The 72089-nt window shown below is 47.2% G+C and overlaps 1 protein-coding gene across 1 annotated transcript; it reads left to right on the top strand.

Moving 5' to 3' along the window:
* Window positions 1-13687: 13687 nt before the first annotated feature.
* LOC144132288 (uncharacterized) lies at window positions 13688-45039 on the top strand. Its single transcript, XM_077664599.1, has 3 exons — window positions 13688-15953; window positions 29669-29797; window positions 32430-45039. Exon 3 carries the CDS (start codon window positions 39509-39511, stop codon window positions 42290-42292), a length of 2784 nt encoding a protein of 927 aa, XP_077520725.1. The 5' UTR covers window positions 13688-15953; window positions 29669-29797; window positions 32430-39508; the 3' UTR covers window positions 42293-45039.
* Window positions 45040-72089: the final 27050 nt, after the last annotated feature.

Genomic DNA, 72089 nt, shown 5'->3' with positions numbered 1-72089 from the left:
TGAAGACATTCCCTCAACTGAATAACATCGATGCTGCAGTGCGGGTCAGTTGTTTTACCCGGGGCAGCTTGTTCCAGAGGAAAAAATATCGCAACAGGATAATGATCTGTAAGGGATGCTTTATATATGGTGCTCAAACTAGATGATGTGTCGAAATTGCTGAGTAAATGATCCAATGGCGTCGAAGAAATGGGAGTCACACGTGTAGGTCCTATAACTACATTACTGAAGCCATATGACTGTAATAAGTTAGTATATACCACACTGTTATCACTTAAACAATCGATATTTAAATCACCACAGATTAATACTTTGACTCTTAGATTAGATAAGTTCATGAGACGCGATTCAAAATGGTCAAAGAAGAGTGATAGAGAGCTACTTGGAGCACGATATACGACAGCAATTGTAAGGTTCATACACTGAACAACCAAAAAATCAAAGCCAGCAGAATATGAATTTGTCAACCCAGGAAGAAGCGAGGAATGCAACGATGTTTTCACGTATAGGCCAACTCCACCGCCTCTCGTAGAAGTTTTTCTACTACAGGAAAAAAAATTGAAACCTTGGATATTGTGGAATTCCCCTTCATGTAGCCAAGTTTCAGAAACGGCTACGTAGTCAAACGTAAATGAGTGCTCAGCCATTAGACAGCAGACATTATCTATATTCTTATTCAAGCTTCGAACATTGCAATGAAGCAGAGAAGCACATGCATTTTTTTTCATAAATTGGTTTGCTAGATGCACACTATCCATGATTTACGGTCGATTTTGGTTTAACAGATCAGAGCTAAGTCTGCCTCGGAACGGATCTGAATCACGTTCGAGTTATCGGCCTTCCTAGCAAGGATCTTTCCATTAGTGACCCAGGTGAACTTCCAGCCCTTTTCTCGCTTTCGTGCAATTGCTATTCCAAGCAATACCTTATACTCAGGACAGAGGTGCTCATTAATATAGACAGTGTCTGTGCCTTCGTAGCCAAAGTCCACCGGAGACAAACTGATCTTTTTCACTGCGTGAAGAATTCTACTACGCACGGAACGAGATGTGAGCCTCACGATCACGTTTGGATTTTTCTTGTCCTTTCCGGGTACACGATGAATCACATCAATATCAGAGCTGGATATTGAAACAGCGCGCGTTTCACCAAACTGCATTAAGGCGTCAGCAAGTTTTTCGTCAGTTCTGAGGGGTAGTCCTTTGATTTCGATGTTCTGTTGTCTTGAATACTGCTTTAACTCTACGATCTCAGTTTTTGCACTCTCTAGGGCTGCTCTAAGATCGTTGTTTTCTGTTTTCAGTGTCTGTTGTTCCCGCTTCATGTCTTCTACGGTGGACTTGAATTCTTCAAATTTTTATTTATGAACGACAGCGACTGTTTGATGTCTTGCAGTTCTGACACAACGTTAGCTTTGTGGTCGTCAAACTTTGTGGAAAGTTCTGAGAGCATCTTAACTACTTCTTTAATAGTTGATGGCTGTTTATCACCCATCTCAAGGCAAAAAAAACAAACACACACACACCGCAGGGCAGCTCAGGAACGCGCTCGGGAAAAACTCGGGAAAAGAACGTACCTGCGCAAAGAAATCAATTCGGTCAACGACGTAAGGTGCCGAGGCGCGTGTTCCTGAGCTGCCCGCAGTTGTGATAAGGTCCGGGAAAGCAGCTTCCTTATGAAGGCTTGCCCCGGAAGTTCACGCCCGCTTGTTGTGACGTGGTTCCGTCCTGTTCCGGTCTTGTGATTGCAGCTTCCACCCCGCTAAGTTTATAATGGATCCAGCTCAAGGTGACGAAGTTATCGCACAGCCATGAAGATGGAATTTTCACTGAGCGATGAGCAGTGATCTGCGCAAAGAAATCAATTCGGTCAACGACGTAAGGTGCCGAGGCGCGTGTGCCTGAGCTGCCCGCAGTTGTGATGAGGTCCGGGAACGCAGCTTGCTTATGAAGGCTTGCCCCGGAAGTTCACGCCCGCTTGTTGTGACGTGGTTCCGTCCTGTTCCGGTCTTGTGATTGCAGCTTCCACCCCGCTAAGTTGATAATGGATCCAGCTCAAGGTGACGAAGTTATCGCACAGCCATGAAGATGGAATTTTCACCGAGCGATGAGCAGCGATCTGCGCAAAGAAATCAATTCGGTCAACGACGTAAGGTGCCGAGGCGCATGTGCCTGAGCTGCCCGCAGTTGTCCGAGACGATTGCCCGGAAAGGAACGTTAGGCTTGTGCGTCTTAGCACTAACGAAAATTTCTAGCACCGAGTGTTCAGCTTCCTTCACTTTCTTTGCTATACCTTTTAACTTAAACTTCCGAAGTAAAGTCACCGCCTTCTGCTTGCTCTGCGCCTTGATACCTAGTGACACTTTTGAAGATCTTCATCACTGAAACCCTCCTTATCCGACTGGACTGTGCGAAAGCGGTTATCGTACAGATAGTTGACTAATGAGCGGTACTGCTTAGACTTCGCTTTCGAACTAACGCATCTAGAAATAGCATCAATACACTCTGAATCGCATTTAGGCCGATCTGCAGCTGGGGATTTAGAAGACATCTCGTGCAAGCGCCAACCTTTCGGCTGTCGTCATGCCTGATTCTAGGCAAAACTGCGGTCCAAGACGGAAAGTTTTCGCATGCCTTGCATTCACGGCGATGTCTACAAGTATCAAAAGCTTCCCTCCCGTAGAAGAACGCCTCTTGGCTTTGTGAAGAGAAGAACAGACGTGGTTCCACAGGAATTCCGTAAGCTGGTCTGTGGTCCTACACCAATCACGAAAAACACGCTGGTTATGTCGACAAACTAATATTGAAAATATGGGTAAGACAAGGTGCTAATAAATCAATTACGTGTTTTACAGGCTTCATTTGAATATTGCCCGAGTCCGCGGCTCTGCTATTGCTCAAGGCTAAAAAAGTGGCTACAGCCTTACTATTTGAAACTGGCTCTAGAAATATGGTTGGATTACTTCGGTCATTCATATATTTTAGGTCAGAAGTGCTGGCACTAGGGTCACCAACTGACAGAAAGAAGTCATTGAATGCGTTGGCTAACTCAGCGCCTTGAGTTTCTGTCCCATGAAGCAGAACTGACATCTGAGCTAGTTGGTTCTTCTTTTTCAAAAATTATATAAAGCGCACTTAGGACAACAGACAAGGGAGACCAAACAACACAAGCGCTTTCTCGCAACTGCGCGTTTATTCGAGAAACACACAAAAGGAAGAACAATCACAAACAAAACAAAAGCCATCGCGCAGGCGTGACAGGAAAAGTGCTCATACAGGTGCGTCAAGATAACAAAACTCTCTTTCATGCAAAACCACCATAGGGTCGGCAACACACGTGTGCTGATTCTTACGGATGTGATAGGCCTCTGAAATCTCTCTGGTTAGCTGATTAGGGTGTCGGAACAAGATTTTAGTTTGGTCAAGCAATGGCTTGCAGCCGCTGCATTTTGAACAGTGCTTAGCGAGATTAGATGAAGGCGACTTATTCAATGACAAAAAATGCTCTTGCAAGCGCACATTAAGGCAGCGGCCCGTTTGACCGATATAGGTCCGGCCACAAGAAAAGGGAATGTGATACACCACTCCTTTTGAACATCTGACAGCGGTTCTTGTGATTCACAGTGCAGCACCGCTTTCGTTTATCACATACACCGCTGCTAGAGCGCGCAGCAACCTTCGCACAAACACTACTAACTTTCTGAGGGGCAGAGAAGAGAACATTAACACCATATCTGTTACCCACGTTTTTTTGTTGATGAGAAAACCGATGAACATAAGGTATGACTGCAATATTTTTTTTCTTTTTCTGCTCAGAACCCTTAAAAAGTGACCTATTGAACTCTTTTACTTTTTTGAGCACCTTGCTAGAAGCTAGAAACAGCACGTCCTCTGGAAATCCAGCCAATTTTAGTCTGTTCACTTGCTCGCAGAAACTTTCCTTCATTTCGTGAGGGCACGACTTGAGCAAAGACGATCCTAGGCAGGAGACAGCAATGCCGCACTTCACAATTTTTGAGTGATTTGATTGATAATTTAAGAGTTCTTTATCAGACCTCGGAGAATACCTCCAGCACACATGATCCTGCACGAAATGAAGTTTTGTGTCAAGGAACTGCAGGCAATCGTTTGTAGGAGTTTCAAAGGTGAACTGTCATCCACGCCCATATTCTTTAAAAATCTTAATAATGTCGACCACCCTCCTTGTAAATTCATGTCGGTCAACAAACACCAGATAATCATCGACATACCTGAAAATCTTTTTTGCAAGGCCACTCTGATTCTTTTCAATATAAGAGTCAACTCGAGACAGGAAGATATCACTGAGGACGGGCGCTACTTTGGATCCTATACAAACACTTGTCTTTTGAATAAACAAATGCCCATTCCAGTCAACAAAAGTAGAAGCCAGATAAAACGACAGCACTTCTAAAAACGAAGGAACGGAAATACCACAGGCATTGACAAAGCATTGTTCATCATTATCCTCGGTAATGCAATCACTAACAAATTTCATCAGTGTGTTGTTAAGGACCTCTTCTACTCGCTGCCACATGGCACACTGATGAAATTTGTTAGTGATTGCATTACCGAGGATAATGATGAACAATGCTTTGTCAATGCCTGTGGTATTTCCGTTCCTTCGTTTTTAGAAGTGCTGTCGTTTTATCTGGCTTCTACTTTTGTTGACTGGAATGGGCATTTGTTTATTCAAAAGACAGGTGTTTGTATCGGATCCAAAGTAGCGCCCGTCCTCAGTGATATCTTCCTGTCTCGAGTTGACTCTTATATTGAAAAGAATCAGAGTGGCCTTGCAAAAAAGATTTTCAGGTATGTCGATGATTATCTGGTGTTTGTTGACCGACATGAATTTACAAGGAGGGTGGTCGACATTATTAAGATTTTTAAAGAATATGGGCGTGGATGACAGTTCACCTTCGAAACTCCTACAAACGACTGCCTGCAGTTCCTTGACACAAAACTTCATTTCGTGCAGGATCATGTGTGATGGAGGTATTCTCCGAGGTCTGATAAACCACTCTTAAATTATCAATCAAATCACTCAAAAATTGTGAAGTGCGGCATTGCTGCCTCCTGCCTAGGATCGTCTTTGCTCAAGTCGTGCCCTCACGAAATGAAGGAAAGTTTCTGCGAGCAAGTGAACAGACTAAAATTGGCTGGATTTCCAGAGGACGTGCTGTTTCTAGCTTCTAGCAAGGTGCTCAAAAAAGTAAAAGAGTTCAATAGGTCACTTCGTAAGAGTTTTGAGGAGAAAAAGAAAAAAAAAATATTGCAGTCATACCTTATGTTCATCGGTTTTCTCATCAACTAAAAAACGTGGGTAACAGATATGGTGTTAATGTTCTCTTCTCTGCCCCTCAGAAAGTTAGTAGTGTTTGTGCGAAGGTTGCTGCGCGCTCTAGCAGCGGTGTATGTGATAAACGAAAGCGGTGCTGCACTGTGAATCACAAGAACCGCTATGTCAGATGTTCAAAAGGAGTGGTGTATCACATTCCCTTTTCTTGTGGCCGGACCTATATCGGTCAAACGGGCCGCTGCCTTAATGTGCGCTTGCAAGAGCATTTTTTGTCATTGAATAAGTCGCCTTCATCTAATCTCGCTAAGCACTGTTCAAAATGCAGCGGCTGCAAGCCTTTGCTTGACCAAACTAAAATCTTGTTCCGACACCCTAATCAGCTAACCAGAGAGATTTCAGAGGCCTATCACATCCGTAAGAATCAGCACACGTGTGTTGCCGACCCTATGGTGGTTTTGCATGAAAGAGAGTTTTGTTATCTTGACGCACCTGTATGAGCACTTTTCCTGTCACGCCTGCGCGATGGCTTTTGTTTTGTTTGTGATTGTTCTTCCTTTTGTGTGTTTCTCGAATAAACGCGCAGTTGCGAGAAAGCGCTTGTGTTGTTTGGTCTCCCTTGTCTGTTGTCCTAAGTGCGCTTTATATAATTTCTGTCCCATCCTTAACTATATTAGTTACCGCTTCTGATGCACTATTAATTAGTGTTAACTGCCTTCTATACATCGTCTGCGCGTCGCTGTGTTGAGTTGAACAGGTTAGAATAATATTGCTTTTTTGCATCACGAAGCTGTTTAGTGACAAAATTTCTGTATTTCTTGAATTCCTTCAGCGCTTTGGGGGATTTACTGATAATAAATCTCTTGAACAGTTTATCCCGATGTTTCATGAGCTTAAGGCTTTCTTTATTTACCCATGGTTTCCTACTTTTTAGCATGTTTTAAACGCCTTGATGGGAAAACATGCAAAGAATATTTCAGAGAACTTTTCCATAAATAAATCGTTTGCTAAGTTGGGGTTGCTCTCTTTAAACACATCGGTCCAGGTTACTCTGCTTAAACAGTCTCTAAAAGCAGATAGTGTTTCTGGAGTTATGAGTCTGTAGGAATATTCCGAACGCAGTTGTTTAGGTGTATTACGAACTTGAGTGACGAATAAACATATAGGCAAGTAGTCGCTAATATTGTTAATGAAAGTGCCAGCTTTAACAAGGGAAGGATCTGAATTGCTGACAAACAGATTTAGAAGTGTTGCTGATTGTGGGGTGATTCGCGTGTTCGACGTTATGTAGTTTTGGCAGGAATGATTCTAGTTCTGTCTTTGCACTGGTATCAGCTAACAATGTTGATGTTGAAGTCACCACCTATAATAAGTGCGCATTTTCTTTTACTCACAAATTCAAAAGAGTGTCTAAAAAAGAAAAGAACAGACGAACATTATTTGAAGGAGGGCGGTAACAAACACAAAAAACAGAAGTACCACATCTAATAGCAAGCATCTCGTAAAAAGGAGTGATGAAGCAAAATTCGGACAATAAGTTCAGAATCTATTGAGTTTGATATTAAAGTTGCTACTCCACCACCCCTCTTTCCTGTGTTGAAACTGCGAACACATGCTCTTCAGAGGCAAGTCATGTTTCTGAAAACATCAGAACATCAAAGCGTATTTGCGCCTCACTAAATAATCAAGTTCATCCTGCTTATTTCTACCCGATCTAAGATTAAAAGGAACACAGCTATAGAATTTTTGGCCATTGGTATTATATAACCTTTTAAAGTTTATAACATCTTCTTGCTCACTTGAGTAGGGAAGCATGATGAGAGGAAACTCAAAAGAAACATCAGGAGGCAGTGCCAAGTGAATTCATATCAGAGCTTATCGAGGTCAACAGCACAACGGATGACAACTGCGCTATCGCCCTCTCTTTTCCTTACAGAAATCTAAGCCTAAGCGAAAAACCTAAAGCCTAAGTAGGTGCCATTAAAGTATTTTAGGTAGTATGCTGTTCGGATGCTGTTCGGTGTAACCGTTTCTCTTATTCATTTGTATTACTCAGGTGCTAGCTGTATACTCCATTTTGTCTACATCTTCAATCTTAGAAATATGCAGGATAGACGCAGTTTCATCCCGCCTAGCCAGCACTTTCTCTCCCACTGTCCAGACATGTTTGCAGTCAACCTCCTTTTTCTCAGCTCCCCCTCACATTCGTTTTGCCTTCTTCGTCAAATGCTCATTGACAGACACTGGATCTCATACTTAAAACCCAAGCTTTTTGTTGTCAATATTCGTTTTGCTTCCTTTCGCAAGGAAGACATTCCTTTTGGTGCGTTGCACAAACCGTACAATAATGTTAGTCTCATTGTGTTTTGAGGTGGGAACCGTGTGACATATGTCAATAGCTGCTTCATCAATGCCTTCTTTTGCAAGGCTGCCAATTTTATTTACCATGGATATTGGCTCAGAGACAAAAGGAATGCCTTTAATTCATATGTTATTATACCGCTGGTATCGTTCAAGCACCTCAAGTTTTTCTGCCAGTTTGTATTTTGTAAATTAAGAGCACTGTTCTCTCGTTGCACTTCCTGAATTTCCTCCCTTAGGTTCTTAATTTCACTCATGTACTCTTTCAGCTTCTTGAGCTGCTCTAGAGCTTCCTTAATTTCCCCAAATTCGTCATGAAGCTCACTACGAAGTTATTCAATTGCCTTCTTGGTCATCGTTCACACAAACTGCACACTGAACACGAGCATATTAAGCACAGAAATGACACTTTCGTTTGGCAGCAGTGCCTAAAAGCACAAAGGAAGCAAGATATGACTATTTCCACCTGCAAAAGCAGATATATGCTTAGAGGTATGCGCAAGCTGCATGCACTGCTGCCGAAATGCGGGTTCCGCTCGGCGTGCCGTCCTTTATGTAGCCGGCAGGATTGGCTGAACCGCCCCAGCGTGGAAGTGGAAATCGTAGCAGGCTGACAGCTGTCCTGGCAAGTCGTCGTATCGCGGATCTGATCCGACATGGCTTGGCGCTGATCCGTTGGCTGCTGCTTCCTCCTTTCCGAGCGGCTGGCGTTCCCGTCAGTGATGGCTGGCACAGGAATCGGCGGTGGCTGCTCAAGCAGATATGCTTAGATGTGTGTGCAAGCTGCACTGCTTTTTGATGTAGCAGTTCGAGCTTTCAGCGTGGCGGGGCTGTGGATGCGCCGCCACGATGTCCCGTGGTTGGTCACGTGGTGCGAAGCAGCTGCCGGCGGCGCGGCCCCATGGCTGATCACGTGGTTGTTCACGTGACCCAAGTTCTACTCGGCTAGCTGTAGCTATCGCGTCACTCCAGGTTTATCCAAAGCTAAACCACCGCCAATTTTTTCCTTCTTCCTTTATTTCTTTGTGTCTTCATTCCTTTTTGCTTTCTTGTTTCTCCTTCCTTTTTCCTTCTTCCCTTCTTTTTCTTTTGCCCTTCCATTCTTTCTTGCCTTCTTTCTTTTTCTTTTCTTCCTTTCTTTCTCTGTTCCTTTTTGTAGCGATAACTACATTACGGTAGCATTTCGAGCCTTCAACGTGGCGGCGCCACCATGCTGTCACGGGGTTCGTCACGTGGTTGGTTACGTGACGAAGGTTAGGTGACGTGGTTGGTTACAAGTTCCACTCGGCCAGCTGTAGCTATCGCATCACTCCAGGTTTAACCAAAGCTACACCACCGCCCATTTTTTCCTTGTTTCTCTTTTTCTTGTTTCTTCCGTTCCTTCCTTTCCTTCTCTTTTCCTTCCTTCTTTCTATCTTTCATTTTCTTTTTCCTTCCTTTCTTTCCTTTTCTCTTCCATTTTCTCTTTCCTTCTTTCAACTTACAGGCAGCGCTCGGCTCGAAAATCGACGAAGAAACTTTTAGTCTATGTTCTCGGTCGGCGCGTATCGATGACCGAGTGAGGTGTGGTTCTGTTTATTTTCTTTAGATAATACCACCAGAAAACCATGAAGCATCACACAGAAGCAACTGCCGACAGACGGGAGCAGACAGATGCAGCTGCTGGTAGCTTGCAATCTCGGTGCGGGAAATGAGAGCCGACACGGCCTGCCTCTGTGGCGCAATCATTCTTCGGCCTCGTAACCAAGTGATGCCGCCCACATCGGGCTAAGCACTTGATGTTCCGTTGGTATTTTTTGTAGCTCCGTTCGGTTGATGTTCGGTTGTTGCAGTAATTTCCTTTTTTTCCTGTGCAAGATGCAGAAATTGTGATGTTTATGCTCCACTTAGTTTGTTTAGCGAGAAAGGAAGCACTTGATTTGATAACTTTGCTATTGTCACCAAGGAGAGAGCAATCTTGTTCCATTAACGTTATTTGCTGATCTTGTAGTAGATCCAGGGCCAACCAGGAAAGAGGTAGTTTGCCTGTATGGCTTGTGTAGAGGCTAATTGCTACTGGGCAGAAAGTTGAGCAAGTTTGTTCATGTTCGCTGGTACACAGCGCTTGAATTGCATATGATCAAGGGCAGTGAGGTAGGTAGGACAGGGCAGTGATGTGTAATATGTTATTGTATTTTGCCCAGCAGGCGGAGTGATGTTGGTATGGCTGGATTTGGTAAGGGCAGTGTTTAAAGGGCTTTAAATACTTTGCACAGCTTCTAACATCCACTTCCTTTCAGGTCAGAAGAACACGTAGGTTGTTTTTTAAATTATGGTCCATCTTATCTGAGGCACCCTGTATAGAGGCCGCTCCAGTTAGGAAGGAAACAAAATTGAAAATGATTAGGATATTAAATACCTAGGCGAAAAGTAAAGCAGTTGCACTTGTCACACATATTATGCGATAGCATAAGGAGCTTGTCCCGCCATTCGGCATTATCACCGTCTCGTGTCATCATGGAGAAGACTTCATAACCTTGTGTTATCGCAATGGAGCTGTCTGTATATTCTTAGAGCTGTAGAGCATTTCCAGTAATGGTGTTGCATGATTTGTGATTGTAAACTATCCTCTACTCACACGCCATCTCCTTGATGTTGTGTCTGTGATGTTTACACGCATTTGTCTATGAGTGAAGAGTTCTAGTCATTCAGCAGTCATTGTAGCCACTGCACCTTACAATATTTATTATGCATTGTTGTACAGCGGTCTCCTTGCAGTAGGTAAAGCTTTTAGCACAGAGTGAAACCCCTAGCCACATACCATTAAGCTAAATACTTAGCTTTGGTACTTACACATCTTATATGTGCCAAAGTGTTTTATAGTCCTGAAAATGCATAATGTACACTGTACTATGCAGTATTTGTTGTACAGGTAGCCTCTATATGAAAGAAAGTAAACAGGCACTTTGAACTCAGTTTTTCAAAATTTTTTTCCTAATTGCACTATGAAATGTCATATGATAATTCTACATCAAGGTAAAGTATGCTTGTATGTACACTGCCTTTTCTGCAATAGAAACACTCGTGTCAAATGCTGTGCATAAAAAAATAAACGCGCTTACTGAATGTGTGATGCACTAAAAACAGCTTTGGTGTTGCCTTTTGATTCCAACAAGAATTACAAATATTTCGTGCCTTATTCCAGCACTACACTTTTGGTTCATGCATGTCCGTCACACAGGTAATGACCACAGGCACTCCACCAAGCTGGAAGGAGATAGCAGAGAAGGGGCAGGTGGGCTGACATAAGCATTGACAAAAGAGAGTTCAAAATGATGCTTTTCACAAACTGGGTGAGCTGCTTCAACACCTTTTCCCACTTCAGGAATAGACTGTGCAACACGCTGCTGAGTGACTTGGAGGTATACTGACAAACACACTGAAAATGAAGTGGCAGCCTGCGGGTACACTTGTTTGTCACTGCAGGCTTCTGGCTGCACTCAGGTTGGCCAAGGGCAGAACCACATCCCACAGTTGCTCACACACTTGCGGATGTGTGTTGTGCACTGAAACAAGGCAATGACAGAGACAACAGGAATAGTGGGTGTTATGACTCTCCACACCAGCATGGTGAGTCGTTCCTAGACGCTAGAGTTTCCACCGCAACTTTCGCTGCACTATCCCTAGGTACGCCTGCCCCTGGAGACGGGTCGTCCTACAGAGTCCGAAAATACAGTAGAGCATTGCTCTTCCCTGGAGGTAGGTGAGGAGGGATCCTGTCTCTACGAGGTAGCCACCATTTAGAGGTGGCCCATTGTTATCTGGGTCAGTGGCAGTGTCGCCTGCACCCTCTGCGGACATGGGCGCATCCAAACAGAGGCTGTGAAGTGCAGCACGTGCAGTGGCGATGCACACTGTCCACTCCCACTGGCAGTGGTGAATCCGGTGCCTTTGAAAGCACCGGAAGCAGCTCTTTAGCGCACCGATACAGCGCTCAGCCACAAATTGCTTGAAAGCATGTGATGTGTTGTACAGGCCTTCCGCTGAGTCGGATCTGTGATGCCACGCAACTGGTGCAAGCAGCCATGGCTCCAGTGGGTGCACATAGTCTCCTGCATAACAAAAAATGACGCCTCTAAGCATGCCCTTTCTCGGTGATCTCAACAGCCTTACAGGACGATCCGCTATACAATAGAAGACTCATGCCAAGTAGCCCACATCCAGGCTTTGCTGAATATGACATTCAAGAGCACACAGACATGCAGGATTAAGATGAATAAGTGAGCACTGCTGTAAGGTCCCAAAAGGTCCCAAAAGTGAAAGGGAGCCCGTGAGCGGTGCTGTATAAATGCTGACGCGCATCCGCTGGCATTCCCAAGTGAGCAGTGCTGCGTTTTGCCTTGAACAGTGCAGTTTCTGTCACAGGCCAGAGCGACGAGGCCCCATTGCGTGGTCTCAGCAGCGCTAGGCCGATGTTGCCTTATCGGCACCCGCCGCTGGTCCTTGGCGCGAGACGTCCTTCGACCGTGCGCCGATAGCGGCGGCGGCGCTCTCGTTGCGACCGGGCAACACATCAACCGCCGGCGCCCAAAATACCCGTCGCGTTCTAAAACCAGCCGGCTGCTAGTCGCCGTGGATAAACCTCGCCACGATAAGGCGCGTATCTCTTCGCCGCCGCTGCGAGGCCCGTGGAAGGAGCGCGCAGTGGTCGACAAGATGTTCCTCGTGTGGGTGCTAGTGACGTGCCTCAACAACAGTTGCTCCGATCCGCCCGCCGCCGCAGGAGCGCGGGCGCCTTCGTGGCCGCCGGTGGAGGCTGAGGCGGCCCTTGGCGATTGTCTGCCAGCCAGCGAGGTCCGCGCGCTGTGCCAGCGTTGCGCGAAGGTCACGAAGAACGCCAAGGCTTATCGCATGTGCTGCACTGACGATGCGGGCAACAGCACCGAGTCGGGACGCACGTACTGCAAGCGCTTGCTCGACCACACTGTGGGTAGCCTCGACGACGATTTCCTGGCAAGCGGCCGGCTCCAGACCGTGACGCCCATTCTCTGACCGGCGCCGGACGCAAAAGGGAGTCGCGAGATCTCAACTGCGTTCGCAGCTTGCAGTGGCCTTTCATTGAATTCTTGATGCTCAGTGACGAAGCACAAAGAAAGGTGAAGAGGTACGTGTGTTACGTTCAAGTGTGTCACCTTTCAAGACTGCACGAACGCTGCACTAGGACTTGGTGCAAACAGTTTGCTTCAGTGCTTCAATTCTGAATGGTTGTGCGGTTCTACGGCCACTAGCGCCCACAGTTTTGAAAGCTCTATCCGACGACTTTTCCGCTCATGAGCTGAGTCTTGTTGTGGTGGAAGCAGTGTCTAGTGCTTACAGCATTGTTATAGTAAATCAAACCGCACAAATTTTGTTACCACAAAAAAATGGTGAAACCTTCGAGCTCGCCTTTGCACCTAAAAGCAATTGTGATCTGATTGCTTCAACCAGTATGCCAGTACGAACACTATCATCGAGTTTCCCTCATGTCACAGCAGTACTGAAAAAATTACATATCCATGCTGGCGGAGCTTACGGAGCAAAAACCCACGTCTGGGCCGTAGTATAACTGCTGCCGTGAGCTCTCGGGTTCTCTTCACCGCCGTGTTACGACGCATACTTTTCGTTGAAATTATACGTGCACCAATAAGCATTTACTTTTACCAACCGTGGCCTTAAAATATGGCAAAAATAATTTGGGCTTCGTACTTCGCCCATCGGGAATTTAGAGCCTCCCGGGCACAAGCGCGCAATTCACCTTCAGGCACTGAAAATCATCATTGATCTGAACACAGCTGGAAAGAGAAGTCCTTTTTGTGCATAAAGGGATACGACAATAAAGTCTCCTGATGCGATATTGTTTCTTTTGAGAGTATTAGAACGCTTCAACACACTTTTTCGCGCGAAGATAAAATGAATTATGAGTAGAATGATAAACATTTGGGCAAGTTGGTAAGGTGTCATACTGAATCTGCCAACTCGAGTTGCACGGACAAGGAGGGGGAGAAGACACGTGCTATCGTTGTCACTCGCCCTGGTAGGTTTACTATGACAAATTGGAGGCTATTACTGTGATGAAAGAGAGCCACGGAACTGGCACGTTTGAAAAAGCCACACTGAACAGTTGTCTTCTTTGCAGACACGAAAGTAAGATTTGTAATATTTTATCGAAAATTATTTGTACGGTACGTAGCGAAGGGTGTAAATTCCCCGTATGCTGCTTTGCGCTTGAGCAGTGCCGTCACGAGGTGGGTGCGGTCCGCAGTGCCGATGCAGTGCCTTTTGTAACTTTGAAGGAGCTCAATATTTCAATTCCGAAGCCCACAACCTTCTCTGATTGGCTGTCTGAAAGCGCCCTTTAAGCTTAATTACCTTGGCTATGGGCACACCTTGAAGTGGCATGAGGCCAGACATTGGTCAACATGTCACTGCTTCACATTCATCCCTGAGCTGGATTTTTTCATCCTGCACAACCTTCTTCACTAGGAGTTGAAATATTCCACAGGATATCCTTGCCTGGGGCCTGATGAGAGGGTCGAGGTTTCTAATTTGCAACCTATAAAAACCTACTTGACATCTACAATGTAAAGTCCGCAGGCCTTGGATTATTAGCTGTTGAAAGCAAGCCTGCAAAAACAACCAAGCTGAAGAAACGATCAGCAGCTCTGCAGCCCTCACAATGAGAAAAAAAAAATGGCCGTTTTTTTTTTTTGCTCTATACTAAATCCTCATGAGTGAATTCGCTCACCAAGCGCCCATAAGTTGTCTACCTGCATATGAAAACAAAAATTTCGGGGAAACTGAATGACCACTTATCAGTGCATGAAGCCGCGTTGCAAGATAGCTTGTATTTGCGAGAATTTATATTGGCTATATTCTGATTGATGAGGAATCCCTCACCCGTTTAATGCCCGATAATTCCTCAAGCAGCACTGCTAGTATAGCCTCGCTGGATAAGGTTCTAGTGTTAAACGTTACCAGGTTCAGATTCCTATGGCGCCTGTCCGGAGCCAGTGATTCCTATTAAAACGACTATACTTGCGCAAAAAATAAGGAAGAAAACATACGCGACGGGGAAAGTACAGAGCGCAAACTTTCAACTGGTTTTATTTTTGTGGCGCATCTGCGTTTATACCTAGGAGAAATTTAAGTCACTGAAGGGTATCGGCAATATACACGTGCGCACTCAATCAGCCTCACCATCACCGAGCAAGATATGATATGGCCAAGCTTTCAACCTAGCAAAGAAGAGGAAACGAAAGGTCCTTTGCCGCCCATAAAAGGCCGCAAATGAGAAAGATGAAATAACTACACTCACAAACAAACACACGCATGCACGACTGCGCACGCGCGGACATCTGCACACACCTACACGCACGTATGCACACATGCAGACGTTACAACGCATCTCCATAGCAAAGCCGAGTCAAATCTAGACAACGCATATTGACGCAAAAGAATCAAGCAATCTACGTTATGACCGATATACAGCAAGTCAACCAGCTAAAATAATCACATAAAAACCTCTAAAACCTAGAAAAAAGCCGCGTCAATAATTATACATACAACCACCGCTATTCAATGCACACATGTCATACGGCAGTTCACACGTGGCCTTTAAAAACGTGAATTCTTTGTTCAGGAGTCCTAGGGAAGTTACACCGATGCACTTATCACCTGACCTCGCGGTCAGAAAAGCGTCAATAATTTCTCTCTGCACTTTGGTTTGGGCACGTGCCAGTATAGTAGTGCCCCTATGCAGTTGTCTACATTTGTCAGTCACTGAATGGTCATGCTGGTTGCATCTTTTGTAGTTTTTTACATTCATTTTATGTGCACTGAGCCTCTCAATAATATACCTTCTGGTTTGTCGAATGGATATGCCCCCACAAGTGAGAGGCAGGCTGTAACGACATTGGTGGGGCATTCAACGTACTGTTTTTCATGGTTCTTTTCACATCTAACACGTTTCTAGGATAGGATTGTGCAGATGCTGTTAGTGTAGTGGGCACGGAGAACAGAACTTTCACGTCATTCCTGTCACCAGTCTTCTTCATGTTATGAGAAATCTTATGCAGGTATGGGACGACTTGAACATGCGTCTTGTTCGGGGAACACTTGAAGCATTCTTGCTACCATTATTTCTTTCTTTCTGCAGCAGACTTATTGCGACACTACTGACTACGTTGGCTGGATACCCTGCTTCTTCACGACGATTTTTCTGGTTTTCGTAGCTGTTCTTCATGTTGTGCGAACAGCTTCTGGTGAGTGCGGCTTGAAGAAGACCACTGTATATGTGCAGTACAATTCTGGAACGTGACAAAAGAAAGAGAGAAATTAATTATTGGGGCTTTTCTGATCACGAAGTCAGGTGGTAAGTGTATCAGTGCAACTTCCCAGCACATTTGAAGAAATAATTAACGTTTTTGGAAGGCCACGTGTGACCTGCCGTATGACAGGTGTTATTGCATAGCAATGGTAGTGTGTATAATCATTGACCCGACTTTTGCGTAGGTTTTAGATGCTTTTATCTGATTATTGTAGCCGATTCACTTGCTGTGTATCGGTCGTAACGTAGGTGGCTTGTTTCTTTTGCGTCAATATGAGCTGTCTAGATTTGACTCGGCTTTACTATGAAGATACGTTCTAACGTCTGCATGCGTGCATGTAGGTGTGTGCAGATGTCTGCGCGCGCGCAGTCGTGCATGCGTGTGTGTGTGTGTGGTTCTTTCATCTTTCTGATGTGGGGCCTTTTAAGGGCGGCAAAAAACTTTCGTTGTCTCTTTGCTACGTTGAAAGCTTGGCCATATCATATCTTTGCTGGGCGGCAGTCGTGTCCTCCTAACGTATCTTTTCTTCCTTATTTTTCGCGCAAGTGTAGTCGATTTAATGAGGAATAAACCAACTCGCCCAAATGAAAGTACAGTGATTCTTAGCACCCTTCGCTGCGTCACAGGTCTGACCGCCGCCTTCGTCAGTTGCTGCGCAGCCGCTTGGGCTTGAGGGCCGAGGGTAAATTGGTTTGATCATACAAGGTTGTGGCCCAGTCCTACACCAGGGTGGCCAAATCCTGTCCTGGTGAGGGAGCGCGTTTTTGGCTATGGCCACCGAGATCAGGCTGCGCCCCAAGCCTCGTTACGCAATTGCATCCACACGCGGATTTTATATTCAAACCCTGTGGAGAATTGCGCGGCACCAGGATTCCAGCCCCGCTGCGCCACCGCTGTTTTCCTTCTCTTATATAGCTGGCAACACAGAGGAGTTCAATATTATTACCGAGATGGTGGAAGCTCTCATAATTAAGCTCAATAGGCGGTACACGCTGAAAGTGGTGCAGGCCTACGCACCTACATCCAGCCATGATGACCGGATCGTTAAAAGCTTCTATGAAGATGCGGAATAGGGAATGAACAAAATAAAATCGCAGTACACAGTACTGATGGGTAATTTCAATGCGAACGTGGTAAAGAAGCTGGCGACCAGGCGGTAGGCGACTATGGGGTACGTTCTAGAAATACCAGGGGAGAGTTATTAGTAGAGCTCGCAGGTAGAAATAATTTACGGATCTTGAATACCTTCATCCGCAAGGGAGAAAACAGGAAGTGGACCTGGAAGAGCCCCAATGGTGAAGCTAAAAATTAAGCAGACTTCATACTATGCGCTCACCGTGGCATTGTGCAGGATGTGGAGGTCGTCGGAAAGGTGCGGTGCTGCGACCACAGAATGCTAGGGTCTTCAATTAGCCTAGATTTGAAGAAGCAGCGGAAGTAGCTAATGAAGCGGAAGCCAATTAACGAGTTAGCGGTAAGGGGAAAAGTAGAGAGATTCAGGATTTAGCTGCAGAACAGAAATTCGGCTTTGACTGAGGAAGACGATCTTAATGTCCAAAAAATGAACAATAATCTCACGGCTATCATTAAGCAGTGCGCCTTAGAAGTAGGTGGTAGGACGGTTGGACTGGATATCGGCAAGCTATCGCAGGAAGTGAAAGATCTGATTAAGCAACGCGAACTCATGAGGGCGTCTAACTATACAGACAGACCAGCGTACCGGTCAATCTGGCCGTTGCAGCTTGCAGGCAACGTCTCGAAGATGATGACTCATGGCAAGATCGGACCCCTTTTGACGCAGCAGAGCTATGCGAGCTATTGCGCTTCTGTCTCGCTAACACATATTTTACATAAAATGGCAACTTTTACCAACTGGCTTTCGGCACATCAATGGGAGCAGCAATCTCGGTGACAGCGCCGAACATCACTATGGAAGTCATCGAAAACAAAGCCCTAACCAGTTTCCAGGCACGACCAAAAATATTGGTAACGTACGTGGGCGGCTGTTTCTGGGTCCTAAAGCGCAAGCAATGGCCCTTTTTCTGGCCCACCTGAATGCCATTGAACCCTCAATAAAGTTCACTGTTGAGGAAGAAACCGACGGCTGCCTCCCATTCCTGGACACCACTGTAACCCGTACCCCGACTGGCCTTATATTTAATCTTTACCACAAACCAACGCAGTCTGGAAGGTGCTTACATTTCAGTTCTGCTCACCCAGTCGCTCACAAGCGGTCTGTGGTAGTCTCTCTGATCAACCGTGCCTGACAGGTCTGCAGTCAAGACATCACTCTAAAGAGCGGAATGAAAAGAATCGAGTCCGGTCTGCGAGGAAACGGTTACCCTCTTTCGTTCATCAGCAACACCGAAAGAAGAATGCCAGCAAAACAGCCTGCCTCCGAAGAAAGCGAGAGCACCGAAAAACCAAAAGGAAAACGAGCTGCTGTCCTATACGTAGCGGGAAATAGCGAAGCGCTTGCACGTATTTTCCGCAAGCATTGCGTCAACATCGCGCAAGTCCCCGCTGGCAAGGTAAGAACAGAAATAGTGAACGGGAAGGACAAGCTCCCTCGTGAAAGATTTCCTGCGTTGTGCACGAAATTGACTGCGCCGATTGCTTATGAATATATATTGGTGAAACAAAGGATTTCATGAGGCGCTGAGAGAGCACCAGAACGACGTCCGAAACGAGAAAGTAGCAACTCACGCCATCGCCGCGCATGTGCAAGAAACCGGCCACGAGATTAACTGAGATCAAGTAAAGATATTGACAACAGAAAAGAACACATCAGCATGGCAGAATCTCTCTTATCATACAGACGTCGTCTAACACACTAAACAGGAAGGACGGAACTCTATATTCTATATATGCTAAATCATTAAAAACGCTGCTGGGTGCTACAAAAGAACGGATCAGTGCGCCGGTTGCTTCATAGTGAACAAGGGAGCCGTAGTGGTCCCGAAACGTCTTTTCCATTATTATTGACTTTGGCCAGTGACAAGTACTCTTCATCAGACATCACAGCTACTGAAGCTGAGCTACTGAAGTTAATAAATAATCGAAAGGGGGGGGTAGCCGACATAAGGAAGTTTAATATGGAGAGAATCGAGCTTGCTCTAAAGAGCGGAGGTAGCCGAAAATCGGTCAAGATGAAGCAAGGCATAGGAAAAAACTAGATGTATACGTCAAGAGACAAGGAGGGAAATGTCATTAGCAATAAGGTAGGTAAGTAGCCGAAGAGTTCTACAAAAATCTATAGATTAGCTTATCTAATCAGAACGTTAATGAGAAGACAGTAGGGCAAAACAATGCGTCATCTCGCCAGCAACGAAAGAGGAAGCAAAGAAAGGTAGACACTTGGCCTTGTTGGTTCAGAAAGCTGCATTGTGTTGTTTTTTTTATTACACATAGGCAACTCAGGCTATCATGCGTCAAACTCAAGGTAAGGAAAATTATCGATGGTGTAGGCGGCGTAAAACATTGTTTTGCGTTACCAAATGGTAAAGGAAGAAATAATTTTCTGAATGGTTAATATAAGAGCTTTAAAGAAGGTCGGGTAGTCTCAGCAGGCATCTTTGGCTGGGCAAGAATGTTGAGTCTCCCACCCAGTAAAACAAAACCTCAACCTTCCTCTCGAAAATGAGAATGTGGCTGAGGTGTATCAAAAAATAAAGTGAACCAGTGGGTAAAAAATTTAGAATTTGCAGAGAAAACCTGCTTCTCTTAAAAAGCTAGAAACAGAAGTCATGTCAACAATTGCATCTTCACCTGAAAGCAACACTGGGTGTAAAGGAATGGGTTCATTATAAAACTGAGTAAAGTATTTTTCCTAAGTTTATCAAGTTTTGTGCATGAGTATAAAATGTGATTAATTGTTAGGTCATCTCCACATTTTTCACATACCGGTTTGTCTTCTTTTGTAAATAGAAAATTGTGTGTGATGTGCGTGTGGCCTATAGAGAGACGACATAAATTAATTTCAATGAAACGCTCTTGATGAAAACACGACTTCCATTCACCTAGGACTGGCTTTACTAGGTGCAGTATGTTGTTTACTTCATTGTTCCAAGCTGTCTGCCATTTTTTCCTCAACTTCTGTTTTACTAACTTCATTCAGTCCTTAAAGGGTATATTTCCTCCTTTTATTTCCTTGCCATGGGCTTCAGCAGCGCACAAATCTGCTTTCTCATTGCCTTTTATTCCCACATGACTCGGGACCAAGCATAGGCCTATATTTTGTCCTTGACCTGTGGCAGTTACTATGTTGTGTATGATGTAACCAAGCAGAGAGGTGCTTGCATTTTTGGAATGGAGAGCTGTAAGTACACTTAAGGAGTCTGTGCAAATAATAGCGTTTTTGAGGTTCTCGCTTAGTATTTTTTCTATGGCCACACATACTGCGTTGCACTCCGCAGTGAAGATGGATGAACACTGTGGTAATCGTGCTATTTTCTCCGAATTCCCTCGCACCACTGCACTTCCTATGTAACTATCTCTTTTTGGCCCATCAGTATAAAATTCTGTAAAACTATTTTTTTTTTTTCGAGGGGAAGGCATTCTTGTACTTTATGTTGTTGTTGAGTGTTTTTAGCGGAACTGTATAAGAGTGAAGCCACAGAATGTAGGGAAATTGTACCATGGAGGCAGTGCATCTTGTCTTCGAGCAATGCCAGGTAATGTATCTAGCACAACGAGGTTTTGGCACATCTCTTCAAAACGCAGGAGGACTGGCTTTATAGGTAGCGGTTTGTTGTTAGAATTCTGGATGGGCACTTTGTGACTACGGGGTAACATGGCATCGAACGGATTTTTAATATATATGAGCATGTGAGCACGGTTCTCCTGTCTGTAAGTGCCGGTTCGTTGTTTTCGACATACAGACTGTTTATAGGTGAGGCCCTGTAAGCACCATTTGAAAGACGTAAACCTAAATTGTGCACTGGGTCGAGTCGTTTCAAGCACGATGGCCTCGCTGAACCATATACTATACTTCCATAGTCTAAGCAGGATCGTACCACAGAGCGGTAAATTTTTAAAAGGCTAGCCCTGTCAGAACCCCAGTGTTTATGTGAAAGGACTGAGTATGTTCAGAAATCTAGAAGTTTCTTTTTGAGAGTGCTTATGCGTGGTAGGAATGTAAGCTTTTTGTGAAAGGTTATTCCTAGAAATTTGTGCTCATCTTAAACTGGTAGTGTGACTTAGATACAGGAAGGAATCAGTGTGGAGTCCTCTTGTAAGCAGGAACAGAACAGCTACTGATTTTTGCGTAGAAAACTTGAAATCATTTTCATCTGCCCATGTTGTTAGTTTATTTGCTGTCAGCTGTATTTGCCTCTCACACGATGTAACGCTAGAGGATGTGCAAGCAATCTGTAGACCGTCGACGGAGATTGAATGCATGATAGACTTTGGAATTATTTTTGCTAGAGATTTATTTTTACTACAAAAAGTGTTGCTTAAAATGCACCCCAGAGGCACGCCGTTCTCTTGAATGAAGTTCTTAGAAAGAGTGGCACCCAGGCGTACTTGAAATGAACGGTTGGAGAAAAAGTCACTCAAGCATTTGAGCATCCAACCGCGGATGCCGAGGTTTCCAAGGTCCTGCAGTAGGCCAAACCTCCATGTGGTGCCATAGGCTTTCTTTAAGTCGAAAAAAACCGGAAGGCAGCGTTGCCTGCGCATAAATGCTTCTAGAACTGTGTTCACTAGGCGCACAAGATGGTCGGTTGTAGAGCATACCTTTTTAAACCCGCATTGATGGATGTTAAGAAGATCACGGGATTGTAATACAAACATTAACCTAATGTTCAGGACGCTTTCAAAGGATTTGGCAAGTGCCCTTGTCAGGGCTATAGGTCTGTAATTGCTAAGGGAGGTAGGTACTTTTCCAGGCTTCAACAAAAATACGATAATGGCTTTTTCCAAGCCTCCGATATCTCTCCTGATACCCATATTTTGTTAAAAGATTTCAAAAGCGAGACTACAGCGGGTTCGGACAGATGGGCGAGCATTTCGTAATGAATTTTTCTGGTCCTGGTGCAGTCTGTTTACCGGAAGAAAGTACGCTGTTAATTTCTTCTCGTGTAATTGGGCTATTATGTTGTCACCGAGAAACGGTTGACATAAGCAGAGCTGGTTTACTTTCTTTACTTAGACGCGCAAGGCAGCAGGCAGCACGAGAGCTGATGAAGACGAAGCATCTAGCCCTGAGATGGCTCAAGGCTTGCCAACTGCCAGGAAATGCAGTTTAGCCGCGGTATGGCGCCACTAGAGGAGTTAGCAGTGTGGCATTGCTCTCCCTCTCTTGAAGACACCGACTCGGTGTGGTAGCAATTGCAGGCAGGACCACAAGGGTAGTCGCACGTGTCTGGCGTGTGGTGTAGACACGCGCGAGGGGCTAGCGGGCGTGGTACGCCTTCATCCGAGCGACGTGGACAACTTCGGAGGTCGGCCGTCTAGAAGAGCGAACTGCTCCTTGGGGAAGAACTTCGTAGGTGACTTCACTGAGCTGGCGGAGCACCTCGTAGGGGCCAAAGTATCTGCGTAGAAGCTTCTCAGAGCGTCCCCGCATGCGGATTGGGCTCCAGACACAGACTTGTTCGCCGGGCAGGTAACGCACATTTCGGTGGCGGAGGTTGTAGCACCGAGCGTCGTGAACTTGCTGGTGCCGGATGCGCTGTCAAGCGAGTTGGCGGGCGGCCTCAGCGTAACGAACAAATTGGGCAGCATCTATAACAGAAGAGGTAGCGCTAGCTGGAAGCATCACTGCATCCTGCAGAGTTGTGGCTTCGCGACCATGTATTAAACAAAATGGAGTGAAGCGTGTCGTTTCCTGGACCGCAAGTATTATAGGCAAAGGTGACGTAAGGGAGTATGGCGTCCCAGTTCCGGTGGTCTGCGTCGACATACATAGAAATCATGTCGGCGATCGTCTTGTCGAGCCGTTCGGTGAGGCCGTTCGTTTGAGGATGGTAAGCGGTTGTTTTGCTGTGACTGGTACCGCTTAGGCGCATAACCTCCTGCGTAAGGGCCGAGGTGAACGCTGTTCCCCTGTCAGTTAAAACGATGGTGGGTGTACCGTGACGAAGCAGAATGTTTTGAATGAAAAAGTTCGCAATTTCGTCAGCAGTACTACGGGGAAGAGGTTTAGTCTCACAGTATTGGCTGAGGTAGTCGGTGGCGACCACAAGGTAGCGGTTACCCAGCGAAGACTCCGGAAATGGGCCGAGTATGTCCATGCCAACGTGGTGGAAGAGGACCTGAGGCGGGTCAATAGGCTGGAGTAGGCTGGCTGGCTTAGTCGGCGGCGTCTTGCGACGCTGGCACTCGCGGCAAGTTCTTATGTAACACTTCACAACTGCAGCAACCCTGGGCCAGTAGTATTTTTGCCGTATTCGTGCGAAAGTTCGACAAAAAACCCAGGTGACCAGAAGATGGGTCATCATGGCTCGCCTGCAGGACTTCGTCGCGAAGGGCCGTAGGCACGACGAGTAGATAGACAACTTCTGGTGGTCTATAGTTTTTCTTATACAGGACGCCGTCGCGTAAACAGAAAGACGACAGCCCGCGCGAAAAGATTCGCGGGGGAGACTGAGCGCTTCCTACTAGATACTCAATGAGGGGCTGTAGTTCGCTGTCGTCCCTTTGGTGTTGAATGAGAATGGACGTGGAGATGGCGCCAAGAAAAACAGAATCGTCGTCGGGGTCAGCTCGGTTGTCCTCGATAGGAGCACGAGACAAACAGTCGGCATCACTGTGCTTCGTACCAGACTTATAGACGATGGTGACATCGAATTCCAGCAGTCGAAGGCTCCAGCGTGCAAGCCGTCCCGAGGGATCTTCGAGGTTCGCCAGCCAACACAACGAGTGGTGGTCGCTAACGACCCTGAAAGGACGGCCATATAGGTACGGGCGAAATTTGTTAACTGCCCACACAATGGCCAGGCATTCTTTTTCGGTGGTGGAACAGTTCGCCTCAGATCGTGACAAGTGCGGCTCGCGTATGCGATTACGCGTTCGAGACCATCCTGCCTCTGCACAAGGACCGCACCGAGGCCGATGTTGCTGGCGTCTGTGTGTAGTTCAGTGCCGGCTGACTAGTCGAAGTGTCCAAGGATGGGCGTACTTTGGAGTCGAGTGCGGAGGTCTTCAAAGGCTTGCTGTTGCTCCAGGCCCCAGAAGAATGGTTTGGAATCTTTCGTGAGTGGGGTGAGGGGCTCAGCGATCTGGGAGAAGTTCTGCACAAAACGCCGATAATAGGCGCAGAGACCCAGAAAGCGGCGCACACTGCGCTTATCGGTGGGCACAGGAAACGCAGCCACGGCAGCAGTCTTATCGGGGTCTGGGCTAACCCCTTTAGCGCTCACGATGTGGCCCAGAAACTTCAACTCTTCGGAAGCGAAGTGGCATTTTTCTGGCTTCACGGAAAGACCGGCCGACCGAATTGCTTCAAGCACAGCGCGCAGGCGTCTCAGGTGCTCTTCGAACGTGTCAGAGAAGATGACAACGTCATCCAAGTACACGAGACAGGACTGCCATTTGAGATCGGCAAGAACGGTGTACATCATCCTCTGAAAGGTTGCAGGAGCCGAGCACAGGCCGAAAGGGAGCACCCGGAATTCGTACAGACCGTCCGGTGTGATAAAGGCGGTCTTTTCCTGGTCGCGTTCGTCCACCTCGATTTGCCAATAGCCGCTTCGTAAATCTAGCGATGAGAAGTACTTGGCGTGGCGCAGCCGGTCCAGGGAGTCATAAATACGCGGGAGAGGATAAACATCCTTTTTTGTGACTTTGTTTAACCGTCTGTAATCAACGCAGAACCGTAGGGTTCCATCTTTCTTTGCCACTAGAACAACAGGAGACGCCCACGGGCTCGTCGACGTCTGTATCACGTCGTCCTTGAGCATTTCTTGAACTTGGCGGCGAATGGCATCGCGCTCCTTCGAAGAGATCCAGTAAGGCGGCTGACATAACGGCCGTTGGTTGGCGTCAACTATAATTCGGTGCTTTGTGAGCGGTGTCTGCCTAATCTTGGAGGTCGAGGCAAAGCAGTCGCGGAAAGACTGGATAACGCTTTCCAGGCAGCATTTCTGATTAGATGGGAGGTTTGGGTTCACGTCAGTTTTTATGGGAGTGGTCGGTTCCTCCACTGATGCCGGGGTTCCGGACAAAGCGTGCTGTTCCGCGAATTCGCTGAGTTCCTAGAAATACGCAATAGCTGTTCTGCCAGGCAAACACTGAGGTTCACAGCCAAAATTGGTCACCAAGAGTTCGGTTCGGCCATTGTTCAGTTCAACAATTCCTCGAGCAACACAGACTTGCAGACCAAGGAGCAGCGACATGTTGGTTTCAGCGATGCCACGAATTTTGGTGCTGTTATCGCAATCTACAGTAACAAACATGCTGGATCTTGATGGAATCAAAACGTGGTCGTCAAAGACGCATAACTTAGCCCTTCGTTGCTCGGTATCGTCGTCGACAGGGCCTTGGGTGGAAAACGACACGATTAGCTCCTGGAGGTTGCTGACGGCACCATACTCCTGAAGGAAATCCAAACCGAGTATGAGGTCTTTGGAGCACTCGGGTAACACAGCAAAGCAACCAGGGAAAGTAACACCATGGATCTGGATTCGCGAAGTACAGACCCCGATCGGAGTTACCACGTGGCCACCCGCTGTCCGAATCTGCGGCCCAGACCAAGGGGTCGAACCTTCCTCAAGGCCGTGGCTAACCGCCTGCTCATTACAGAAAAATCGGCGCCGGTATCCGCGAGTGCGGTAACGTCGTGGTTGTCGGCGGATTCCGGAATTTCGGCGGAGGCCAGTCGGTCGCAGCGCGTCGTCGAGGTCGTCGGGTCAGGTCGTTGTCGGTCGGAGCGTCGCCGCGGATCGTAGGGTGTAGGCTCTTGACTCGGTCCAGTAGCGGCAGCCCTACCCCCGGAGGACGCCGTCTTCAGTTTTCCCGACGTGGGGACGTACCTCTGAACTGGCCAGAGGAGGACGGGCGGCCGGGCGAAGAGAACCGCCTTGGGGATGGCGATCGGGACTGGCGTCTCTGCGAGGTTGAAGATTGCACATTATCAGCCAAATACTGTTCGATATCCCGTGGTCTTTCACCGAAGCGTGGTCGAGGTGCGTCAGGTGAAAACCCCCTGAAACCCATCCTGCGGTAGGGACAGTGGCGGAGGATGTGGCCGGGCTCTCCGCAGTGGTAACAGAGCGGCCGATTGTTTGTCGTACGCCAAACGTGCGCTTTGCTCAAAGGGGGCCTGTACTTTTGCGGCACGGAGGGTGCTGGTGCGATTGGCTCCTGCAGGTAGGGCACAGGAGCGATGAGGGAAAAGGCTCGCATCGCTGGCCCGGGACGTCGTAGCGCCTCGCTGTACGTCATAACGGAGGGCGCCGGCTGTGGAGCTGGGGGTGGCTGCACAACTCGTTGGATTTCTTCGCGGACCACGTCCGTTACAGCAGCGACGCTGACCTGTGGAGCTTCAAAGCGAAGTTTTGCCAGTTCCTCGCGCACAGGGCTTTTTACAAGCTCCCGAAGCTCCTCGGCGGGCAGCGACGTAGGCATGTACTGGGACGGGGAAGCGGCTGCTACAGTAGCCTGACGTCCGTAGTGGGCGCCCCGTTCCTGCAGAGAGCGCTCAATAGCCATTGCCTCCTCGGTGAAGTCGGACACTGTTCGTGGCGGGTCACGGACCAGTCCGGCAAACAGCTGCTCTTTTACGCCACACGTTATGTGGCGTACCTTCTGGGCTTCGGGCATAGCAGGGTAGGCCCGATTGAACAGTCGCGTCATGTCCTCGATGAACATCGCGACGCCCTCGTTCGGCTGCTGTGATCTCGAGCGCAGGGCGATTTCAGCTTTCTCTTTTCTTTCGCTGCTGGTAAATGTCGCTAGCAGCTCACGACGAAAAGCCTCCCAGGTGGTAAAGGAAGCTTCGTGGTTCTCAAACCACGTTTTGGCCGAGTCCTGCAGCGCGAAGTAGACTTTGCGCAGCTTGAGCTCACCGTCCCACTCGTTAAAACCCGCCACTCGGTCAAAGCTGGCCAACCAGTCTTCGACGTCCTCGAACCTGTCCCCGTGGAACGGTGGTGGCGGCCGTGGTGCGTGAAGGACGAATGGCGGGGCATTCCCGGAATGCTGAGTCGTCTGGCTAGCCGCGGTGGATGTCATGGTCCTTACCGGCGCTTTCAGTTGGCCGAACTCGGGTTGTAGGCCTCGCAGGCGGTGGCTCGCTTTGTGGACTGGCGTTGTAGCCACTCGTTGATAGCTTACGTCAAAGGTGTCCTCGAGGTCAGCGTACATGGGCCGTTACCCAGCTGCTCCACCAAATATGTCACCGAGAAACGATTGACGTAAATAGGATTGGTTTACTTTCTTTACTTATGGTGACTTCCAATCGCAGAGTTGGAACACTTCTGGAGCAACGTTTCCTGCTCTTTTCGGAGCAACTGTATTCCAAACGCAGATCTGAGGCACGGATCACGTCTTCCATTCGTAGACATTCGTCTTCCATTCGTAGATTGCTCCGTGGAGCAGTCGGGACTGCTCCGCCGAAATCGGCGGATCCGACCGGAAGTTTGCGTGACGTTCTATTTCGGCAACGATAGCGGCGCCCTACATGCTCTGGCCAGAGCAAGTGTACTCCAATCGCAATTTCAGGCCGCGCGCTCTGCGCTGCATTCATGCGCTCTGTCACAGAGCGTGCAGACCGCTCCGGGCCTGCGATTGGACGCTTAGCTCTATTAGCGCGACAGGCCGTGCTTTCAGTGAAAAGTTACCTTCAAGGTGTTGGGTTGACTCTCTCGGTGGAAAAATCTGGCTTCGTCCTGTTTCCTGGTAGGGGACGACGGTATGCGCGGCTGAGCATAGACCTTGATCAGTCTTGCCTTCGTCAGGTTAACCACATACGTTTTTTGGGCGTCACTATTGACTCACGTCTACAGTGGCGACGAGCTGTGGACTCGATTGTGGCTTCACTATCTTCGCGTCTCAATGTGCTTCGTAGAGTTGCTAGTGAGCAATGGGGAAACCATCCTGCTTCAATGATCAGGCTTCACGATGCCCTGGTGACAAGTCGCATAATGTACCAGCTCCCTTTAATTTCCCCCTCGGTATCGCAGCTGGAACGCCTTGAGGTTTTGCACAGAATGGGACTAAGGAGGGCTCTCGGCGTTCCGCAGGCTGCTCCAAACAATGCAGTTCTGTATGAGTCTCAATCGAAACCTCGTCGGCTAGCCGCTTCACAAAGACTTTTGCTGCAAATTGGCCGCCTCAGAGAGACTGTGGCCGGGAGAGCGCTTCTACAGCGCCTTCGAAAGAGATGTGAGTCCCGGGCGTACTTGGCTTTAAACACTCTTCGTTCTCTGGGTCTCGACCTTCGAGATCGACCTAAGACGTTGAAGCCACCTTGGTCCTTTCCGAGCCTCGAGTGTTCCTTGACAATTCCCCACGTTCGAGCTAAGCGGAATTCTCCTTTAGCGGCAATGCGTTCGCTCGTACTGGAACATCTTGGGACCGAATATGCCAGTCATCTTCAAATTTTTACAGACGGCTCTGTGGACAAGGTCGGGGGATCTAGTGCAGCTGCTTTTCATATTCCGTCTTTGAAGTATGATTGGTCTGTTCGTTTTACTAAAGTCGTGTCCTCCACAATGGCCGAAAGCGTTGCCATTGAGGCAGCTCTAAAGAAGCTACGGTGTTGTGCGCCTCAACCTACTGTCATAATTACGGATTCAAAATCTGCCCTTCAAAGGTTAGAGTACGGGTTCCGCACTGATGCCTTGAGTCTTAGATCCCTACGCTTGGTGCAGAATCTACATAGCAAAGGCTTCTCTATACGCTTTCAATGGGTGCCCTCGCACATAGGTGTCTTAGGCAACGAGATAGCAGACAACCTCGCCCATACAGCTCTCTCCGGGATTCCAGTACATAGAGTCCCGCATGAAGTCAAGCAAATGTTCAGAGATGTGGTGTTGTGCCACTTCAGTTCTTTGTGGAGCTCTCCTCATCAGCCATGTGTGACCAAGGGTCTCAAAAGGTACCAAGCCACCAAGGCAGGAGTTCCTCACAGTTCTCTTCAGGACATTGTTTTCCCGCGCGGGAGCCAGTCGAGTAGAAGGGATGCTTCTCGCCTTCTACTTTACCTGCAGTACAAGGATTTGGCCTCCACATGGTGACCTCAGGAGTGTCTATTTGGGTTTTTGCGGACAGTGTTTCTGTGATTTCTATTTAAGTGTCGCTACGGTGGAGCAATTGCCGGCAGCAACTGCAAGGCTAATCCCACCGGTAATTTACAACAACTCAACTCAACTCACTGGAATTCACCATTAGACGCGCAAGACGTTGGGACGCGCAAGGCAGCGGGCAGCACGAGAGCTGATAAAGACGAAGCATCTAGCCCCTAGATGGCTCAAGGCTTGCCAACTGCCAGGAAATGCAGTTTAGCCGCGGTATGGTGCCACTAAAGGAGTTAGTAATGTGGCAATATGGTTCGTGAGCATTCCCCGCTGTTGGCAGTCTTTTTTTTTCGGCCGTGTTTTTATATTTTAATAATGAGTCTGTGTAATGAAAGGAACTAGATACAGCAGCAAAATGTTCACCTAATATATCTGCTTGGTGTTCTATATTTGTTTGTACACCAGGGCTGTCAGAAGAGGGACCGTGAACGGGGTGTACCAGTTTGTGCACTGCCTACCACAATGTTTTCGACGAAACATGGCTGTTTATGGAGGAAACGAAGATTTGCCATGATGCTTTTTCGACATTGCGACGTATGTACCGAGCTTTAGCTCTTGTTTTTTTTTTAAGTTTATAAGGTTCTCTTGCGTGGGGTATCTGCGAAATATACCCCCAGCTTTATTTTGTTGTTTCTTTGCTTCCTTGCAATCTCGTGTCCACCACACTTTATGGTTGTGTTGTACTATTCGTTAAGATTGGGGGATAGCCACGTGTCCGACAGCAAGAAAGCAATTTGTGAACTTTTTGTTTATTTCATTGCCATTAAGATTTTCTGAAGCAATATTTTATAATGCAGCTTCTTTTCTAAAAAGTCGCCAGTCTGCTCAATTGAGCTTCCAACGCCGTGGTTTTGTCAGGGTGACTGATGGTGGGGATTACAGGCAGATTTGAACAGGAAGATGATCGCTTCCATAGGGGTTGTCTAAAACCTTCTTGGTGGGAACAGCCGAAAAAAACCAAAACGCAGACACAGAAAGGAACACACAAAACCTACCCAGAGTTGAAATTCACCCACGAGCTTCCAGCCAAGGATTCGCTGCAATTCCTGGACTTACGCCTTGAATTCCAACCCGGACACTTATGTTGGAGGTACGAGCCTAGGGCGAAGAAAGTTTCTCCCTTTTTCATCAAGCCATTCAAAGACCGTGAAAAGGGCAATATCGAGTGCCGCGCTCTTTTCAGCTCTGAAGAAATTGTGTGAGCATCAGATGGAGACAAGTTTTCGGCGGCAGATCGAAAGGCTAAAAAATGCGGACTATCCCGTTCTGATGCTTAGCAGCGTAGCTGAAAGCTTGCTGCGGAAAGTGAAAGGAGTGCAAGAAAGGAAAGGTGGACATGAAGAAGGCATTGAAAGGGAGAAATTAGCTGTGGTTCCGTATGTTCATGGATTGACCCACAACCTCATGAAGATTGGCAAGAGGCACGGGGTCCGGGTTGTTTGCTCTGCACCGAACAAGGCAATGAGCATGTGTGCTCGAGTCAACAGGCAAAAGAAGCAGCAATGCCAGATCGCACACCGAACAAGATTCAGCGAGTGTGTCAAAGGTGTGGTTTATAATATCCCTCTGGCCTGTGGAAAACAATATATAGGACAGACGGGAAGGTGCCTTAATGATAGGATAAGAGAACATGCATCATCGCTATCAGGTGCCCCAAGCAGCAATCTAGCCCTGAATTGCAGAGATTGTAAAGAAAACAAAAAAAGGCAAACAAGTGCGCAAGTGTGAGCCCAAGTTGCATGAAGTTCAAGTCATGAAAAGGTATGCAGACAAATTGACACGTGAGATCCTTGAGGCATTGGCGATACGGGAAACAGGACAGCGGTGCGTCAGCACACCATCCATCTCTCTATCAAGAAAAGAAATTTCCTTCTTGAACGAATCCCACGGGAGATAAAAGCAAGATCTTTTTGACAAGGAAACAAAAAGCGCGGATTTTCCAATAAGAATTTTAGTTGACAGTCAGCCTCGTCTACGTTCTGTGTGTTCCTTTCTGTGTCTGCGTTTTGGTTTTTTTCGGCTGTTCCCACCAAAAAGAATGAACCAACTAGCTCAGTTTTCTACTGTTTTAACGTCTAAAACCATTTAAAATCGCTGAAAACTGATAGAGAAATAAAAGACAAATCTAAAACGCTCATTTTTCCTGAGCTAGGAGAGCAGTACGTAGGTTTACCGGTGTTCAGTAAACAAATATTGTTAGATAGTATAAAATACTCAATGACCTATTGGCTTTCTCACTGCCCCCGAAACAAGAGTGTGCATTAAAATCACCAACTATCAAGTATGGCTCCGATAACTGTTCTAAAAGGTTCTCTAATTTATGTTGTGCTACTTCGAGATATGGTTGTAGATATATGCAACAAAGTGTAATGGTTTTGTAAGCAACCACCGTGGCTGCTACGGCTTCGAATCTAGTTTTCAGTTTGATATCGCGAGCTGCTACTTCAGGTTGCACAATGATGCCTACGCCTCCCGAGAGTCTGCTCGACCCTCTCGGTCACAGCGGAAGAGAGTATATTTCTTTAGCACCTTTGTGTGCTGAGGGCGTAAATTGGTTTCCTGCACACATAAAGCAATAGGGGAAATTGTGTTTAAATTGACTTTTATGTCTTTATAGTTATTCAAAAGACCTCTGCAGTTCCAGTGTATTATGAAAGCCATCTTTATGTTGCGTCCGTGTGTGCAGATAAACCTAGTTTGATTTAGCCCCGTGACTCGGAGCCTCAAATTTTTTTATTGATCCAAGGAGCTCCGCCGTCCGTTCGACGTGGACGACACGGGGCTACCCTGGGTCGTGTCCATCGCCTCTACAGAGGCGCTGGACGACCGTGCAGAACACACGCTGACTTTTGAGTTAGACCAAGGCCTGTGGGAAAAGGTCTTGAGGCCCACTGACCCGGGGGTCGGCGCAGCCTGCTTTGAGGTTGGCGGAATAGTGTTAGCTACTCTACAAGGAGGCGCGGATGGCCCTGCCATAGGCCCACTGCGTGCGGCCTGGACAGGTGCCGAAGCCTGGTGGGGTGCCCCGCGCCCACGCACCACATCAGTGAAGTTTGTTTTTACAGTGAAGAAGAATCTTTTTGTTTCGGCGTATCGCCTTCCTGCTTCCTTGAAAGAAATGTTTTCAGTGGTTTTCAGAGTAATTATTTCTTTTTCTTTCTTCCAGGACGGACAAGCCCTGGAGTATGCAGCATGATCTCCTTCACAATTTGTGCACTGCGGGTGCGGCACGCATTCATCTGATAGGTGATCTTTTGAAGAGCATTTCGCGCAAGTTTTGCGGCCGCGACCACTCTGTGAGCCGTGGCCGAACCCCTGGCAATTGAAACATCTGCGTGGGTTGGGTATATATATAACCTTGCATTTATTTTCAGGTACCCGACTTCAATGCTTTCAGGTAGTGTGTTGGTGTTGAAAGTGAGGATCAGGTGTCTCGTGTCTATTTCATTGTTATCCTTCCGGATCTTTATCCACTCAACATTTATGACATCTAGGTCGGCAAGGCCTTCAAGCCTTTGTTTTTCATAGAGGTAAACAAGATCAATTTCAGATATGACGCCTCGGACTGTGTTCAAAGATCGGTGTGACATGATGGAGACAGGAATCTCCCCTATCGATACAATGTTTGCAAGTTTCGAGTGCTGGACGGTGTCACGTTGTTCGAGCAGTAAGTCGCCACTTGCCATTTTCGATACCTTGTATCCAAGGCCCAAGGTATCTGTCACGTACTTTGCTACCAGGAGCGGGGAAGTCAGTCTTGCTTGTTTTTCTTCAGCTTTGCTATGAATAACCTGAAATATTGGGAGTAACACTTTTTTTGGAAAACTCTTCATCGTTCAGCCCTCTTTTTAGAGAGTGATCAGGTTTGGAATGGAGGGGAGCCTTAAAAAAATTCAGTTTTTCAGTCACGGTGCCAGCCGCCCACCACGGAGCCCAACAAGCGGACGGGACAGTAACTTGCAAGCAAGTCCTGCCCACGCCAGCTGTACACCGCAACTATGACCAAATATGACGATACCCAGGGTAGTTCGCCACAAAAGGTTAACCCTAGCCGCCAGAAAAAAAGGAAAAACCAAGAAAGAAGGAGGAGACAGGAGAGTTGGGAGAAAGAAGGTAGGAAATTTAAAGATGGAGGGGAGGACAGAAAAAAGCGACTGCCTATTTCCCCGGGTCGGGTCAGGCCGGAGGTGCCGTATACAGGAAGCTGGGGCCAAGTGGTGTGTTGCCCCCGCCGAGGGGCCTTAAAGGGGCTGTGAAACACCGCTTGAACGGATGAGGGTTACACTTCAGATGGGTTCTTTATGTCACACAGATGCTGATTAAAAAAGAATTGGGAGAATCGATGCATAGGAACGGGAGTTATTCAATGAAGAAATTTAAAAAAACAAGCAAACAAAATGCTGCCCACAGCTCGATTTTCGCGCAGCTTCCCATTCCCATTTCAGTCTCCCGGCACACAGTGTGACCAATCAAAACAGCCTATCTGAGCACGTGGCGGAAGTTTGCACTTCATGATTGCCTGTTCTCTGTATCTCGTTCACGCCAAGGCTGGCTGCGCCGTTTGCATGGTTACAACAACCATGTGAACGCCCAGCTGACCCAGCGATGCTTCATCGTCACGTCGACGGCGCAGAAGGAAACACTGATCAGTGACGTTCCCAATTACTTATGGATCCGAACTCGAGCGCGAGAAACTGCGACGGTGTGACAGCCTGCGCAAGATGACAAACATCTTAAGCATAGCATGTACCGCTGCTGCTTACCGCCAACCATCGCCCGTCGCTCCTAGCGCGCTGGTTAATCACGGCGAGCAAGGAGCGCGCACTGTTGACGGGAACGTGGCGCCATCTAGCACCGCCGCCCGTTGATTCTCCACAAACTTGATGCGCACTGCCTGCTAAATGTGAAACGAACGCATCCTTCCTTGGGACCGAAACGAACATTTATAGGGTGCGTTCCAATACCTCCGAGTAGACGGCTACTTAGACGTCTAGCCGGACAGCCGCCATCTTGGGACGCGTTCCATTCCTGACGAAGCCGATAAGATAACTGCTTCGCCGAAGTCTATATCGATGCAGGCTAACTTGCCGTCTAAAGATGGCGGAGCTGATGTACGCGGATGAGCGAGTCGTGCTCTTGCGGGCGTCGGACTTTACCCGGAGTATAGGAAAGGAAAAATGTGAGTCATTCCATTATGTTATTTGGTAAGCAAACTAGTGGCTAATTAAACTTCGTGGACGTGCGATTCCTAGCAGTTAATCACGCAGGAGAAAATCGTGCGGTTGAGAGCTTTGCTACCGCACCGGACGCTGTAGATATGTTTACGTAGTCTACGTGATCCGGCATATGACGATGCCGGATCTTAATTAGCATGATGATTTTAGGGATTAAAACTCGTCACCGTCGTTGGGTTCCTCGACGGGCGTTAAGATGGCTGGCGTGACGGTTAACAAATGTGTTTTTCTGTTGCTGTATTAGTTGCATCTTCTTTCGCGTACATTCTTGTTAATCTCTACAGTCTCAGAACAAACGCACCGGCATGTTGCGAATTGATTTTAGTCTTTGCAGGATTAAAGCTCGCTGTTGTCTTTAGGTTTCTAGCCGTCGCCGAGTACCACGTACTGCAGACATCAGGTTTAATTGAAGGCATGTGTTTTCCTGTTGCAGTGTATATTAGCCGTATCGCATTTCGCGCATATTGATTACAGTCGTTCGTATTCTTTCGTATGTATACAGGACCGTCTGGACCAGCACGTTCGAGGAGCATATACAGTTTAGCATCAATAATAAAAGAATAATCCCATATGTCTTTAGCGTCGTCTTCGGAGAGCGGCCCCGTCTGCTACAAGTAGACTGACCGATAGGCGCATCCACCAGTCCGATTTACGCTCAATGTTGTTGCAGAAAAGATGGGCAAACTTGTTGAAAACACGTTTGTATTGATCGTTATTGCTCAGTTCGAGAAAAATTATCGTACAACTGTTCATAAGCTTTAGTACATTTATATGCCGCGAGGCGGCGTGAGCAGTAGACAAGTTCCAATATAAGGACATATAGACGGCTTCCTAGACGTCTCACTAGACGTCTTGTCGGACGTCTGGAGAATTGGAACGCACCCATAGAGTGCAATGGCTCGATCGGATCGATTCTGCAAAGCCGCTTTCAGATACATAGAGAGAAGCCATAAGTGTTGAGTGCTAGGTCGTAGGATGTTTACAGAGAGGCGCTAAGTCCTTCAATGCAAAAAGTATACAGAGCCTCTAGTGGCGTATTTTTGGTTTACTTGCTTTACAGTGCTTTTATCTAGGGCAAAAAAGTTGGTTTTGTTAACGTAATATAAAATACAAAAACTTGAAAAAATGTCTCTCTAGTTAGTAACACAATTTGCAGTATATTTACTCTTTGTCCAATCATCAAGCTCCCACTAAGTGATGTCATATCCGCTGCTAAAAACCGCGCCACTGTATGGTGACACCGTCAGTGCCACGACTTTGTTTTTTGCGAGCTAATTAAAATATCAAAAACGGCAGGCAGTACGACCGATGCTAATAGCATCACTATAACTCATACTATGCAACCAAACAGTCGAAATAGTGCACAGAAAATGTGTTTCGGGACCCCTTTAAAGGTCCAAACGCTCGCCGTCGGCTCAGCTACCAGGATTCCCCTTTCCCTGGACATGGCGATGCCACGCCCTGCTAAGCGCGGGTGCTCGGGTCCGTGGGTGCGCGGGTGCTCCTGTCCGCAAGGGACATCCCCTCTCTGCGGATGCTCGGGAACCCCTGGTGTCGCCACTCACCAACGTCTGCACGCTGCAGACGCCCCCCTGCGTGGCAGTAAAGAAAGCATTAGGAGCAATGCAAATGAGGAAGGAAGCTGTTGAGGAACAGGTAGCAGCAGATCTGTTGAAGGACGGAGGGGAGATTGTGCTAGAAAAACCCGTCACCCTGTATGCGCAAAGCCTTATGACCTCGACCATACCAGAAGCTTGGAAGAACGATACCATCACCTTAATTCTTAAGAAAGGAGACGCCAAGGACTTGAAAAATTGCAGAACGATCAGCTTACTGCCCGTTGTTTGCAAGATGTTTACTAAGGTAATCGCTAATAGAGTCAGGGCAACCTTAGACTTCAATCAACGAAATGATCAGGCGGGCTTTCGTAAAGAATATTCCACAATAGGTCATATTCACACTATCAATCAGGTGATAGAGAAATGCGCTGAATATAACCAGTGATTACGAGAAAGCACTTGACTCAGCGGAAACCTCTTCAGTCATGCAGGCATGGCGGGATAAGTGTGTAGAAGCGTCTTGTGTAAAAATAGTGAAAGATAACTATAGCATTTGCACAAGTACCATAATCTTCCACAAAGTCAGCAATAAAATTCCAACAAGGAAGGGCGTGAGGCAGGGAGATACGATCTCGCCATTCCTCTCCACCGCCTGTTTACAGGAGGTATTCCGAGGCCTGAATTGGTAACAGTTAGGGATCAGAGTTAATTGAGAATACCTAAATAATCTCTCAATTCGCTGATGACATTGCCTTGATGAGTCACTCAGGGGGTGAACTGCAAAGCATGATCAATGAGTTAGACAGGCAGAGCAGAATGGTGGGTATAAAAATTAACATGCACAAAAACAAGGTAATGTTCAACAGTCTAGCAAGCGAACAGCAGTTTACAACTAGTAGCGAGGTGCTGGAAGAGGTAAATGTCTACTTAGAGCAGGTAGTTACCGCCGATCCGTATCATGAGAGGAAGATAACTAGAAGGATAAGAATGGGGTATAGCGCATATGACAGGTTCTCTCAGGGCATAATTGACAGTTTACCAATATCCCTCAAAGGAAAAGTACACAATAGCTGTATCTTACCAGTGCTAACCTACGGGGCTGAAACGCGGAGGCTCATGAAAAGGGTTCAGCTCAGGCTAAGGACAACGCAGCGGGCCATGGAAAGAAAAATGATAGGTTTAACGCTATGAGAACGGAAGAGTGGCTAAGTGATCAAACGCGAGTTAATGACATCCTAGTCGACATCAGTAGGAAGAAATAGGCTTCGACATGGCATGTAATGTATAGGCAAGACAACCGCTTCTCCTTAAGAGTAACAGAGTGGATTCCAAGAAAAGGCAAGCGTAGCAGGGGGCGGCAGAAAGTTGGGCGCATGAGATTAAGACGTCCGCAGGCATAGGGTGGGAGCCGCTGGCAAAGGACATGGTTAATTGGATTTCTGAGACGTTCACAGGAGAAAGGAGACAACAAGAAAGAAGCGCAATTGGAGAGACATGGGAGAGGCCTTTGCCCTGCAGTGTGCATAGTCAGATGATGATGATGATGATGATGATGATGTATACTGGCGCACTGTCATGAACAAACTTGCCGTAACGCATCTGTCATCAACATCACTGAGCATTTCCCTTTGATTGCTCCCGTAATGCTTTCTTCATTGAAGCATTCGTTCCTCCAGTCATCGTCTTCTGTGGCCTACATTTCAGTATTAAACTCCTGTATTTTAAAAGGCTGCTGCCGTAATCTTTACAGCTTAAATCTTCACACTAAATTTCTTTCGGTAGATTTGGGAACTGTAAGGTCGTCATGCGCTTCAGCTTGTTCGCGTCTCTTTTGCTTGCATGTTTTTTTTTTTTTTTTGCATTTGCACCCCCGAGGTCGCGTCGCCAAGACGTCAGGCGTCTTCGGGGAAAACTTTTGTTTGTCTTTGGTTTGTGGTTCGCAGTCGCGTTCTGTACAGTTGCACCCCCGAGCCGCGTGGCCGAGAGGCCGCGCGCCTCCGCGGGGGAACTTCGGTTTGTCTTTCGTTTGTCGGTCCGAGCGGAGGCCGGGCCCCTTAGGCGACACGGTCCGCGCGTTCATCACCCGGCTTTCGATGCGTTTGTTTACGCGGGTGAACTCCGACTTTGCGTAGAGAGAGCATGAGTGTGCCGGGTCTTGTCCTCGCACTGACATGGGAGGCACCATGTGTCCCCATAGACGGCGCTTCGCGCATCATTTAGGGCACGGGTCTCCGAACGCCTTCAGCGTACCACACCCCGCGTGTTAGTTAGGTGGCTGGGTTCGCGCTTTTCTTTGCTGAACCTCGGAGCCACTGGTCGAAAATTTACGCTTCTCGGCGGGAATGGGTTTCCTGACATGGCTGACCGAGGCCCAGACGCGTCGGCGTCCCAGCCCCGTCTGCGATACATCCATTCTCAGAAATCTGGGGGAAAGTGACGTTGGGAATGTGGGAGTGCTGAAAGAATGATTGCTTTTGGGAAGAAACCCTGTGACGGCCGCGAGCCCTGAGCGGGGCGGCAGTGGAAGCCGGAGCTCGGTAGGATAAGGACTTCCTCCCGCATGCTGGCTTAGGACGACGGACTGTCCTAAGTCCAAGGGCGTCCTAGCTCAGTTATTCTGTACCTATGCTGCTGTCATCATTTTAACTGCACTGTATTTTTTTATTGTTGTCATCAAGTGCATAATTAAACGAGTTTTCTCAGTTAATCTGGCCAATTCGTGAGGTTTATTTGGCGAAGCAGGAAAACGGGACCTACGAAGAAGAGAGAGAGGAAGGCGAAGGAGAGCAAGAAAGAAAAATCTTTACAGGCGCAGCCGACAGGATCACCGTTTTCTGTCAGACTTCGGCGACCTTCAAACCTTTCGAGAACGAAGACGACCGGGCCGATGTACCGTGCCTGAGAAACGTCTCCGCGGGAAGAGGACAGCAGCAAAAGTCGTCCAGCATTGCGGCCAACGGACCGAGCCAGCGGTGCTGAACGCGTCAACGGAAAGGCAGACCAGTGCCTAGCGACCGAATTCGCAGCAGCCGGTCGACTCCTAGAGCAGCGGTCGACGGACGGAACAACCGCATCTTTGTGTGTCAACGGATCCACACATCAGCGCTGACGGACTAGAGTTACAGCAGCCGCAGAGTTCCAACTCAACGGATCGAGCAGCGGTGCCACCATACCACAAGAGGCACATTGGCCGCTGACGGACTAGCGGTGTACTTTCACTGTTGCCGAGCCTCACATCAAGCGGCGGCAACGGAAAGCAACGAGAGCTACGGACGGCAAAGGACGGGACTGTGCCTAAAATCGGCCTGAGAGCGAAATGCAAGCGCATCAGACGCGGGTGTCGGGGACTACAGGGCATGCTACTCCTGTAGTAAGGTGAGTGGTTCTTCTACTGGTCCTCGGAATCCACTGACGCGGAATTAAGGCGTCAAGGCGAGTCACGGGCCTTTTGCATGATACTGCGTAGCGGTGCAGTTGTGGCAAAACTGAGTACAGACGAGACTGAGAGCCACAGCACATATTCGAGTATGGATCAAGTGCTGGGAACAGAAAGTGCGACGGGAGCAGCAAAGGGGGCAGGTGATGCTGCAGATTCAAATGCGGCCATGCGACGGCTGGAGGTGGAGCTGGAGTTGAGGAAAACCACGCTACTTATCGAGCGAGAAAGAACCCGGCAGTTGGAGTTTCAAACCGGTTCACGACAGGGCTCGCAGGCGGGTGGGCGGCAGACGCGCGAAGAAACATTAGCGTATTTCGCTAAACGTCTAAAGAGCTTGCTGACTCCCATTCCGACGGATCCAGAAGTGCCGGTATGGCTTGAGGGAGTCGAGGGCATTTTTCGCTCCTATAAGGTGCCGGACGAGGTTAAGAGCCATTTACTTTTGCCTTTAGTAAGCGTAAGAATCCCGCACCTTTTCTCAAAACTCTCTACCGAAGAGCTCGACAGCTACGATCGGGTAAAACAGACCATTCTGTCCGAGCTCCGACTGTTCCCGGGCGACTACCTCAGGCAGTTCCGTAGTGCCCTGCCAGGGCGAAACGAGACCTGGCAACACTTCGCGTCGCGCATTGAGAGCTACCATGCTTTTTACATGTCGGCGCGGGGAATTAAGACGCTCGAGGACCTAGTTTCCCTGAACGTGGCAGATCAGATGAAGCAGGCGTTGAGCACCGAGGCACACAAATATGTCAAGCGAGAGGAAGGAGACAGCTGGGTGAAGCCTCACGAAATAGCGAAGCTAGTGGAGGCGTTCAAGGACTGTGAGGGTAAAGGCTCGGGAAAGAAACAAATATTGGCGGCCAAAAGCCCCTTTGTGGCCCACCAACCAGCACCTTTTCAAAAGTCGGTCCCAGCTTCGCGGGAAAAGACGCATGCTTCGAGGCCCTCGGCATGCTTTATTTCCAATGGCGCATATTTTGCCCGGTCGTGCCCTAAAAACCAGGGAAATGGGAACACGCAGAAGAGAAGTGTAAACAGGGTAGCTGAAGGCAAAGATAGCGCCGCGGACAGCTACGGAGACGTAGGTATAGCTACACCCGGGCAGAGGGCTACCGTGGGCATTCAGTCCAGTGCGGAGCCCATGAATACGAAAGGACTGGCCTCTCTGGAGTACGTCGACTTGAGATGCGGCGAGGCGGTTCTCAGGGCGCTAATTGGCACCGGCGCAGAAATAACGGTGATTAAAGAGGGCGCTATACCCAGTAACCTGATGGAGGGGGTAGGAAACATCACGCTTGTTGCCGCGTTTAGTGCTAGAGTGGTAGCGAGACTAATTCGGGTGCCACTCAGCATAGCCGCAGGCCGGGATTGGCATGTTAGAGAGAGCGCATCACTGCTATGCGCCGTGACGAAGGAGCCGGCGTCCAAAGAAGCTGACTGCTTGCTCTCCGCCGAGGCTTGGCACATACTAGAACAGGCGCGCAGCAACTCTTACGAGATCCCCGGCCAGAGAATGGAGGTGGCCGACGCACGGGCCGCAGATAGCTGGGGGGAGGAGGAACCTCAGTCACCGGCAAACGCCGAGGCAGACCAGACAACGGAGGAGGTACTCGTGGCCGCGAGCGAGATGTGTCCCGAGGAAACAAGAGCGCAAGAGAATGAGGTATTCCGCGATGCACAGCGGTCGGACGAGAGCCTGGCCGATGCCTGGCGACAGGGCACAGCGGACAGTCACGGGATGTTCGTGCGGGACGGGCTGCTCTATCACAAAGACAAAATTGCCGGCATACTCTACGAGCAGCTAGTGCTGCCGAGGGAAAGGAGAAGGGAAGTAATGATTCTGGCGCATGAGTCCCCGAGGGGAGGGCACCTCGGGAAGAGGAAAACGGCAAACAGAATTAAGATGAGCTTCAGCTGGCCAGGAGTCAATGAGGATATCGACGAGCCTTGTCGGACCTGTCATGGGTGCCAAATGAGGTCCGACCGCCGAGCAACAGACCGAGTCCCTATCACACCACTCACGCGGCCTGTAGAGCAGCTCAGTGGCGGTCTGCCCGCCAGCGCGACGCAGCATTTGACTGCAGCCAGAGATCTGCAGATACGCGAGCTGTTTGATTCATACGAGGATGTGTTTCAGGGGCTGCCAGGACGGGCGCGCATCGGAGAACATAAGATACAACGCAGGGAGGGCTACAGCCCGAAAAAGTGGTATGCGTATCGCGTGCCAGAGCTCCTTAAGAAGGAGGTAGCTAGACAGGTAGATGAGCTCCTAGATTTACGGCTAATATACCCAGCATCGAGTGCGTTCGCCCACCCCGTCGTGTGCGTCACTAAGAAGGATGGCTCACTCAGGCTTTGTGTCTACTACAGGACCTTAAACGCGGCAACCGTAGACGACGCTTTCCCTATGGCACGTCAACAGGAACTAATCTTTCGCGTAGGTGGTGCGGAATTCATTGCCCTAATAGACCTCAAACGAGGGTATTGGCAGATCCCACTAGCCGAAGAAAGCCAGGAGAAAACAGCCTTTGTTACCCATATCGGACAGTTCGCATGGCGCGTCACGCCGTTTGGATTGAAAAACGCCGCCACGACATTTCAAAGAGCCATGAACGATCTGCTGAGAGTACACCAAGAGTATGCTTGCGCGTACTTGGACGATATAGCAGTTTTCTCCAGAACATGGGAGGAACACCTTGATCACCTTCGAACGGTGCTCAGCGCTCTGCGCAAGGCGGCATTCAAAGCACATCAGATACCTGGGGCACGTCGTGGGATCGGGACAGCATGGACCTGACCCCGAAAAGGTTGCAGCCATCAGTGAGTTAGCGATACCTCGCACAAAACGCGACATGAGGAGTGCACTAGGGCTCTGCGGTTACTATAGAGACTACGTCGAAAGCTACGCGGAAATCGCTAGGCCCCTCACCGCGCTAACGGGAAAGAAAGCGCCGAATTGTATTCCCTGGAATCAAGAGGCAGACGAGGCTTCCAGTAAACTAAAGGCGGCACTTTGCACGGCGACGATGCTTTCGACTCCCGACTCTGAGAAGCCGTATTGGCTTTTCGCGGATGCGTCGGCGTTTGCAGCGGGAGCCTGCTTGGCGCAAATGAGTGACTCGGGCAGGGAGCTGCCCATATCGTTTGCGAGCCACCGGTTCAACGAAACGCAGATGAGATGGGCAACCATCGAGCGGGAGGCCTTTGCTGTCATCTGGGCGCTCCGTCGGTTTGACACGTGGGTATACGGAGCACGCGTGCATGTCGTGTCCGACCACAACCCCCTTGCCTATCTCACCTCCAGCCAGCCAGCCAGCCGGCGCAAAGCAAGCTCGATGGGCGTTGGTCCTGCAGCGATACAGCGTGACGGTAACTCACAGGAAAGGAACCGCTCACGCGAATGCTGACGCAGTCACGCTTGCCTCGTTCACGCGGGGACGGAGTCTCGAGCTGAACACCAGAAATAGCTGCCGCCACCTGTGGTTTCCGAGGGCAAGCATAGGGACCACTTCAGGGGCTGTTTTCGTGAGATGTGTCTGCATGGTGTCATTTTGTACGCCTCGCATGTGGCGACTGTTTTTGTGTATTATGTAACGCGACACCATATAGTTTCTATGTAACACTTGCATTCTGAACTTTATGGTAGTGCTAACGACGACCTTTAATTATATTACGTATCGTGTGCAAAAACCAGTGAGGCTGTTGCAACGATCTTAGAAGGGGCGTGTAAGGTCGTCGTGCGCTTCAGCTTGTTCGCGTCTCTTGCTTGTATGTTTTTTTTTTTGCATTTGCACCCCCGAGGCCGCGTCGCCAAGACGCCAGGCGTCTTCGGGGAAAACTTTTGTTTTTGGTTTGTGGTTCGCAGTCGCGTTCTGTACAGTTGCACCCCCGAGCCGCGTGGCCGATAGGCCACGCGCCTCCACGGGGGAACTTCGGTTCGTCTTTTGTTTGTCGGTCCGAGCGGAGGCCGGGCCCCTTAGGCGACACGGTCCGCGCGTTCATCACCCGGCTTTCGATGTGTTTGTTAACGCGGGTCAGCTCCGACTTTGCGTAGAGAGAGCATGAGTGTGCAGGGTCTTGTTCTCGCACTGACATGGGAGGCACCATGTGTCTCCATAGACGGCGCTTCGCGCATCATTTAGGGCACGGGTCTCCAAACGCCTTCGGCGAACCACACCCCGCGTGTTTGTTAGGTGGCTGGGTTCGCGCTTTTCTTTGCTGAACCTCGGAGCCACTGGTCGTAAATTTACGCTTCTCGGCGGGAATGGGTTTCCTGACATGGCGGACCGAGGCCCAGACGCGTCGGCGTCCCAGCCCCGTCTGCGATACATCCATTCTCAGAAATCTGGGGGAAAGTGACGTTGGGAATGTGGGAGTGCCGAAAGATTGCTTTTGGGAAGAAACCCTGTGACGGCCACGAGCTCTGAGCGGGGCGGAAGTGGAGGCCCGAGCTCGGTATGAGACGGACTTCCTCCCGCATGCTCGCTTAGGACGACGGACTGTCCTAAGTCCAAGGGCGGCCCAGCTCAGTTATTCTGTATCCATGCGGCTGTCATCATTTTAAGTGCACTGTATATTTTATTGTTGTCATCAAGTGTATAATTAAATCAGTTTTCTCAGTTAATCCGGCCAATTCGAGAGGTTTATTTGGCGAAGCAGGAAGACGGGACTTACGAAGAAGAGAGAGAAGCTTAGCGAAGGAGAGCAAGAAAGAAGAAAAATCTTTACTGGAACCATAATGTTTCCATTCGAATTCTCTTGATTTATGCTAAGACGGGTGAACGGGGTTGTTGGTAATTCATCGTGAAACAAAAGCGCAGACAAGACAATGACGAGGAAGCCGTGCCGTAGTATCCCTTCCTAGTCCTTTTCTTGTCTGCGCTGTTATGACACCTGGATTTATGTCTTAAGCCCACATCTGATTATGCTTACCACGCCATCACTTCCAGCGCTTTAATCGGACCGAAGTGCTAGTGTATACATGGTGCTTCAACAAACTTTGGTACATGGTACTTCACCAAACAGAGCTTGATAACATAGATAGCGAGCTACGCGATTTGAAAGAGCAGCTAAGGAAAGAAATGAAAGAATTCAAAAGACAGATACAGCAGTAGCTGAAAACGGAGCTAAAAGAAGTGAAAGCGAGCCTTGAATTTTTAAACCAACAATATGAGCAGACGAACAACCAAAATGAGCTGCTAGAGAAAGAAAACAAAGCACTGAAGAAAGAAAACGATGCTTTGAAGAATGAATACCGAAATGCAAAGAAACAACTTGATGATCATGAAACCAGAATTCTCACAAGTTAACAGTACTCTCGAAACCGCAACTTAAAAATTAAAGGGATTAAGGAAGAAAAAGATGAGAATATTGTCACAATACTAAGTCCCATCGGCACTGCTTTGAATGAGCCCGTGACTGCAAATGACATTGAAGTCAGCCACAGGGTTAAAACTCGAAATGAAAATGCAGTTCCTTACATAATTGTGCAATTAAAGCACCGATCAAAACGTGACTCAGTGCTCCAGAGGGCAAGAAAGGTTAGGCTTTCCACAAATGACATTGGGTGGTCAGATGAAAACCCTATATATTTAAATGAACATCTTTGCCCGACGCTGAAGAAGCTGATGTTTAAAGCTGTCGAAAGAAAGAAAGCCTGTGGTTGGAAATTTGTGTGGGCAAGGGACGGAAAGATTTTCGCTCGCGAAGAAGAAGCGTCAAGAGTAATCCACATAAGAAACGAGCAAGATGTTGAAAATGTAGTGTGACCGCATCAATATGCAGCCTAGATCTTTGCCGTCATCAGGAATGGCGATGGAGCCTCATGAAGTAAACCACATTGCTGTCTATGAGAACATTAATGGAATTGAGTGCTTTCACCTGCATATAAGTAGTTTACAACCACTCAACTCAACTTCACCTGGATATAAGAGCAGTGCGAAATAAACAAGATTTACTCAATATTCTACTAAAAAATTTAACTTCGATTTTGAGGTATTAATGCTTACAGAAACTTGGCTTCATTCAGAGTATTATAATAGCACTGATGACAGGTGCAATACATTTCGTCTGAATCGAACTCGGAAAGGTGGTGGCGGTCTGTGGTTACACGTAACAAAATGTAGAGTGTGATGTGTTTGATCAGTTTTCTATTGTTTCCGATGATGTACAGTGCCTTACTGCCATAAGTCAAAGGTATCTTATAGCTTTCATGAGTCGTCCTCCTAATGAAGTAGTTGACTCTTTTCTTAGTCACCTTGAAGACATCCTTAACTGTGCAAGCAATAACAACCTCAACTTGTTTTTGGGTGGTGATTTCAATATTGACCTGATGACTAAATCCAACACTGAGCAGTGCTTAGAAATCATACTCCTATCGCACTTCTGTCATAATGTGATCAAAGACTCTACACGCAAAACAACAACGCCGTGTACCTTATGGGATGTCTTTGTCACAAACATACCTGAACACGAAATTTTTGGTGGCGTTATCAGGTCCGCCTTAAGTGACCACTTGCCTATTTTCTTACTGACAAAAAAAAACGCTACGGAAACACACGGACGGAGCCGATATAATTAAAGCATTCCAAGAGATTAAAGAAAAAAACTTTGAACACACTTCGCACAAACCTTTGTGCGGTAAACTGGGAACCAGTGTATAGCTCCCCGACCGCCGATGGTGCTTATTAAGTATTCTTCATTGATGCATACTCAAGTTCATTTCCAATGAAAACTTGCAAAAAAAGATGAAAAGTTTGAAAACATTGGATCGATAACGATTGTTTGCAACTAATAAGAAAAAAAGAAAGGCTATTTACTAGGTTCCTGAACTCTCGCAATCTGAAAGACTGGGAAAATTTTAAAAAGCACAGAAACAAAACAAATGCTAGGCTGCGGAAGGCAAAACAGGATTATTTATGTAACTACTTTGATGTTGCTAGTGCCCCAAAATCTGAACATATATGGAAAAAAATTAATTTACTGCTAAATAGAGTTCCTGTGAAGGAAAATATTAATGAAATTATATTGAACAATACAGTCATTAAGGGAGCGGCGCTAGCAGAGGAATTTAATACCTTTTTTGTAAGCTTGGTCACCAGCACACATTCCTCGGAGGCAATAAATGGAATGATTAGAAATCCACAAATTCTTTACATTGACCCTACAAGCGAGACTGAGGTCTGTGCCGTGTACCATTCAGTGAAAAACAGCTTTGTGATATTGATAATATCCAAATGAGACCAGTAAAATATGCAGTAGACCTCATTTTGTCGCCGCTCACATACTTGTACATTATCTCCCACTCAACAGGCACTTTCCCCAGGAAGACGCAAATCGCTAAGGTAGCTGCTATATTTAAAAAAGGGGACGAAATAATTTGTGAAACTATAGGCCAATTTACGTCTTGCCAGTTGTCTCGAAAGAGCTAGAAAAACTCATTCACACACGAATTACCAAGTTTGCAACTAAACATAATTTAATTAATTCCACTCAGTTTGATTTAGAAAAGGAATGTCCACAGAATATGCTCTTTTGGCTCATAAAGAAATAATTCAGAAAGCAATCGAAGAAAAATATGTAATTGCAGGTGTCTATATAGACTTCTCGAAGGCATTCGATAGCATAAACCATGTTACTCTGTTAAAAAAAAAAACTGGAATTATATGGAATACGTGGAACACGTCTCGAACTCTTAAAGTCTTACCTAGAAAACAGAATGCAGTGCGTCTCCATGCAGGAAATTATATCCAATGGCCAACCAATAAAAGCAGGTGTCCCCCTAGGGAACATACTTGGCTCCCTATTATTTAACTTGTACATAAATGAAATTACGAGCATTAGTAGCAACGCAGAAAACGTAACATATGTAGACGACACGGCAGTATTTTTTCGCAGTCGATTCTATCATTTCCTTCAATTCGAAATAAACAACGCTCTTGAAAAACTCGACACCTGGAGCGCAATAAATTTTTTGCAGATAAATGTTAATCAAACAAAGGAAATTATTTTCACTACCGGACAAGCAGCCAGCGCTGCAGAGAGGACGCTCACCTTAGGCGACGCAGATATAGAAATCGTAGATTCTGTCAAATGTCTTGTTGTCCACTTTCACAAAAATATGTCCTGGGACACGCACGTTGAAGACGTGACCACACAGACACCAAAAGCTGCTGGTGTCATAACTAAATATAAATCGTACTTACCGATGGCCGTTAAATTACACATTTAGAGTGCACTTTTCCTTTCACATTTTAACTACTGTCTCTTAGTGTGCGGTAAAACAACAATTGGTAATTTAAATCGCATACATGTCCCGAAGAAAAGAGCAATCCGCGGCATAGCAAATGCTCATTATCGTGAACACACGCGCGAACTTTTCATTAAATTTCACATTCTTTCCATCCATCATATGTACTCATTCTACCTTGCAGAGCGATGTAAGCGTGACTCGCATGAAATTATCCGTACACTTCCTAACTTGACCCCTCAAACACAACTCAACAATACACGCATTAATCTAATTTGGAAAATTCCTTACTCACGTTTAAAACTATCTGAACAAATGTTTCGTCATGCCCTACCGACCCTACGAAACCACCTTCATTGTCAAGGAATTAACATAAGCACCATTAACAACAATATACTTAAGTCCTTCTTTGCAACGCGAGAGTGAGCGCGAATGAAATTGTTTCATGTACTTTGGAAATTCTCTTTCCATTGTAAAATTGGTGTGCTACTATGGCTGCCTTGTATATATTGACCGTTATTTGTGGCTCGAGAATGAGTATATTATTTTGTATTGCATAGAAGGTTGTGGCCAAGTACTACGCCAGGGTGGCCAAATCCTGCTCTGGTGAGAGAGTGCGTTGTCGGTTCTGATCACCGAGATCAGGCCGCACTCCAGGCCTGGTTATGCAATTCCATCGGCACGCGGATTTTTTTTTTAAACCCCAATGGACAATTGCGCGGCACCAGGATTTGAACCCCGGTCCTCTTGCACGCGAGGCGGATGGTCTACCTCTACGCCATCGCTGCTCTCTCTACGCCACCGCTGCTCTGTATGTTCCTAAATCTTCCACTGTATATGCCTTGTAAGTAGGGGGCTCGAAGCTCGCCAAGTAGAGACTTCCACTTTTTCTTCGAGCCCTCCTCGTCCTCCGTTAATCTTTTTCTTAGGAAGAAATAAAATATTGATTCATTGATTGACTGAACAGGAGTAAACGATTACTAAACGCACTGAAGGTGTTTGTTTTGCAGTAATAAATAACGTTACCTTTCATTCTTGCAGTTTATTTCAGCTGTCTTCCGTTATCTGTCTAAAGTCCCTTGAATGGCTGATTTCTTCTTCTTGGTTATTCCAAGGACCCGCCGTGGTGGCTCAGTGGTTAGGCGCTCGGCTACTGATCTGGAGTTCCCGGGTTCGAACCCGACCGCGGCGGCTGCGTTTTTATGGAGGCAAAACGCTAAGGCGCCCATGTGCTGTGCGATGTCAGTGCACGTTAAAGATCCCCAGGTGGTCGAAATTATTCCGGATCCCTCTACTAGGCACCTCTTCCTTCCTTTCTTCTTTCACTCCCTCCTTTATCCCTTCCCTTACGGCGCGGTTCAGATGTCCAACGATATATGAGACAGATACTGCGCCATTTCCTTTCCCCAAAACCAATTATTATTATTATTATTATTATTATTATTATTATTATTATTATTATTATTATTATTATTATTATTATTATTATTATTATTATTATTATTATTATTCCAAGGGCAGTCAATTCAGCTGCTTTCTGTATGTACTGGGCCTTGTTTCATTCGCCACTTCAGTTGTCCGTGATCATTCCTGCATAAGGAGTATGCGCGTTTTCATATGCTGGGAAGGCGCTTTCATCAGTTGATTATTGGTTTATGTCTTGTTATCCGCTAAGTCATAAACTCTGTGGTTGTGTATATCTTGATATATTACTTGGTCAGTTGCCTTTTTGACTCCTCCCAGATTTTCCTAATCACATAATTGTAATCCTTTTCAATGCTGACACAATATTAACGCGGCAGCGTTAAGGAGCTCGTGTTGCAGAAAAGCCGGCATCGACGTTGTTGGCGTTGTCGGCTTGTAACACGATAACTTACAAATAAAAAAATGGGAATACCTGGAATCAAACCCAGGTCTTTCAAACTGCAAGACGAGCACGAGCACAACGCAGATCACGCTATGAAGGCTCTTTATTTCTTTATTGCATGGAAATAGTGCCGAACGGGAGACGCTATGAAGGCTCGTTGGTTTGAACTGAATAAAAGTGGACCTAGTGAATGCGTTGTGGTCTTAGACTTCGTGATGTGTCTGTGTACTGATGCGTACATGAGTAATACTGGCACTGGATGGAAATTTTGCCCACACAAAAAACATGGACGAGAAAGTGGACTCACACAGGCGCAAACTTCAACTGCAATTTCATTGCAAGTGCATATGCTTCCACGATCAAATAAGTGGCAAGCAAAAAAAAACACTGATATCTGTAGGGCCGCACATGCTGAACACCAACCGCGACTCTACCTCATCCTTCCCCCATCCAAAAAGTTCAATTCTTTATCAATTAAGGATATCGACGGAGCACTCACACATGCCTGGCCACATCCAAGAATTTCCCTGGCCTCTCCGATCTCCTGGGTCAACTGATATTTGCTGGACTACAGAATCCGGCATTTATTAAGTACAGGACGGCACCCTTCGCACGACCGGCAATGCACTGTCATATGCCTTGCCGCACCTTGCGGCGGTATTCTGCTTGGCGTTCGTTTACGCATCAACAACTTTGGCCGATGTAGCCAGGGTACCGAATAGAGCACGCCTACTTTACAATCAACCAACTTATTTTGATGCTTTATCGTGCATTTGACACTATCAGGTCTAATCGGACAACTGATCCTGCACAGGGTGCTGATTTCATGGGGTCCTAGAAGGCGACTCTAATGTCTCAGCGAGCTCCTATCTTCTTGAGGTGATGGGATATTTGATGGATGGACAGAATGACAAGGATTACTTGCTACCTTCTCTATTCTGGTTTCCTTGCTGTTTCTGCGGCTCATTCTTACCAAGCAGCCCACTACTGGATCAGCAAGTTTTCACACTGGTCTTTTGTTGGACAAGCCTTTGCCACTAAATTTCCCACATGGGGCCGATTGACTGTGGAGCTTGGGTTGAGTCTTTTGCGGTACTTGCTTTGAGCGACTGCTATGAAAACCCATTTTGGAAAACCCGCCTATTCCAACCAGTGACACCTGCAGGTGGAAACTTTGCTGCGTAAAATGATGGCACAAATTGTCAAGCTCTTTACATGATTGCGCTACGCTCCTTTTCACAAGATTTGAGTGTGCGGATGAAAATGGCAACAGAGGTATGTTAGTTCTTGGTTCGTATGACCAAAAGGCGGGACGTGGCTGGAAAACGATCATGATATCAAGAAACTTCATGCTGTTGTTCTCGGGAACCTCGTGAGTGATCTGCAATGGCTCTAAATACCTTTTAAAGCATGTCAAAATACATCCGATTTGTGTGTCAGGCTTCTTTTCACCATGGTCTACAACTACTAAAAAATCATCGACAAAACGAAAACACTTGCCACACCAAGGCCTTGTTCTCGGGAACCTCGTGAGTGATCTGAAATGGCTCTAAACACCTTTTAAAGCATGTCAAAATACATCTGATTTGTGTCTCAGGCTTCTTTTGACTATGGTCTACAACTACTAAAAAATCATCGACAAAACGAAAACACTTTCCACACCAAGGCCATGTAAGTCGGCGGAAACCACCCTGTCCCACTGCGCTAAAAACAAGTAGCTTATTAGGGAGGTATACATGAGCCGATACAAATACCGTTTTTGAATGTTAGTTACACAGTTGTCACCTCTTCGCGCACTTCTGCGTCCACTCCCAGACACCCTTAGAGCGTATGGTGGTAGCGGTCTCGGTCACAAAGGAGAGGCCCTCGACTCAGCGTGGCAAGCTCAGCCGGAGACCAGCTACCAAGCGACAAGGAGGTGGTCGTTTGGTGCCCAGCTTTTGCCGGTCGCTAGCCAGAGCAGGGGTTGTAGCTAAATGTTCACAAACAAAACAAAGTTTATATGGCAAAGAGACGATAAGAGGATTTCACAATCACTCGTATTAACACATACAAACCATTTCCATAAAACAATGCAACAAATGCAGAGTAACACTCGAAAGAGATTACACTATTTATTTATTTATTCAAATGCCCTAAAGGCCCTCCGGGGAGGGTATTACATACGGGGGTATTACACAGGTAACTACATAGGGAGGGTATTACATAGGTGCATAACAAAGGTGATGCACCTAAAGTGCACTAACACAGGAGATAGGCAAAACAAACAAAACACACTTTGTTCACCGGGCACGGCGACAGTCCGACGACCTGAGGAACACGATGGAGCCGTCCTACAGATTAGCGCACGTGCCCTCGCTGCTCCGTGGCAGGGATAGTGGTGTCCCGGTAGTCGAGCGGGTGCGCTTCTCTGAATCTTGAACGGCGGCTCGGGCTGACAGATAGCGCTCAACGCCCCTCATTTATAGGCGCGGTCCGCGCCTGTTCGCCCTTGGCGCGCACTTAGGGTACAGTGAACTAGAATATTTTCCAGTGAAGCGAGCGGAGGGGGCAGCGCCTTGGTACGCGCGTCACCGAGTGTGTCTCCTGAACCGGCGGCGCAGTTGTCGACCACTCTTGAAGGCGGCCGGCGGCGGCGGGTCAGAGCACGCCTGACGGCGCTTCAGCTGTGCGCTGGCTTTTTGTTCAGTGTGGCTGCATTGCACGAGTATTTTGATGTGAGTGTAATAACATCTTGCAAGAATGAGTGCAAAGCAACGGCTCAACCACTGCTACGCCCCAGGGTGCAGCACAGGATACGCAAGAACTAAAAACGCGCCAAAGTTGTCGCTATTCAAGGTGCCTGCTGATCCTGAGCGCAGATCCACGTGGGAGAGGAACCTACATTGAGGCGACAAGCCGCTAACCGCAGACTGCGCGGTGTGTGAGCTACATTTTGAGCCACGCTTCATTGTTCGGGATTACGTGCACCACATAAATGGTGAGGAAGTTCGAATTCCACGCGGGACGCCTACGCTTACCGCAGATGCAGTCCCCACAATTTTACCCAATCTGCCAAGTTACTTGAGCAAGCTCCCCACTCCCAAGAGGAATGAGAGAAAAAGGAGCGGTGATGACGATGTCACACCACGAAAAAAGGCGCGAAGGCTGGTTACAGAGGTGATCGAAGATGAACCTGTCGAACCTGCGGCCAGCAACGAAGTATGCGCGGCCGCGACTGTCGCTGCGGTGAGGAGAATGGAAGTCCCAGGGAAGCGATGGACGCATGCAACATGCAACAGTGTATAGCACATTCCAAGGAATTAAAAAAGCCTTGTAACTGTTGTTTGAGAACATATGCAGGAATAGTGCTGTCATAACCATGAAACAGATGTGGTCGGATAAGTGTTGCAGGCAACTTATGTGATAAGTGAGGAATGTACAATTATGAATTTACTTATGAGCAAATAAATTTCGGCCAGAGGAAAATGCGAGGAGGGCTAAGAAAATCTCGGAAGCATACTACATTGCCGACACATAAGTTCTTGCAGGCGAACCAATGCTGTCACTCAGCAGGCAAATAATCTTGTTCATAGGCAGTCACAAACAAATGAAGGCAGCAGATAAACATGCAATGTGCATGGATTACATCTCTTGCTGAAGGCTTCGATAATGCCTCATCAAATAAACTAATGCAGCTGATAGCATCAAGCGCTGCTGCTGAACAACTAACTGATCGGCACTGACAAAATCGAGTTGGCAAACAGGCCTCCAACAATCCAACAAAAGCATAGAGACAGCTTAATCCACTTTGGTACCTTTGATTTGTGGCACACACACACACGCATACAAAATGGCGGTGCCCCCGAACTGACAATTGCACTGCGCACCGATTTTTTTACACAGGCTACATAATACCGCTGGCACATTGTCGCAACCCGCACACCCATGATCATAAAACGCACTACTGTATGGTGCACCAAGACGCACAAGACTGGCGACTCTGCTTTTGTAGCAGCAGGAAACACTGCGACAGCCGTTCAGCCAAAGTCGTGTCAAGTCGCACACACAGCAGTTTGCTATGTAGCAGAAATAACGTCGCGGTCTCGCCTCGGTCGCGATCACTGCAGCCATCGCAGCGGACGCGACCAGGTACACAGTTCCAAGTCCATTTCAGCATTCGGAAAACGCGTACGTTGCGAGTTTTTCGCAGGTGAACATATCGCTGACTTTACGGGAAAGCACTCGCACCGACCATATAATCACTTTCACTACGCGGACACTTGTCGCTATGCTGTGAAACTTGCGCACGCACAAAAAAATAACTCGCTGCAGGAATTACAGACCACTTGCAACAACCACAAACAGCTCCAAATAAACACTTCGTGACACCGCCACTGCACAGGTCTTGCGTCGGTTTGAAGAGGCGCAGCAGGAATTACAAACGCTTGCAACAACCACAATAAGCTCGAAATAAACACTTCGTGACACCGCCACTGCACAGGTCTTGCGTCGGTTTGAAGAGGCGCTCTGTCAACTCCGGTCGGTGGCCGGACACGCTCGTCCGCAAGAAAGTTGAAGTTGACCAAATTTCGATTCGTTCGCCGGACGGGGCGGATCCGCTCGACAGCTCGCCAAGCGGGCCTGGCGGAAGGCGCTTAAAAACGACCGTACAACGGCCCTAAGGGCCGTCGTACGATTGTTTCTTTTTTGTGGCTTCTGCAAGAGCCGCTTCGAGAGCGGGCCTGGCGGATCCGCCTCGTCCGGCGAACGGATGGAAATTTGGTCTTCAACTTCAACTTTCTTGCGGACGAGCGTGTCCGGCCGCCGACCGGATTGCAGCTATTGGCTGCTTTTTCTGTGACGTAAGTGACGTCTCGAGCCCCTCCCCCTCGGTTCTGCCGTGCCGGGGCAAGATGGCCGTCCGTCGACTGAACTGGGGAGCGAGGTCTGGGCAGCGGCAGCGATGTCGCGAAGCATATTATATTGGCCGCATCTTGATATTACCAGTGTTCAGAGCGACTGAAAACTTCGCCGCGTTCAGCAGTGGCGAGCGACAGTTCCACTAGTTGAATTCTGTAATCATCTACGCTGACGGAGTTGACAGAGTGCCTCTTCAAACCGATGCAAGACCTGTGCAGTGGCGATGTCACGAAGTGTTTATTTCGAGCTATTTGTGGTTATTGCAAGCGTTTGCAATTCCTGCAAGGATCATCACGGACAGTGGCAAGTAACAGCTGCTCACGGTGAATTTCGTGTGCGTGCATGAGCTGCATAGCACAGTGACAAGTGTCCGCGTAGTGAACGTGATTGCGATCGGAGCGAGTGCTTTTACGTCAAGGTTGCGATATGTGTACCTACGAAAGCTCACGACGGACGCCATGCTTTCCGAATGCTGAAATGATCGTGGCGTTGCGGAGCTAGTCGCATTCGTTGCGATGGTTGCAGTGATCACGACCACACGACGTTATTTCTGCTACGTATCCATTACCATTTTGATCGCGATTCGTGCGGGCACTGTGCTCGAGTACTGCCGTGTGTGCGACGTGACACGATGTTTACTGCATGGCCGTCAGACTGTCTTCTGCGGCGACAAAAGCAACGCCGCCATCCTTTTGCGTCTTGGTGGTCCATTCAATACATTTTGTGATTATGGGTGCTTGGGTTACGAGTTGCCGGCGGCACTGTGTGACTTGTGTGAAAACATGGTGTGCAGTGCAGATGTATCTTCGGGGGCGTCATTTCTTTTTATTTCCTGCTGCTGTGCAGACATTTGTCTGCAATAAATATTTGCGCGATGAATGGGTGACTGAACACTTCCTCTAGCCATTTCGGTTTAGGTTGTGACAACATAGTATTACGCGATTACGAACAAGAATCATTGCCGCATTTAAATCACGGCTAGTTCACAGTGTAGAATCTCTAATATGTGTTAACTCATGAGTCAACTTTTCAATGAGCATTCCACTCTGTTACGCAAAAAAAAAATAACTGTGGCAGCAGCTTATGGGGTAAAAACTGTCCACAGAACGAGTGGGTCGTAACGAGTCTTGATTAATATATATATATATATATATATATATATATATATATATATATATATATATATATATATATATATATATATATATATATATATATATATATATATATATATATATATATATATATATATATATATATATAAAGGAAATCTTCCTATTGCTTTTTTTCTCTATTTGCTTTGACAAATTCTTGTAAATGTGAAGTTGAAGTGGGGTCTTGGCTTCCACTTGAAGCGCCTCCACTTGAAGGATCTTGAAGCGCCTCATGAACCGTGACACTGTTTGTTGTTGACTTTGCTCACGGTCCTTTTCGATCAGATCAGCGGTACGAAAGGGGATGTGTACACAATGCTATTGTTGCAGAGCAGCTCGTGAACTCTGCTTTGCTGGTGTTAAGTGGTTATTCAGCCGCACTCCCTGGGACAGCCGCACCAGTTTGTTTAACAACACAATTTCGAAGCCTTGAGAAGGAGATGTCAGAATGCACATGCACCCTGCTACCTTCATTTGCCTTTAACTGCTTGCTACGGACATGATTACTTGTCTGCTGAGTGACGGCGATGGTGAGCACAATCAGCTGTGTATCGACAATTTCCAATTCCCAGATTTCCTTAATCCTCCTTACATTTTACACTAACAAAAATTTATTTGCTGACATATAGACGCATATTTGCACCTTCCCCAGTGATCGGCTGGGTTTCCTGGCCCACTTATCCTTTTACATTTGCGTTGTCACGACAGTATCATTCCTGCACAGATTCAAAGCTACAATAACAAGGCTTATTTCATTTCTTTGAAATGTGCTAAGCATTGTTGCATGGTGGTTGGTTCTGCAATACCGACGTTGCCCTGTTTCTGAGAGTCCTGTAGTATCAATGGAACCGTTGACCTGCCAAGGCAAAGACCACATTTAATTTTAACCCATTCCTTTACTTGAATGAAATGGCTGTTGCTGCTTGCATTAGCAGATTCCCCGCTTTTCACCGCCGCCTAGTTTTGTTCTCGCCCGCTGCTCATGCCTGAATCAGGAGTGTTGCATTTTTCTTTTCTTCTGTGGTGTACTCAGTATAAAAAGTGCTAACCTAGCATTGCGGGCTGCGGGTAGGTATGTGAGGTTATAATACAAGCAAGCGATGCTGTTGTTTTAATTTTAAGCAGGTTATTTCATTTTGTGCAATGAGCAATCCAAGCCAGGATCTGAGTCGCCGAGCCCTGACAGGGATTTTTACACTAGAAAGAGAAGCTCTTTGGCAACCAGAAAGTGTGTGAGCTGGTTAGAAGTCAGTGTGCCTGGCAGTCCACGGGTTAGCATAACAGTCTGTGCAGACAGTGGGGCAAGCATTGTGATGGCAATTCCAGTGTGCAAGAAAGGTATATGCTTCAGGCAGCGTTCGATTTATCTGCTCAAATCTAGTTTTAAGTCTTTCCCTCTGCACAATAATAGGACAAGAACACATGCGACAATGGGCCGTACGTATTTTCACTCTATCCACTATGATCAGCAAGTTTCTATGTTAGCAAAGTGTAAGTGCATTGAAAAAAGGTTTTCCCCAGAAACACTGCTAATAGTTTGAGTCCATATTAACGAGGACTGCACTAATGAGGAATGGCTGTATATGTGAAAGTATGGTTAATTTTTTAGTTCTGATGATGACACAAGCAATTAATTTGTGTTATTTTGAATTCGAGACTAAAGAAGTACATTTATCTTGCAAATGATGAACATGATTAGAAAGGTGTGTTGTATGGCACAGCAGTTTGTTGGTTGAAGAATAGCGATCGGCTTTACCTGACACCACTTAAAACAGCAGACTGCAAAATGAGCCCTGTAGAGCTGGTAAAGGTATGTTAGGAACAAATTCGACGGAAAACAGCACCACTGCACATAGTAGCAATTCTTGCTCTGTTGTCCTCGTCCCTTAGCGCAGTTTCAACATGCAAACCTACCGCCGGTTCACCCGACAGTATACTCGTACCAAGTTTTGTGAAATTTGTAGCAAACATCAACAGGACAGGAGGCACGGTGTACGCATATCTAGTGAATACTGTGCAGATAGCTTACTGCCTCATCATAGCTTGGCCCCTCTATGTTTCTTACCCATCATTACCCAGCGCCTATGACCCTATTTATGCCATAGGCGCTGGGTGCTGCAATTCATGTGCTGCAAATCACCAAACACATTTTGTACTCTTGCCCTGCTAGATTGTTTTGGCCCATTAAGCTGTTTCATCCAAATTGGCAAGCTTTTAGAAAACATTCCTGCAATAGCCAAATTGCTCTTGTTCTTCACGACATGCACCTTGACTGCAATATCCCCCTCGATGCTTTTCTTCTTGGCTTTGAAAAAACATGTGATTCGCTTATTTATGTATGGCTTTTTTTTTTGTCGTGCTTTAACTTGTATCCAATAGCTCTAAACTGGATCCACGCCAGCCGTCGGCAGATTTTCCTTGCCAATTCTTAAGCATCCTGCCTTTTCCTGCAGTCTTGGATGTCCCCCCAAGGCATTGCCCTTGAGCCTCAGCTTTTTACAACCTACATTATGGCTTTCCCTTCAGTATTTTGTTACATGCCTTCACTGATGGCTATATTAAGGGGTCTGCCATCTTGCAATAAATACCCATGTTTTGGTTCTCCAAAACAGCATTTTGCGTGCTCTAGAATGGCCTGTTTGCTGTTTGCTACTAAGAATGCAACTCATTTTTTTTATTGTCAGCAAAACTACATTTTGCCTACTTATAAGGCCTTACCGAGAAAGGTATATTCACTGGATACTGGTTGAAACACTCAGCCATTCACATGGCTCGCAATGTAGCATGGTCTCACCTCATAATGCTTGCACGCCCTCCCACAGCCTAGAATATTTACACCATAACATGTACTTAGCATCGCCGTCTTCCAAGTTACTTGCGTTCAGATCCCCTGTGTGGCATCACATTGGGCGTTCTAATGGCGCATGGCACAAACCGAACTTAACTAAAATCCTAGAATGAGTTCAAACCTGGGCCCTTGTTTTATTTTCTCACACTATTGTTGAAGCCCCAGTTTCACAGCACCAAAGGTGAATCTTCAAATTTCTTGATGTCGTGCAGAAACTGCAGGTTTTTTTTAACTCTTTACCGTCACATAACCAACTAATCTGTTCTGACTCACGTTTACGTCTGCACTAGCCGCACTAGTACTGTTGTGCCTTAGCTCATGCCACTGCATTTCAAGATTGATTTTTGTTTTTGCCACTAAAGGCTGGAATGGCCTTCTACCTCACAAGGCTTACTAACCTCTTGTCTTTTGAGCTGGTCACTGCAGAAATCCACCCAGTAAATGATAATGTTCATCCTCTGATTAAAGTGATTCCCGTAAGGCAGAGAATATTTGTAATAAGGGAGTAAATGCTCATTAATTTCCACCCAAGTGAAGCCATAAGGCCACAAAGAAGAGCTACAAAGCTTTCCTTTGTAGCCGTATGGCTGTGCTTGGATGCTAATTGTTGATTACTTCTACACAAAGCTGACCACTCAAGTATTGGCATTTAGTACTGTTTATGTATAATAAATGTTAAAATAAATTGTTTTAATGAAGTGCTTAGTCACTTGCTCAGCTCGGCAAGCCAATGCAATGTTCTCTTATGCGTAAGAACTTTCCTCACAATCCATTTCAAGCAATATTGGGGCAGATTTACACAATAGTTTTGTCGGACGGCATACAGTTGCATTTACACTAACTTGCACACTGTGCACAAGCTAGGTCTAGCCAACTGAACCTGTGCAATCAAAAGCTAAGCATGCATTATTATGCCTATCTAGGTCAGACTTTTCTTGGTTTTTCTCTCTTATCGTCTCTTCAGCTTAGCAACACACCGCCTTCATAACATGGCTCAGTGAGAATGGTACGAATGCATGTTTATGCATGTGACTTTTATATATTCAGGATAGTGTTAACAGGGCTGTTGGTTCATCTTGAACACAAAAGCCGTCAACTTCAATTTGCAGCAAAGAGACACCAGTAAAGACAAAAGTCAGCACTGCTTTTCTGTTTGTTTTTTTTCGGCTTTCTTCGGCCCCACTTTGTTTTCCACTCAAAGCGACATTTGAGAATGCTTTGGAGTTGCACAGAGTATATGCCAGCTTATTTTGTACATGGCAACAATGACATGGCCTTCAGCAGAACTTCCCATACTTGTTTTCAATGCTGTAGTCTGACTTGTACAACGGCAATATCAGCTCATGAAGATATGCTAAAGGACTACCTGATGGCCCGCTGTCTCTGTGGAGAACAAAGCGCCTTGCACTACAGCCAAAGTGATGGATGCATGTCTAAGCCCCTTTGCAGCCACACAGTGCTATTTCTATTTTGGCTTTAATAATGGACTGAAAAACAACAAAAATAAGTCACCATTGTTACTTTGTCACTGTTCTGTAAAATGTAGAACTGCTTTAATTAGAACTGATTTTACCTGTTCCAAACAACTCGAAAAATCATAATTTCTCATGTGCAATTGCATTTGTGTTTGACAGCAGTGTGCTAAAATTTGAATTTTTAATGCATACACAATTCAGGCACACACACACACACACAACTTATATATTGAATAGATAAGCATGTCTTTTGCATTAGCAGTCAGCTGACTGTAGGTAGTTGGGGGGAGGGGGGTTGTTTACATATTAAAATGACAACAACTGTGCAAAATACAGGCCAACAGTCGGCCGATTCGGTCTGTCAAAACCATGTCATCATGATGTCTGGCTCTATGCCACACTGCGCCGACGAAAACAGTCGGCCGACAGTTGGCGTCGGCGCCACGTCTCCCACAAGACGGCAGTTGGCCGATAATTCGCCAACTCCCATGTCACACTAGCGAGACAACGCGCGAGACCTCCCGCGGACTTGGCCCTCTCTCGTTCTCACTCTTGTTTTGTCATTTCCTGCTATGCGAAATTCATGGGCCGGGACGCTTCATTTTTAACTTTTTTAAATAAATCCCACCATACTAAAACAAACTCTTAACATAATAGGGTAGAACGTCGGGCCAGTTTGTGTAGAGACATAATTAAAAACTTTGCGCAGAGTAACACAGGACGGGAGGGAGAAACACGCACAAACACAGGAGCGCAAACTTGCAACTGTATTTTCAGAAATGATATACCGCCTTAAAAGCAGAGAGAGCGCAAGCGTACAAAATTCAGAACATCACGTGTGGGAAGAAAAGAGCACGCTCAGATCTTAACTATTTGAAAAATGTGATTATCCCGGTTATAATTACTGTCGGTTGATAGCAGCCTGTACTGTGGCCTGACCCTATCGAGAATTCGCAATAAGAATCGCGTCGTTGTTCTGAAATCCTGATGGTAGCCTAACTTTCAGAGGGGGCAGCCTTCTGTTATCTTGGCAAATCGTCGACAGTTGTGAAAACATCGCGATCGAACGAGGAGATTGAGATTCTTTGAATGGTCGGTGGGGTCAGGGAGGGGGGGGGGGGGGGGGTGAAAATAAAGGGAGTGCTCAACCCTATAACTGTCTCCTTTGGGAAGGGAACACCGCAACGGGGCTGAGCCAAAGAGAGGGATTAAAGAAATAGATGAGAGGAGGGGGTATTGACAGGGGGAGAGAGACTGGCAGGGAGAAAGGCACCCGCAATATTAATTGTTCGCAATCGCGATGTGACGCGTTTTTAGATCTCTTGGATATAAATGGTCCACATGTCGTCTCCCACACATATCACAGCCGACCACGATTGTACGTTCGACGAAAATCCTGCGGCAAAAAAAAAAAGCGTTGACGGAACGGATGTCTGGAGTACGCCGCAATTAATACGGGCTATTCCTACTGCAAGATATCTGCGTGTTTTTCTACAAGCATGCATGCCTGTACCGCCGCACGCGATTAGACGACAGGCACTGCCGGGCGCGCCAATCGGAATGCTGGGACCATCCGGCTCGCTCGCAAGCGCCAAAGTGATCGTACAACACCTTTCCGCCTCACGTCCGCCTGGCGGCCGAAAACTGGCGGACCGCTCTCGAAGCGGACCTTGCAGAAGCCGCAAAAAAAAAAAACGATCGTGCGACGGCCCTTACACGTTTGACCGTCGTGCTGTGTGGACGCATGCTTCTGTGCTATTCGGATTACGCGTGGTGACCGGGACCGGAGGGACTGACATCGGCGAGAGCGCCGTGACTACGTCAATTAGACGAGTTCTTTTATTAAACATTTTGAGAGTTTGGATTTAGTCTAGTTTTAGCTAGGGTAGTTTTTAGATTTAGGCTAGTTAGGTGAAGTGCAGGAGAAAGATCAGGTGAGTGACCTATCGTCCGGGTCTATTCTGGCCGGCAGCTATAGATTTGCAGGGCTCATTTGTGAGTTAACTGGTTTAGATAGGTAGTTATTCCTTTTCTGGGTGATCAGCTTTTTCAGTAGGCAGAATTTTATTTGAGCATGCCGTTGCCAGCCATCTTTGGGCCAGCATGACTTTGGGACGCATCAGCGTAGAAAGACACACGGAACACACAGCTGACTAACAACTTTAATGAGAAAGCGCGAAACGTGCAGGAATATATACAGTGGGTAAAGGTGAAGAGAAAGATGGAGAGAGGGCAAAGCGCATGGCAAAAAAGGCCGCACCGAAAGCAAATAAAACAACAAAACCTTGAAAAAAGATGACGGAACAGCCGTCAGCGGGAACGCAAACCATGTGAGCCCCGACAATCTGAGGCCGCGTAGCAAATATGTGCGCACGTGTGCTGGGAACCAAAAGATAACGAAAATCAGTCCTTCGAGCAGTCACAACATAAGATCTAGGCCACAAAAAAGACAAGGAAAGAACAAAAGCCGCGTCATAAAAGCAAAACACGAAAAACTGAATGAATAAGTAAAAATGCCGCGCCAACAAAACACGCCGAAACAAAGCTACAAGTTAAAACATGAAGATGGACATTAGGCTGTGAAAGATTGTAAAAAAGACCGTCAAGAGGGAAATTACGAAAAGGGCACTAAAGTCAGCGCTGGAAAAATCATGCCAGCACCAAATGGGCCCCAGCTTTTCGAAGCAGATCACTAGATTAAGGGAAGCTGGTTATCCCCAAGAAACGCTGACCACGGTAAGCGAGGCGTTTCTTCACCACCTGCCACACAAGGAATCTGCCACCACGGGGGAAGAAACTTGGACCAGCAAGAACACCGTTGTTGTACCCTATGTCCATGGCTTTACACACAACCTGTCAAGGTTGTTTGCTCTGCACCCAACGAAGCATACAGAATCTGCCGCCAAGTCAACAACGAAAAGCGAAGGATAAGCTGCGCAGTAAACCACCAGACTATATACGCATATTGCGACGAAGGCGTCGTATACCATTTCCTTGTTGCATGCGGTAATTGTTATATTGGACAGACAGGCAGGTGCGTCAATGAAAGAGCTAGAGAACACGCAAATTCATTAGGAGAAACTGCCACATCAGGTTTCCTGGCACTTCATTGCCGCCAGCATAAGCACCCATGCACGGCCAACTTAGACAACATCTCTATCCTCGGAAGACAAAAAAGATAGGCTGGCCAGGGAGGTCATCAAAGCTGTTGCCGACCATAAGAAAGGAAAGGACTGCGCAAGCACCGCGTCAATTGCACTGTCAACGAAAGGAAAAGCGCACCTCCATGATGTTTGCCTTGTCCCATGAGCCGGCCCGTCCTGTTCGGCATCGTTTTTATGTTTAAATCTCCCAGACCATGCTTTTGCCTTTTTAGCCCTGTTTAGCCGTGTTACCGTTGGCATTTATTGGTTTTATCTCGACTCTCGTCCCAGCTGAAGGCAAGGAAGGTTTTTACAATTTTCGCAGCCTCACGTCCATCTTCAAGTTTAATCTATCAGCTTTGTTTCGGCGTGTTGTGACGCTGTATTTTTATTTATTCATTCAGTTTTTCGTGTTTAGTTGTTATGACGTGGCTTTTGTTCTTTCATTGTCTGTTTTGTGGCCTGGATCTTATGTTGTGACTGCTCTATGGACTGATTTCCGTTGTTTTTGGTTCCCAGCACACGTTAGCACAGATTTGCAACGGGGTTTCAGATTGTCGGGGCTCACATGGTTTCGCGTTCCCTTTGACGGCTGTTCCGTTATATTTTTTTCAAAGTTTTGTTGTTATATTTGCTTTCGGTGCTGCCTTTCTTGCTATGCGTTTTGCCCTCTCCCCATCCATCTCTCCACCTTTACCCACTGTATATATTCCTGAGCGTTTCGCGCATTTTCATTAAAGTTGTTAGTCAGCGGTGTGTTCCGTGTTCCATGTGTCTGTCTACGTTGATGTGTCCCAAAGTTCATGCTGACCCAAAGATGGATTCATACCAACTGGCCCAGAGGAATGCCATTGTGCGGTTGCCAAATTTTTTTTCTAGCATTTTTCTAGCATTTTGTGGTAGCAATAATGGAGTGCTACTAAGATGGTCAAGCAACTGAAGGTTAAATGCAACGTGTGTGAGGCGGAGGTGAATTTGAATAAAACGCGGTTCGAATCTGTAGAGGAGCCCGAAGGGGCGGATTTTATGTGCAAATGCTGCGTAAATAGTGCACGCCTGGACTGGGCTGACGAAGCGAACACCAGCCTAGCGTTACGTATGGATGTTTTAGAGCGAGAGCTAAAGGTAGAGAGGGTAGACAAGCACAGACTCCAGAGCATATTAGTGAATTACTGGACACAAAAATGGCTGACACCGCCATGCGAGGTCACACTGGCGGACATTCCAGCGCCAGATACGTGAATGGGGCCTGCACTGGCATGGTCAGCGATAGGAAAGTTGGCCAGGCTGGTTTAGACAGGAACAGCTATGCACACGTGGCAGCTAGGAAGTCTGGAGGTGATGGAGAGAAGGGAAACAAGCTAACCCCAAGAAATGAGGTGACAGTCACTGATAAGAGGCAGCAAAGTCTGGAAGTTAGGAGGGAGGGAACGAATAGCCTAGCGCTTATAGCTGGTGACACAAACATGGACAAAAGAACTATAATGGAGCGTGTAAAGATTGATAAGCGGGTAGTAGTCAGGTAATTCCCAGGCAGGGCAATGGATGCAGTACTGAGAGAGACAAAAAGCGAATTTTCTGATAATGTTGCAGAGCGCAATTTGGTAGTGGTAGCGGCGGGGCTAAATGATCTCCTGAATGTTGAAGCCGCAGAAGTAGTGGAAAGATTAGCGGAAGGAGTTGACGATATAAGGACGATAGCATAGCAAGTGCAGATCGTGTTGTGCACAGTGCCGGAGGTGCAAGGACGGAACGGAGAGGTTGCCAAAGACGTGGCTGTTAATCGGATACGGAAGTTAAGCCAGGAAAAGAGCTTTGAAGTGGCCGACGTAAACAAGGAAGTGCATAGAGCAGGCTTTCGCAGAGGCATTGCACGAGATGGCATCCATTTTAATGGAAGGCTAGGAGCCGAGATCGGGTGGCGCCTGGCAGGCCGGGCAGTAGCTTTTTTAGGGGGTCCACTGCGGCTCAGAGCGTAGGGCGTGGGGATACACGCGAATCCCCTGTCCCATAGTAAGCCGCGCGTAATTATCACGCGATGTGATGCGCGCGCCGTTCGGGAGGTTTGCGAGGGAAGGCACTCACGCCGTCCATGCGTCCTTTCGCGCCATCGCAGCGACGCCGCCGCGGAGACTTTCCCTCTTTCCCCTCTTAGCACGGAGAGACCTCCTCTCCACATCGCGGGAGAAGGCGCGGTCACGCGGTCCTCTTGGGGCCCGCTTGTCTTCTGGCGGGAGGCGTGCACACGCGCGGACGCAGATCTGCCACGGAGACCGCTGCCGTTATCGCCCGGCCACCGTGTGTGAACAGACCGCCGCGGGTCGTGAGCGAGGAGCCACGCCAGGTGAGCGGAATCTTTCCCCCCCCCCCCCCCCATTTTGTGTGCTTTCCACTCCTTTTTGTGCACTTCACCCCCGTACGCGAGCGGAACACACCCTCGTTGCGGCGGTTGCTTTGTTACTTGCTGCTAATTGTATTGCTCGGGAGCAATAAACGCTCATCCAAGTAGATACTCGTGTTTGTCCCCGGTGGCCCGAACCCGTCGTGGTTGCGACTTACTGCACCGCGGGTTGGGGGTCACAGCTCTGACTGCTAGGGCTGGCACGCTGGTGCTAGAGAGCGACTACTGCTTCTAGCCACCTGAGCATTATTACAAGAATAACCCCCATAAGGGTTAGGTATAAGCGAAGTAAACAGTGGCTGAGCCCACCAAAATGATCACGAGGAGGTCCAGGAAGAAAACTACAAAAAAGAAATTTAACACTAGGATCAGGTACACAAACATGCATGGCCGTAGAAAGAGAGTGAAATGATTAGAAATAGAACAGCAGTTTAAGGACGAAGAAGTAGGTGTATACGCGCTATGCGGGACATATCTCAGCGATCTAGAAGACCCACCATTTTTTGATGGCTACGTCTGGGAAGGGAGCAACATGACAAAAACGGAGAGGAAGGGAGGAGGAGTAGGTATGCTGATACATCAAGGAACAAATTGGCAAAGAATAAAGTCAACTTGCAAAGAACATGTCTGGGTATCGGGTACATTCGCCGGTAAAATGACATGGCTAGGAGTAGTTTATTTAGGGACAGGGGACAAATGCAGGCAAGAAAACAAGGAACTGGCACTCTTTTTAGGAAGAAGTGTGTCCCTGCCAAAGTGGCTGCACGAGGAAGACGAGGGATTGGATAAGTATTGGGCGGCTGGTCCCGTTTTCCTTTTCCCCCTGTGCCTTTGCACCTTTTTTCTTGTGTGGATAACGCACGCGGTGAGTTTCTAAATCACAGGTAATGTCTACGCAGTCTCCCGGCCAGGGGAGGTCCCCTTGGTCGGCTTCCCTACCAACTCATTAGATGCCTCTGGAAGCTTTTCAACGCTCCGGTGTCCGCAGCATTCCTGTGGCGCTGGTGCCAAAGGATGGTGGTTCTATCAGACTTAACAATACAGGGCCTGTTCGAGCTGCTCTCTAGGCGGCTACTTCCCTTTATGAGGCAATCACTGAGGTAAGGCAGTTTGGACGTGGCGGGATTCTTTGCCGTAAAGGATCTTCTAAACTGCTCTTCTTTTGGGTCTCTTCCAGTAAACAGCTTCACTTCGTCTCATCTGGCCTGTACAAACGATTTGGTTTGCGGTGGGGACTCTTGCTTGTCTCCAGTTGAGACCCCCGACTTTCTCTCTGCAGCGGGTGTTGTTCCTGTGTATCGTTGTAGCTTGGAGGTGAACAATGAGCGGGTGCCAACGAAAACGGTTATTGCCACTTTTTGCGGCTACTGCCTGCCCCTCAGAAATAAAAGCATGGCCCCTAATCTTCTGTGTAGATCCCCTTCCGTCTAAGCCACTGCAGTGTAGGAATTGCTGGCGATATGGCCATAGTGCTCGTGGCTGCAAGTCCACCTTGCGCTGTTGCAAATGCGGCAATGACCATCCCGGAAATTTATGCTCTGATCAAAACGAGAAGTGTTGCCTTTGTTGTAGATCTCAAGCTGCAAATTCCATGGATTGTCCTTCTCGGGATTATGAATTGCAAATTCTAGACATCGCCGACCGCAAACGCTGTTCGCGGCGCGAGGCAATATCAGAAATTAAAGAGAGAGCTCACGGCTATTCAGGCGTGTCAGCCCGTTCAGGAGTGGCACTAAATTCGACTATCTCTCAGGCAATAGTGACTGCTGTGGAAGCCTCTATGACTAAGATGGTGGACAGGATAGTGTCCACTGTCACATAGTGAGTATTTAATGCTCTGGCAACGCAGATTACCCAGACCATGCAAATTGGAATGACTTCTGCCATGTCAGCCATGCCTTCGTTAATGACCCAACACTCCTTGTCTGAGCAGTATCAGCCCCAAGAACAGGTAACTACTGTTTCTCCACTTCCTCGGTCCACTAATTCAGGTGATGCTCAAATTATTCGTGATGCAGAGATGGGGGATTCGGATACGCGAATCCTCAAACGCAGCGGATCCCCCATGTCTAACCCTTCTTCTTCACATCCTCAGCCGAAATCAAAGAAGCAACAGATCGGCTCTGAGCCGAAATAAACTATTTTAGGACAGGCAGTTGCTGCTGCCCGGATTTCTCACCCATAGGGGTGTTAGGAGTTCTCCAGTGGAACTGTCGGTCACTTCTTTCAACTTCAACAGATTTGCTGTACCTTATATCTCAACATAAATATTTTACAAGAAACTTGGCTTACATCTGAAAAACACTTCCATTTGCAAAATTATTCTTCATTTCGACAAGATCGTCAGTCGAGAGGAGGCTTACTCATACTAGTTTCTTCTAAATTTCGTCACAGGTCTAAGATTACTTCTCAGTCCTCTACTAAAGATTGGCTTTAGACTGAAATTGCAGGGTGCTATCCGTTTTCATTAGTCAATGTTTATTTCCCTTGCGGTGTGCAGGAAGGATATCAGGCTGCTAGACCTCCTGCTCCTTAATTGTCAGAAGTCAATCCTCTTGGCCGGTGACTTTAATTCTCATCATGTGTCTTGGGGCTTTAGGACATATTTCTGCGGTAAGCGCCTTTGGGATTGGGTTACTGATAACAACCTTTCGTGTATGAATTCAGGTTCGGCCACATTTCTCCGCGGACAAATTCGATCTGTGCTAGATTTAACTTTCACCAGCCCTAGCGTTCCGGTACTCAATTGGTCGGCTGTGGATTGTGGAGCATCTAGCGATCACATACCTATTGTTTATTATGTTAATTGCCGCTTAACTTCGGCGTGCTCTCAGCTGAGGTCATATATAAACTATGACCAGTTTCAGTCCTCTTTGTGCACCACTCTTGCTTCAGCGGTTAATTCTGGTGAAGAATATAGAGCAAAATGCATATGCTTGGCCATTGAGGAATGCCGAAAGAAGTCCGAATTTTTGGTACGTACATCAAGAGGGAACACTTCAGCTAGATGGCGGAATGCAGATTGCTCGTGGGATTACAGACGCAGAACGGCTGCATGGAAGAAGCTCCTACACAATCAGTGCCCAAATAATTTGCATGAGTATAAGTTCATTGCGGCTACTTTTAAACGCACAGTCTCACAAGCGAAATAAAATTATGAATCCGAGCATTTTGATCTCCTATAAAAATCAGGAAATCGTCGCGCACTTTTCGGTTTCTTAAGATCGCGGGAAAAGATTCCGGTTTCAGAAAATTCACCATCATATGATTTGACCCCGCAAGAAGCAATAAAAACAGTTGAGACAATTGCCAAAGGATTAGAGCAGCGTTTCACCTCTTTACTTCCTTTGCGCTCCGCGTTTGTGGCGTCAGTGGACCAGTTTCAGCATGTCCCCCTTAAACCCTTCCCGAGCTTTCCCCGATAGTGTTGAGGTTACCAAATGCTGCTCCTGGCCCTGATAGGGTAACATGAAAAATGTTAAGGATCCTCTTTGAGGAGTTCCCTAAATCCTTATTGCAGCTGGTTAATTTTTCAATCAAACATGTATGGATTCCTCCTGTGTGGAAAATCGCAAAAGTGATCCCTGTACCTAAAAACAATGGTGGTGGCTATTCTCTGTATCATGTTAGACCCATTTCATTGACATCAAACGTGGTTAAGTTAATTGAAAGAGTCATACTCCGTGTTTCAGAGTTTGTGGACCGTAACAATATCCTTAGTCTCTGTCAAATTGGTTCCCGTCAAAAATGTTCCATACGGAAGGCTCACACCGATCTTGAGGGTCGCATTCGTCATGCGCGGCACCAAATAATGCATGTTGCGTTGGTGACATTAGATGTACCCAAAGCTTATGACAGCGTAGAACACTACATATTATTGCAGATTTTATACTCTGCAGTTTCCGAATTACTTGCGTGGATATCTGCGTTCCTTGAAGACACAGTTTTTTGCATACTAAGTGGTGTGAATTCTGGAAGATATAAACCATCCAGAGGTGTCCCACAAGGGGCAGTCTTGTCGCCTGTGCTCTTTAATATTCTAATGAGCTTCATTCCCAGCCATCAAAACATTCGCACGTTCGTCTATGCGGACGACATTGCATTTTTCACTGCTGCAGCTGGCATTCAATCTCTCTATGTGCGCCTGCAATCGTACCTGAATTTGCTTGAAAGTTGGGGGGTGACTTACGTCTCACCTTAAATATAAACAAGTGCGCTGTACTTGTTTTTCAAATAAAAGATCCTGTTCATCTGTCCCTAAGTTACCAGTGACAAAATATTCCTCAAGTTAAGTCATTAAATTATCTTGGTGTCATTTATGATGACATCCTCACATGGAGCTCCCACATTGACCATGTAGCAGCGAAAGTGGCTCGTGCTGTGGGCATGTTGCGTAGATTAAGTAATCCCCGGTCTGGAATGCGGAGAGATGCACTTTTGCTGGTATGTGTTTTGTATGTCCGACCAATTTTAGAATTTTGATCTTAGCTGTTTTCTGGTAAAGCTGCTTACAGAATTCGCCCGCTCGTTCTTTTGGAGCGGGAAGCGCTTCGGTTGTGCCTTGGACTCCCAAAATGTGTGGCCAATAACGCGCTTTATCTTGAAGCCCGTATTTCTCCTTTATCATCTATATTTCAATTCCTAACTGTTCGGACATACCTAAGGATATATGAATCAGATTTACACCACTCCTTGTCGGTTTTTTGTTGCCAGCCGACTTCCTTTTTTGGAGTCCACTGGCCTAGATTTCATACCCCGCAGGTAGTTACGGCACAAAATTTGCTTGAAGCTTTAAATGTTCTTTTGTATAACATCCTTCCGACAAAAAACAATGGGCACTCTGTAGAAATTGTTTGTGATGACATTTTCTCGAAAAACGCTAAGCATTTACCACCCCGCATTTTAAATGGATTATTAGAGGACCATTTACAAAGCCTACCTATTAGCTTAACGATAGCTACTGACGCCTCCCAATGTGATTGCCCGCTTCTAGATTGGTCTTTTTCTGTGCGGCTTCCCGACTACACCCCAATTTTCCAAGCGGAGTTTCTGACGGTCGTGCTTGCTCTTCGCAAACTAGAGCCAACTTTCTCTTCAGTGGCTGTCATTACAGACTCTCTTTCTTTGTTTTCGTCCCTTGCTTCGGCTGTAGATTCAGCAATTCTAAACACCTTCCATTCCTTACTCCCTCCGCATTTGAGCCTTGTTCACATGATATGGGTGCCAGGTCATAGCGGTGTGACAGCCAATGAAGTTGCGGACTGCCTGCCAAAGGCGTCCCTCAATGGCTTCGTGCTACTTATTGTTTCGGCTACAGCGTACATTACAGCAGCGAGGTTCCGGCGACAAAATTTGTTAAGAATGATTACTGGATCTTTTTTAAGATCTGATGATTACCTGGACCTAAGGTATTCGTGGAGCATGCAATCATGCCATTCATGGCAGGTTGAGGTATCTCTATCAAGACTCCGCTGCCGGATCACACCCTTAAATTTTTATTTGCATAGGTCTGGGTTGGCGCTAAATCTCGTCTACGTATTTTGTGGTGAGCACGAAACCATAGACCATTTTTTGCTGTCTTGTCACCGGTACACCATGATGCGAAGAGGGTTTTTAGAGGAACCTCTACAACAGCTTGGCCTTTGTTTGAACAGCCCAGTCTTGTTGTAGTTTAGAGCCACCATACTTGGGCACATCCACTAGTGTGTTTTTACTGCCGTGCAAAATTTTTGAATGGAATCTAAACGGCTACCTTGTTAAATTATTAAATTTTTTTTCAATATTGTTTTTATTCTTTCAATTATCATTGCCATTGAACTACTCGGTTATAAACATCAGTCTCGATCTCCTGAGTGCGTTATGCATTTCCCGTTTCATTTCGTTGTTCCTTTTTGCTTACTTCTTCCGTCCTTACCATTCATTTTAATTTCGTCCGGGGATTATTTACCTCAAGAACTCTCTCTGCCCCCAATTCTTGGCCAATCCCCCTATGTGGACATCTGCATTACTATGTGGACAACAACAACAAGAAGAACAATATCGCTGTTCAGAAAAACCTGTCCATCCACGTAAATACGTGCCCTTTTTGAAGAGAACAGCATACTAGCCTTCTGAAGAAGCGCCGGACGTCCTCCCACCGTCTGAGGCCTCCTGGGAACCATGCGTGAGTGCAGCTGATCTGGGCACTGACGCTACGCTTAGAGCATCCGCTGCCAAGCTGGCGGGGTAGCTCTGCCGGCGTCTCTCGTGGCAGCACCTGCCACGCAGTCGACACCTGATCCGCGGCGCCAGGTCCAGCTTTGTGCTCCCGGTTCATCGGCAGATGCACCCTTCCTGCCTTCCCGAAATGCCGAACTGCTCGTAAGTGATCTGCCCCCAGGGCCATTGGCCATCAACTCTACACCATGAACCGGGCATTCCAATGGACTTATCGGCTCCTCTACCCGTGCAAAAGTGCCCTCGTGCAACTCACAAGCGTCCCTCAAACGACAGCCAACCGATTCCATCTTCGGCAAGTGATGGCTCCCAAGGTAAGCGCACTTGTCTTACGATCGAG

The sequence above is a fragment of the Amblyomma americanum genome, chromosome 5 (assembly GCF_052857255.1).
Source record: "Amblyomma americanum isolate KBUSLIRL-KWMA chromosome 5, ASM5285725v1, whole genome shotgun sequence".
Classification (NCBI taxonomy): domain Eukaryota; kingdom Metazoa; phylum Arthropoda; class Arachnida; order Ixodida; family Ixodidae; genus Amblyomma; species Amblyomma americanum.
This window is presented reverse-complemented; position numbering and strand designations above follow the sequence as displayed.

Coding starts and splice junctions, on each gene's coding strand:
- LOC144132288 (XM_077664599.1), top strand. CDS start 39,509: ATGATACTGCGTAGCGGTGCAGTTGTGGCAAAACTGAGTACAGACGAG.